This window comes from Melozone crissalis, unplaced genomic scaffold (assembly GCF_028551555.1).
Source record: "Melozone crissalis strain CALT ecotype California unplaced genomic scaffold, PUWL_Pcris_2 ptg000088l_1, whole genome shotgun sequence".
Classification (NCBI taxonomy): Eukaryota; Metazoa; Chordata; class Aves; order Passeriformes; family Passerellidae; genus Melozone; species Melozone crissalis.
In genome coordinates, this window is record NW_026535865.1 from 1217101 (window position 1) to 1288578 (window position 71478).

The 71478-nt window shown below is 45.5% G+C and overlaps 1 protein-coding gene across 2 annotated transcripts; it reads right to left on the bottom strand.

Moving 5' to 3' along the window:
• Nucleotides 1-3505: 3505 nt before the first annotated feature.
• Nucleotides 3506-36652, bottom strand: ELAVL1 (ELAV like RNA binding protein 1). 2 transcript variants are annotated; one of them, XM_054290931.1, is made up of 5 exons: nucleotides 36471-36652; nucleotides 19353-19456; nucleotides 17820-17973; nucleotides 14530-14755; nucleotides 3506-7254 (listed from the first exon to the last, which is right to left on the bottom strand). In XM_054290931.1, exons 1-5 carry the CDS (start codon nucleotides 36640-36642, stop codon nucleotides 6930-6932), a joined length of 981 nt encoding a protein of 326 aa, XP_054146906.1. In that variant the 5' UTR covers nucleotides 36643-36652; the 3' UTR covers nucleotides 3506-6929. The 2 variants fall into 2 exon arrangements, with proteins under 2 accessions (XP_054146906.1, XP_054146907.1); XM_054290932.1 differs by lacking the exon at nucleotides 3506-7254 and adding an exon at nucleotides 7261-8430.
• Between the last annotated feature and the right edge of the window lie 34826 nt (nucleotides 36653-71478).

Below are 71478 nucleotides of genomic sequence, written 5' to 3' on the forward strand. Positions count from 1 at the left end.
TGGCACAACCCACAGAAAACCTTCATCCGGTCTAAACCTCCAATGGGCCAACATGAGGTGTCTCCCCAGGAGCTCCCTGAAGAAGTTTCACACACATTTCTGAGTAACAGTATAGCTGGGCTTTGGGTTTTGTTTAATCAGAAAGGAAAATTTAAGATAAAGACAACAATTTTTTCCCTGAAAAATAAAAAGGAAACTAAAAGCCCCTTCTTTTAATTCCATCTTTCTAACAAGGCCACAAGTTACAAAATCTTTAGTGGAGGAACCTTGATTGGCCTATTCCTGAACACAGTTCAGATTCTTCTGAAAACATGTCAAATTCCAAACTGCACAATAATAATCCAATTCCTGCAGGGAAAAAAAGACAAAATATGAACAATTAAGTAAAAGCCTAATTCTATTTTGATGTACATCACCCTTCAACAGGGCTCAAATAAAAGCATCCCACGTATGTTCCAAACAAGTGCTCAACAAAACCAGCCATGAACATGTGGCAAAAGTACAAAAACTCCTTTGCACTATTAACATAGATAATGTCATTTAAGTCTTAACACCAGTGTAAAATATCTATGAGTTGTTCCATTTAATTTTGAAAATCCATATAGAAAACAATGTTCATAACTCCATCCACAGGATTCTACAAAACTGCTGCTTCATCAACAAATCTTTGAACTGTTTCAATATGAAAACTCATTTTTTTCAAACTGCTCAAAAATCATTGCAGAGAATTTCCAAGCACTTGAATTGAAGCACAACCAAAGTATGAACTTGGTACATTTTTGCAGTTATTTCTAAAATAAGTTAATTTACATAAATCATCTCAAAATAACACAATGGGATTCAACTTCATTTTCGACATTTGGAAAGCAGTGTCATACTTTATTTAAAGTAAACCCATGTAAAAACAAAGTTTAAATGAAAATGGTACCTGAAAAATAAATTATTTGATATAAAACAAATCAATAACTTAAAAACACACTAAATATACAAAATGTGTAACCATATACTGTACAGTATGGAAAGCAATTGATAAAACCTTCTGTCCCACAAACAGATTAATTTATAAACAAAAGATTACATAAGTTAAAGGAAAGGAAATCAATAAAAAGACTAGAAGTACAGTATTATTCAAATTACTCATCAAATAAAGGTTTATCCCAACTTATGTTTCAAATGTCTCAAGTCATTTTCTTCTCAATGGCCAAGTGAAAAAGTTCAGCCATACCACTAAAACTTGCTCAAAAATGTTTAGAAATAAGGAACAACAGTAGGAGAATATTGAGATTCTAAAATGTGAACACAGAAGTAATTTTCCAAGGTTTCAGGTGGCAGTTCTATCATTACTGTTTTCCCATCAGTAGCAACAAAAGAGAATTTCAGTGCTGAAAACTCCACTCAACAGAAAAATATTTCTAAACCTTTGTTGCTGTTGGATCGAGTGTGATCTAGAAGGAATCTCCAGAGTTGAATGTCAAACCCACCCATGGGGTGGCGAGTTCTGCTTTAGAGATCAAAAAGACTTGGACTGGTTTTAACTCACGTAGGATGAGAAAGCAACACTTTGAGTTTGGTTTTGTTTGACTACATGAGACTACTGCAAACAGCAAGCACTGAGATGGTGCCGTACCTGCTCAACCTACGAATGACCGGCGATTTCCAATCCACCGCTTGTCATGGAGGCACCGCCTCTTCCGAGTCACAGGGAGGAACTGAGACCCTTTTTATCAACTCCACATGTTTCATTTTTTATATTAGTAAGGAGGAACCCAGTAATAATAAATACAATAATCAGAGAAAATAGCCACTGGCCTCTTGAGCTCTGGATTTATGCATCCTACTGTGCTGAGCAGCCAACCTTGAGAAGTGCAGAGCTACGTTAGAGGAACTCGCCGAAGGCACAAAAAGACTCTCCCGCTTCCAAATAGAGATTAAAATACCTCAGGTGACAAATTCAGCTCTTGGAAAATAGAACCAAAATGAGAAAAAGCCAAAACACAAGTGCAGCTCCACTCAGAGAGCTCAAGGGGTTGGTGTTTCTTTATGCTAAAGGTGAATTTGGTCCCTTCCCTCTAAAGCTATTTATAGCCTAAACGTAGAAATGGAACAATAAGGTGCTTCATTGACAGAGTTAAAAAGGACACATTTCTTCAATATGGAACTAAAAAATACGGTGACCTTCTGACAGAGGCAGCCTCCAGACAAACTGCTCCATGTTTATGTGATTGAACCAGGCTATCAGCAGCACACAAGAGCTATGTGTTAAAAATCTCCCACAAACTCTAACCTTCTGCAGGCAGAGCTATCAGAGGAGTTACTTTAAATAAACAGTTTATCACATGACCTGTATATTGTGTTAGAAAAGTAAACGTGGGGACATTCTCCAACTTTGTTTTTTTAAAGTACATATGTAATGATAAAACTATCCAAAAGGAACTTGAGTTATTGCCGTTTAAAATGCACTGAAAAAAAATCTCCTGAAATATTTGAAGAATTTCTACTTTATTGACCTTACCCAGAACATTAAAGCAACATAGAATTGTAACAAATGTTGAAGGACCTTAAGGACTACTCATTTTCCAAACTCAGCCTTAAAAGAATGGATCACTTTTACTGTTAATTCATCATTTTGGTTTTGACTGCTGGATATTCTTTCTATAAATGATACCAAGTTTTTTAAAAACTTTTTAAAAAAAGATTTTTAACTGCTTTTTATAAATAACATTACTGCAATGTTCAATCCCCCTATAAAAATAGGTGTCCTTTCCATGCAAACACCCTTTGGTCATCTGGACAAGGGCAAGTGACCAAACACTGACCAACCAGTGTTCACTGTGGTGACAATTTATCCTGCTCCAGTGACTTGTCTCTGGATTTTCCATGGTTTTCATACTCACATGATACAGATGTACAAAAAACATATCCAAGCAAATGGAAGGAAGAGCTGTGTGGCCACACACACCACTGTGGTGAAGTGACTTCTCCCCTCACCTAAGAGCTGGATCCTGAAGCCTTCCCCAGTCCCAGAGCTAGAACAGATGCAGGGACTGGCAGAGGAAGGCTCAGGAGGCAACAGTAACTGCACTGGCCAGTCTCTGACAGGAGAGTGGAGCAGCTCAAGAAAACCAAATTTTATGAAAATGCAGCTTGAAGAATAGAATAAAATAAAATAAATCCAACACTTGAGTGCACAGACACCATCTAACAGGGAATCACTGAGAACTGAACACACTGAGCTGCTCTGATTCTGCTCATGTCTGGATTTCTGGTGTTGCCATCCCCTCACCTGAAGGATCTGCATGAGCCTTTGCCAGCTCACACCAAGCACATACAGAGATTCCTCTTCCACATTTCTGTGGGATTTCCCTATCTGCTGATGGTTAACAGGAGGTTTACAGGTGCTGAGGCTCATGGCCAGCGTTCTGCACTGGGGTGAATTCCATTCATGTGGACATCTGAGAAACAAATGTAGTGACTCCCCTCAGCATCTAAACACGAGACCCAGCATGAACAACTGTGTTTGCAGCAGAAATTACACCTGCTCCTTCAGAACCTACACCAGGGGCTGTCCCAAGAGACTCTTAACCTACTCTAAAGGACCCCAAAACACCCCCATCTCAGCTGCTCCTGTAGCACATCTCACAGTACAGACCAAAAAATTCAGGTCTCCAGAATCTGATTAGCACATCCTAGTCCAGCAATGAAGACTTTCCAGAACTCTCTACCTCCATGAGAATTGCTCACAACGAGCAATGTGAGACCCCTGCTTTGAGACAGCCTTTGGTTCTACTAAGATCCTGTAAGTGCTTACTGACAGAGGCATCACCTGATAGAAACACCTGGCTTCCACCAAATGGATGGATGAAAAAGCTGAGCACTCTGAGAATTAAGAGGCCAAAAACTCTCTTGAAACAGGTCTGTTCAAGTGAGAGCTTCAAAGCAGGGTAAGGAGGAAACCAGTTGCTCCTACCTTTTGGGCAGAAAAACTCCTGGTAGATGTCTTATTAGACTTTAGTTTCCAACCCCAGAAGCTTCCTTTTGGTCTTTACCAGTAGGATGCACAAGCATTTTGGTTTAGGACTAAAAGCATTCTTTATACATACACAATTTTTTCTGGACTTCAGCTATTTATACCAAGATTTTATTGACTGTTAGAAGAGCACAAATTATACACTACTTCTGGTATCAGCTCTGGATAATAGCAGGAGTTTTTCCTCTTTTCCTGACTCAAGCAGCAGTGCTTTGCTGATAGCAATTGCCTGAAAATTATTATCAGAGCAACTATCAAAGAAAGCTGGAATCAGACCTTTCCTAAAAGAGATTGTTGTAGTAGCAGTACAAAACCATATCCTGCACTTACCTAGCAAAGAATGAGAGATGGAAAAATAGAGAAGCAGTGGAAAAAGAAAGGAACAGTGATGCCAGAGAGCATTCAGGAGAAGGGGGTTCTTCAAAAGTGGCAGCAAAGCAATGTGCTGCTGCCATGGCCAGTGTGCTTGGAACCAGTACTGACAGAGTCACATTTAGGGGTCACTCACTGCAAGTCTGAACCCCTGCTAAATATTGTGATAAACAGCAGCTCCCATTTTAGTTTAGCAGCAAATTTATCTTAAATGGAATAAAGCAAGAGAGAATGACAGTAACTGGGAGTGACTACAGCCCACTCCTGTGGAACAGGACAGTGCAGGTTCAACAATGATGGGACATGTAAGAGAACTTCTCTCTACTACAGAGCTTTAACTTGGGAGGATGCCCAGAGCGCTTCCCAAGCTCTCCTTGTACGCAGAAAGGAAATAATCATAGATGTGATAAATGGATGGTGATGAACTGGTGGAAGGAAACCTCTGACAGCCAAGAGCAGCTCTGGGGGCTGGGAATGGCCTGGCTGCTGTGTCACAGTCGCTGTTCCACCGAGCATCTCAAGAGATGGGGAGGGAACAGACTGGCAGGAGAGGCAAGGTTGGATGCTTTAACAGGAAAAATCCCACCTGCACTCACTGCACACAAGCTCAAACTCAGTGGAAGGCTGCTCGCTGGGCCAAGGCCTATCTGTAGGGTTTAGACATGTCCTGGGCAGGTCCAGGAACATCAGCAGCTGCCACAGGTCCTCCTTGGAGCTGGGCACCAGCTCAGCCACATGTGGAGGCTGAGGGAGCCCTCAGGCTGTGCAGACCCCATGGCAGGGAGAGGACAAGGAGAGGACAAACGGCGGCAAGCAGAAGGCAAGGTCAGCTGGGGATGGAGTGAGGCGAGCAGGCAGCATGGACTGGTCTTCAAGTTTGGAAATGAACTCTGGGGCTGGTAGAGATTCAGGCAAAACAAAGAGACACTGCATTAAACTGCCACAGACCTCATTTCCACACCTGCCCTGCCTACAGTAACACCAGAGCCAAGTCTCTAGCTGTGCACAGCAGCTCACACACCTGTACAGGCATGGTCAGCCTTCCCAGTTTCCTACCCAAGCACACCTGAGGGTTACATCAGTCTGTGACACTCATTTCTATGTGACAGATTTATTGTGCTGCTTGTTTCAAAACTCTCTTCTTCTACTCAGCTGTCAAAGCAGTAAATTAAAATTCTCTTAGAGCGGAGCTACAGTTCCTTAAATGGCACTCTGAAAGCTGGACACTTTGTGCAATACTTAGCAAAAAAAAGAACAGAAAATAAAAAACAAAACAAAATTTGAGCAAAACAAAATCAAATTTAATGTTCTTAAATGCAAAAGTAAAAACAAACAAAAAACACAAAAAAGCAAAAGAAAATTAACAGAAACAGAACAACTCAAAGTTTCAAGGCAGTCTGCAGAAAACCTGGGGGATTAATCTTTAAATCTACAAATCAAAGGGGTTTTTTGGTTAATATCTAACTTGCAAGTTGTAAGTACTTTTCTGCTGAGTGTTCAGTAAGTAAAGCTAGTTGTCAAAACAAAATCCTATTAAAATAGAAAAACTAGCACTCATTAGAAGGGATGCGAGAAATACAATGCTCAAATGTTTATAACTGGTTTTTCTTTATAAAATAGAACTGCCAAAGGAATTCCAACTACAATGATCTTGGAAAATGAGTAAGTATCTTGCTGCATTATAATGTACCAGTAAGTAGTGCACCATGCATTAAATATTTGGACAGAAGAGATTCAGTCTGATAAAGTAGCAACATATATTCACACTCGCTTTTTTGGAGTTTCATTTTGACTCTGAAATCTTCCTGGAGTTTCTCTGAAACTCTTTGGTCCATTCCTCTCAAAGTGGGTTTTAAAAGTCACGTTTCTAAAACCTGTGAATTGGACAGCTTGGCCACTGCTCAGTGTGCAACTTACCTCCTCAATGGTGTTAAAGTTAGGCTGGCATGCTACTACTTACAAGACCTTGACTTTAAAAAGCCTGATCCTCAACTAGACACAGAGTAATGAATATTAATTTATCAAACAATTTACTGTCAACTAAAACATTAGTATTTCTCAACTTTTCTTCCATACTACTGAAACTGAGGGAGAACAAAAGGACAGGGGGATGGGTAGGAAGAACAACATAAAACCAAAGAAAATCAATGAATTCAGCCTGATATTTTTCAGAAAATTCCAGTTTTTGCAGACAACATTCAATGAAACAAATGTTAGTCTCATAAGTGAAAGCATGCTTCAATTTTACCACCATCCAGAGGGTCTAGTTAATGCAATCTACTTAAGATTTCAGGGGATTTTTAACATGTTTTAAATGAAATAACTTAAAGGAACTTGAAATTGGTCTAACATTGTGGGATTTCAAACATTTGAACATGTCAGTTGCATCCCAGAATATAAAACCTTTTCACTTCTCATTTAGACTAAGACAAACACTTGTGAAAATTGGCGCAAAATGAGTTTTACACTAACAAAAATGTTTCAACTTCTGTCACTCCATTATCTATTCCATACAAAAAGCACGAGCAAGTTATTTGTGGGACTTGTTGGTTTTGAAGGAAACCTGTAAGATTTTGTCCCCCAGGCGGTAGCCATTAAGACTTGCTATGGCCATTGCAGCTTCTTCATAGTTTGTCATGGTCACAAAACCAAAACCTTTGCACTTGTTGGTGTTGAAATCTCGAATAACTTTCACATTGGTAACCGCACCAAAGGGGCCAAACATCTGCCAGAGGATTCCCTCATCAGCATCTTGACCAAGGTTGTAGATGAAGATACACCAGCCAGAAGATGCGTTTCCTGGAACATTTACACCAGAAAGCCCACTCATGTGATCTACACCCATAGGAGAGAACCTAGCAAATAAAAAGCACAATATTTCATGTTCAATTAAGCAAATTAACTTGAATGGGAAGCAACTGAGAATGAATATTTTATACATGGCACATCAAAACCGCCACATAAATGTTTCCCCATTCAAATTGACAATCAAATTGACAGCTGCCAGAAAAAAAAAAAAAGTTAAGTATTCCAACTGCTTTATCAACAGGGAACTATCCTTAGAAATAGGCAAGGAACAGGCAAGGCAAGATTACATCATCACCTTCCCAGGGGACCTGGATGGATGCCTGAGCTCAGCCAGGCCGCTCCAAGCGTCCAGGGCATTGCTGCAGAACTGCTTGAGTTCAGGGGCACAGGCAGCACCTCCCAGAGGCCCCAGACACCCCCAGGCATCTCCCACTTATTGCACAGAAGGAGATTTTCTTTCACCCCATGCTCCTTTTCTTGCCTCTAAAAGAACATGTCTGGAAACTCTTTAAGTCAAAGAGTTTCTTTGGATTTGCTGGGGCAGGGGATGAGTGTTCTGGGTTCTTACGAGTAGAGACTGGATGTATTAATTTCCTCTTTTGTGAAGCAGAACAAAACCTACTCCCTTTCCACCCAAAGGCAGCAGGTGCAGGCAAACACTCACAACATGAGCAGGCTCGGTGCAGTTTTATTATTCCAGTGTGTATGGATGGTTTTAATAATTTTTCCAGGAAAACTCAGATCTGACTTTATTGAACTGGATTTTTAAAATCACCTACCCATTCTTCCTGAATCCTGCCTCCTTCACAATACCTCAGCAGGATTCATGCATAACAAAAAGCAAAAATCTTCTCCTTTTTGTCTCATTTTGTAATAATTTATTTTCCCTAAAACCCACATTTCTAATTCCCCTTTATTCTATTTCTGGCCTAAACTACAGAAAATCAAAGCTTCTGAATATTTTAGTGCAATATTAGAGATGCACAGCTAAGCACTCAAAGGCCAGGAAATGTGAAAGTTAATGTCAAAAACGCACTTTGAACCCTTGTGCTTATTTATTATTTAAAAATATGAGGTCATGTGATCATAGAAATATAATGATACTATACCAGGGGTTCCCAAATTGAGGTGTACCACTGGTGATTTGCAAACCCCTTAAAAGCGGTACACGAGCTGCTCTCTGCCAAGAGCAGGGCGGTGGCAGATCCTGATTCTCTGCTGACCTGGAGGAAACAGGGAAGGGATGTCTGGGCAGTGAATGCTGCAGAAAGTGCCAAATGCTTCCCCTCTGACTCTTTCTTGCCCTGCATCAAGGAGCTGCTGCTGCCTTTCTTGAGGAGGGAGGGCTCGAGGAGTACGGGGAGGGAGGGGAGCAGAGGGATGGCAGTGCACACTCACACTCACACACACACGGTGCACTCACACACCAGAACCACTCAGTGCCCATCTCCCCCAGGCTCTCTGGTGCCCAGAGCTCCCTGCCTTGGACACCTGAGCTGCTGGACTCTCCTGTCCCCAGAGCAAGTGTCACTCCATCCCTCCCTCGCTGCTGCTCTGCAGCCCTGGGGGCTCCCGGAGCACAGGGGACACTGCTGAGCTGCAGCACCTCACTGACAGCCAGCCCCACGAAAAAACAAGTTTGGGAAGCCTTGTACTACAGCCAAACTGAAAAAGCAGTTAGAAGTACCACAAGGTGAATGAGACATACCAACCCCTACGATCTGATGAAGAGGTGACACATCTGGTATTTCTTTTGGCTTTGTATAAAAACGTTCCTGTGCTTGCATGCTTGATACACTTACTTGTTCTGACAGACACCTTCAGTTGTGTGTAGCTTCTTTCCAAGTGAGTAATAATCTGGTAGGATGAATTTATCTTAATATCTGTCAAGTTTCCATCTCAACAGATCACCAGTCCTGAATCCCTTCTCAAACCACTGAGCTCAGAATTGCCTGACGTTGGTTCCAGCAGTCACTATTAGCTCTGCCCCTGCCTGCTTTGCCCAGGAGCCCAGGTAACACCAAATCATGATACTGCATATCCCATGCAATCAGTTGTACAAGAGCAATGGTGTTAAATGCAAGAAAACAAATCTAAATGCTTGTTACAGACAAAATAATTTAAAATACCAAGTACCTCTGCTTTTGGATACACTTATCTTCAAACAGATTGTCCTCTCTTCCTGCTTTGTTTCACAAAAATGTTACAGGTTTATTAAAATAGCCAAACCAAACAAAACAGGGTAAAACCAAAGAAGTCCCCTGAAAAATCAGAAAAGTAATTTTAAAAAAACCAACCAACTTGTAGGAAATACTATTCAGCTAATGTGATGAATGTCTGTTCTCACTCTGCACAAGAGGGACCCCAGATCTCTCACTCAGCCCAGGGTAACAGTGTGCATGAGCAGGGCTGGAGCAGCTGACACACAGCTCTGTCCCACCAGGACAGATTTTTGTGGCCATGCCAATTGAAGATGACCTTTAGGAAGTTACACTTATTAAGGATGTTTAAAGAATGCCCTACTATGGCAAACACGAAGACCAACAGAGATCCAGGATGTTTCAGAGAAAGTGGTTTTACAATTCCTTTAATACTGTAATTTGAACAATCTCCGTATTAGCACACTTATAGCTGGTGTTCTCATTTCTGTTGAAATTATTTTTATACTGTCTCCTCCACACTGCTTTTTCAACCCTCCCAAAGAGTCTGTAGCCAGTGTTATTTGTGGATGGTTCTTTCCAGCCATGCTAACCCAACAAGCCACATCTTGGGGCATTAGGTATCAACAAGAGTGCATTTTCCATCGTAACTCTTTTACTTTATAAGCTTCTTGTTTCTATCAATGACCTTTTGCTCCCTCTGTCATTAGACAGACAGCCTGCTTTGTTTAACAGATCCTGAGATTAGATGAACTCACTGGAGGATGTAATCTCAGAAATGACACTCCTAAATGAAAGCAGTTTCTTTTTAGGTCTATGCAAGTCCTATAAATTCTTTTCATAGAACCACAGAAACTCCTGAGCTGGGAGGGACCCTCAGGGATCATCAGTGCAGCCCCTGTCCCTGCAGAGCCACCCCAACAACCCCACCCTGAGCACCCCTGGGAGCTCCTGGAGCTCTGGCAGCCTTGGCACCATTCCCTGGGCAGCCTGGGCAGTGCCCAGCACCCTAGGGGGAAAGAACTTTTCCCTAATATCCAACCTAAACCTCCCCTATCATAGCTTTGTGCTGGTTTTGCTGAACTCTTTTGCCTGCACTCTGAGGACAGTTCCATACAGCAGCACAGGTGGGATGCCAATAAGCAGGAACATTAGTTTTAATCCCAGTTTGTGTTGCCACTGCACTTGAGCTTGGCAGCTTTTTATATTTTAATTGTTCCACAAAGAGCAGGAGCTCAGCTACACTGACAATGTCCTTCTGACAAGTAACTTGTTCTACTGTGTTTGTTACAGACAGAAAAGATCTGCTGTGGCCAACACAAATCTTGTTGAGAACTCAGGGACACAAGCTCTAAGCCTGAAAAAAATCAGGGTGTTGGGTCAAACAACCATGTAAGGAAGAATAGAAACAACTGGGATTTCAATCCCATATTCTTCCAGAACTTTGGTGAAATGCTACTCTGGATGAAATGGTTTGTACTCAGTACACACAGCTTGCATCCAAATTATACATTGCTTTAAAAGTGAAAATTTAAACAATTTCACTGGAATGATACCAAGCAGGTGTAGAGGAGCGGTCTGAGCAATCATATCACTGGCAGGGTTAAACAGTCCTCTTCCATTTCCCTGTGAATCTAAGAACTATCAGAAATGGCTCCCCTTCAGGCATTCAGGGCAGATTCAGGGCAGAACTCATGGGCTGATACTGGCAGAGTTATGCCCATTACAGGAACTGGGAACTGGCTCCAACCCTGAACAAGTCTGAAAGCACTATCAGCTGAACTGGCAATAACTGAGGTTTGTTGTTCTAATACAAAGCTCTGGTGAGCTGCAAAAGCACAGCACTTCCAGGGGCCCTGAGCAGCCTCCTCATGCTACAGGAGCTAAACCCCTCCATTTCATCACAGTTCAGCACCTGGAGATCTGCTATTTTCTTTAAGTAAACAAATCTTACACTCTAAGGAAACGCCCACCCCAGATGTGTTATCTGTTCTCCAGACAAGCTCATGCTGTGGCATCATTCCCTCTGGATGGAAGCAGAGAGCCTGGGTCTTTGAATTAGTCCAGAATCCAGTGGGACACAGCATTAAGACCAGCTCCTGATGTGAGCCACAAACACCACAGGAACTCAAAAGGATTAAAAGAACATTAAGCAAAGGGTTGGAGAAATATCTGTAGGAAATTAATAATTACAAATTAGATACTAAAGGTTTAATCCTGGATTTACACGGATTATGATGAAATGAGTTGAAATGTAATCAAAATATCAGGTTACGTATTCAACCTCTGTGGAGCAGAGATCACAACTTTAATTTATACAGACTGTGGGCTCTCTGGAAGCTGCTTATCCATTCATCCTGTCTTGTTCACTACCAAAACAAACAAGACTCAGCCCAAACTCAGGTTCCTGAGCTTAACCACAGCATGAGTAATCACAACTCCTTCAGTTCAGCATCCTTCAAGGAAGACAGACTCACTAGGAGAACTTGCAGCTAACAATAAAGAAAAATACAAAGGGTTGTGGGACAGACCTGATGATGTTGAAGGTCTTTTCCAACCTCAGTAATTCCATGACCCCATGGTGTGAGCATTGTGCACATGTGTACAGAGGTGCCTGCACGAGTGACTGAGGGAAGGAAGCTGTGCAGCAAGTGCTGCAGCTCTCACAATCTGTGACACGGCAGAGATAAAGAGCTTGTGTCTGCAGGTCAGCTGGGGGCTCTTGTGTCCACAACATCTTCCTGAAAGCACAGCTGTACCTCACCTCTACTCCCACCTCTGCCAGGCTCTGGGACCCCAAAATCTTCAGCTCTTTCCCCACCAGCAGGTCTGCACTGGGAGCAGCAGCCAGCCAAGGCGTGCTGACAAACAGGCACTGGGCACAGGACACAGCTCCCAGGGCAGCAGGAATGGAACACAGACACAACATTTTCTTCCTCTTAACCCCCACTGTGACACCCCAAGCCTAGAGAAATACTCTGTGTGTCTGCCCCATCCCTGAGAGTGTTCCAGCCAGGTTGCACAGGGCTTGGAACACCCTGGGATAGTGGAAGATGTCCCTGCCCATGGCAGGAGTGGGATGAGATGAGCTTTAAGGTCCCTTCCAACCCAAACCAGTCTGTGATTCTTTGAAATGCACACAACTGACATTAATGCTGCTCTAAATGGTAAATTAAGAGAATAATGAACAAACTGGTTATTAAAATTTAGTTTCACTAGCAGCTCTTAATATAAACACATTAATAGTTTTTATTGTTTCTGAGTGATCATTACAGGATTGAATTAAAAGTATTTGGTCTCTTAATTATAGATGTGAATATTATTTGCACTCCTTATTCTGATGCATTTCAATCCTGGTGTTTTGATTTTAGGGGGAAGAACGATGATGAAAATGTCCAAGTAAATTAAGAATGTTAAGAATGAAAAAGATTTGAGTAGGAACTGGACACACTGAAGCCCTGGCTGAGACAAAGGGCAGATGTGTTGATTTTTTAATAATTCACCTAAATGCAAACAACGCAGAATTTCATTCCTTGGTGTGGCTCAGGAGGTTTGGTGTGCAGATCTGGGTGACTGCTTCAGGGAAACAAGGAGCTGCCTCAGCTGACTTCCCTGGGCTGCAGCTGAAGAGAACTGGGGAACAACTGAGGCTGGCAGGAACCTTTATCCTTTATTTAAATCCTCTAAGAAACCCCCTGCTCGAAGCAAGGCACCTGGGGCAGGTTGCTCGGGCTCATCCTGTGACCAAAACTTACCAGAAATCAGTCAAATAAAACTCCTTAACGCCAATGTAGTGTTCAGAAGGGCATGCATCACTCATTACAGGCCTGGCTGCACAGGGGATAACTCCACCTTGTGTGCACGTGATCTTCTACAAGTGTGTTGCTTATATACAGTCACAATGTGCATGTTTTGCTCATTGCCATAAAGCTCTCCCCCATTTCCCAGGTTCAGTCCTTGTTTTGGCTGTGGCTGCATCCCTAAGCCAGATGTCTTCCCCTTATCTTCCTACCATCCTTGCTGAGAAAGCAGATCCCCACATACTCTGTTTCCTGCTAAAACTACACAGGCACAGTAGAAATCAGATGAACCCTTTTGGTATCAATTCTAGCCAGGTTTCAGCATCTCCAAGGAGAGAAAATTCACTGTCTCCTTGAGCAAAGTGTTCAACCACTCTCAGGATAAAACCACAACTGACTACAAAGTACGAATTTTCTCTGGAGAGCCATTACAGAGAGCTGTGCTCAAATTGCTGAGCTACAGCACTGTGGACAGGAGACAGCAACACTGGAACAGCAGCACAGCTAAAAGGTGGCTGAGATTTTAGTCCAATTTTACTGAGCTGATTGGATCCCTTACAGTAGAACAAAAAACAAAAAAAAAGCAGTAAATTCTCAACAGGGAAGCACTACTCTCAGAAATACATATCATCTCAAAGCCTGTTGCTTCTCTGCAAGACAGTCAATACATTGCATTTTCCAGACCACCCTCCAACCATCAGCTTCCTCCATGAACACCCAAGGCACTTCCAATTCAAGCAATTCATATTCAAAGTAACTAAAGCAATTTTCTATGGCAAAGCACAGTCTTCCATAGCCCTGGAAGCAGACAGGAAGCTGCAACTGCTCAATATTCCCATCAGTAAACTCTTGAGGCTTCGAGGGAAGGCAGAATCCTGCACAGGTGGCAATGCAGGAAGGAATCCCACAGAACCTCCTCATCAGAAATAAAAAGTTTCCCTCTCTTATTGTAACACCTCCCTGCTGGAACCAACCATTCAGAGCTTTAATTAAGTTGCCAAATTCTATTTGTGTTCAAATATATAAACCACAGAACGGGGATCTGTTGAGACAGGCACCTACCAACACCCACCTGGAACCTGCTGCTGCTGTCCCCTCACTGTAATCCAGTAGTGGAAACAGCCACCAGAGTGCAGGTACCTTTAAACACTAACTTCAATATAAATTTTGCAAATAAGATTTTTCTTTAATCATATTTTAATGCAACAGTTTCTTTACATAACGCTGAGGACACATAGTGCACTATGTATTCATTCACACATGCTGCAGTGAAGGTATCACTGCCCAGCTGCGGGGGCACAGCTCCCCACACCGCCACGGGAACAGGAGCAAGCCTTAAATGCATTTATTCCTCCTAACCTACCTGAATCTCTGTGCCTGGTGATGCACTGGCCCTCCAAACCGTCTAGCTGGTGAATGACACAGCTGCGACAACAGTGCCACATTTTTGTTCTGGTTAGGGTTGGCTGCAAACTTCACTGTAATGGGCTCGGAGGAACCTGGGGGTTTGTGACCATTGAAATTTGTAATTGCCTCTTCTGCTTCTGACCTTTTGTCAAACCGGATAAATGCGACCCCTCTGGACAAACCTTGTAACCAAACCAATAAAAAAACAAACAAACAAACAAAGAAAAAAAATTGAAGTTCAGGATAAACTCAAAATAACTTTGAAAACAAAACCCAAAAAAGTTCAGTATTTCTATGGTCACAGCTTTCAAGTTCTCTACATTTATATTTCTTCAGCAGCTGGAGGATAAAGTACAAAATTAAGAAACCAAAGACAAATTAGCATACTCATTTCAGCTATAACAACCACAATGACTAAACACTTAAAAAATATGTGATAGAATTCCATTATATTCATCATCAATTAACATTTCCATTTACAAAAAACTCCTCAACATTTTAAATTAAGTAAAAAAAAAGAATTAACTCCAGATGGTTAAAAACAAACTCATCTGCAAACACAAAATTTAAACACTTTTGCATATGTTTTCATTTTTCCATGCTAGAAACACATTCAGGTTCAGAGATGAGGGAACAAATGTCTGACTATAATAAAGGACTTCCACCTTTTTTAATGGAGAGATCAGAATGTCACCAGAATTTCACATGCACTATTTCCAGCTGGCACATAGATTATTTTTAATCATTAAAATCAATGAAGAATTACCTCTTGGTAGCTGGACTGAACCAATATCACAGCTGTTAAAAATTTGTGTATTTTTTTCCTAATCCCAGTCCCTGGATGCTGTTTCCTTCTGACTGAGGTACAAGTTCTGCCTTGTGAGCTCTCCTCTCCTCCCCTTGCTTCTCATCTGTGACTTGACCGTAGGCTGAAAACACGGTTTATCACAGTGAAGCTAAATGGGCACATTTTGTTTAAATGCCATTCCAAAGGAGGTATTGTGGCCAGGACTGTAAATGTAGGCCTAAATTAACTCTGTTTCAGAAGGGGACATATCAGATACTTTGTTTTCTTCACATCCACCCAGGAACATCTTCAAAGCCAGATACAGAAGTTAACCTTATGATAAACCACAAAATCATAAACTGTTGTTGGTAACAGTTGAGGATCATTTTCTCTGTTTCACAGAAGGAAATGCAACGTGTCAAGACCTGGGTCTGATGCAAACAAGGTGTGATTGCCTTTTGATAAATAACAACACATGGGCTCACAGAGTACAGCTGCCAGCCCTGTGTGCTCAGGTACACTGAGATCAGCCCCATGCCAGGGGAAGGCCCAGGGCAGCAGCATCACTCAGAACTCAGCAAGGCTATCTTAGAGCTCAGTTACTGTGACTCTTCCACTTTCACGCTGCTCATCCTAGTGCTTCCCAAAGCATTCGTTTAAAACGTAAATATTTTAGAAAGTGTATTTTCAAACAGAATAATTTTCAAGAGCTGGAGTACCATCTCTGTGAGAAGGTACAGCTAAGTACAAATTAAAACCTGTCTGAAGCGGGAGCAGATCAAGATATGAGAGGCAGGCTTAAAGCCAAGGCATAGCCACATTCCTGGTGGGATGGCAAGCCAGGCTCTGCATGAATTAACTGTGAGATGCAACAGAACCCACTCCTCAGCCAATGCATTATTAGGGAAAGCAGCTGGTCTGTTCTGAGCTGAATTACACAGCATTAGGCCTCAGCACACCCATGAAAACTATATCATTCCTGGGGAGATTTTATTTGTATAACTTCTGTAATCTCATTTTACAGCTCTGTCAAATCCAGATGCTCTCCAGACCCCACAGATTGCCAGAGAGGGATGACTAGTTTTGAGACTTGCATTACTAAGTTTGCTGTGCTCCCCAAGTCTTTTTCTTGCTTCTCACTACAGCTGCATCCTCGATAACCAGCTCTAGGGACAGGGCCATGCAGGTATCAGAGTTGGGCAAAACAAATAATATTCTCCAGGCAGGATGGGATTTTCCTTCCATGTCATGTCAGTCCCCTGATCTCACCAAGCCACCTCAGGTTTCTCTGATGCACAGTCACATTTGCAGCACCATCTGACCAAACACCTGCAAGTGGTGCCTGGCTCTGATGGGGACACAGGAGGTGGCTCTGATGGGGACACAGCCCTGCAGATCTCAGCCTGCACTCAGACTGAGCCCACCAGGAGCTGCTGATGGCCCACTCCAAACTACAGCAGATTCCTCACAGAGCAGGAAAGCTGCTCCTGAACTGAAGTGTATAAATGCACATCCCAGTTATAAATGTTAAATGTGGAATTGCTAGAATTGGACTGTCCTCTCTTCCAATACACCAGATGCATAATCAATAAAAAAGTGTATTTGTAAAAGCTCTCTCCAGATTAATACATGACATATGGGCTACCAGTAAAACCACAGAACAGCTGGGTGACAGGATAAGCCAGACAGTTATACTGTCTGAAATAATAGGGTAAGAACTTAAAACTCTGAAAACACACTGTAACAGAGTCAGAACTGCCATCACAACGAAAACCTTAACTTTGGTCTCCCCTGAGCCAAGTCCCTAAGTAAGTGGCTTCTCCCCTTTCTTTTTTTTTTTCCTTTCTTTTCTTTTTCTTTTTTTAATACACAAAATACATTTAGAATTTTCAGAGCAGTACTAAGTGTAGGGAATTCATTCCCTTGCTTAGCAGTAACCACAGAAGTCTGTAAGACATCTCACATGGTTTAAAATATAAGAAAATTGGGTGAGTTCCAGGCTGGTACAAAAGACAAAACACATTTTTGTTTTGCTTTAAATCTCTAACTATGGCCTGGAATTGACCAGTGGATAAGAGCTGCACGTGTGTAAAGTCAAAGTAAGGTCAGCACTCCAGGTTACACACATGGCCCAGAAACACAGTGCATTGCAGTGCCAGCATCAGAGCAAGAAAGTAATTTGGCAAATCAGTAGCTGATAAAAATTACAATAATCCTATTTTAACAAGGTCTGAGGTTTGGGCTGTAAGCTGGAAAAGGCAGTGTTGAGTCATTCTGTGTTTAAAAAAAAAAATCACTGAACATGGATATCCTGTCAAAATTCTATCACCAGTTGACAGCAGATGTCATGATAACTTGTGGAAGTCTAATTTACTGAAGTTTAGGTACTGCCAGTCTCAGAAAACACCAAACACATGCTGCACACTCCAGTTTCCCACAGCCAAGGCCCCAGAGCTCACCTGTGGTTTGATCCACGAGCACGCGTGAGTTGATGATGCGCCCAAAACGGGAGAACATATCTTCTACATCCTTCTGTGTCATGGAGCGGGGCAGGCCACTGATGTACAGATTAGCATCCTTGATAACTTCAGAGCTTGGGCGGGCATAGGAAACCTTGGAAAGAAATAAAAACACATGTTCAGGCTGTTAACAGGGAAGATCAATTTATTGTCATGAGCCAATTTAATTAACTTCCCCATTACCAACTGTGAAAAACGCCAATCACTTGTTTTTAAAATTTTTAAAAGTTTAATAGTAATAAAATGGTTAAAAATAATAGTAACACAATTAGAGTAATAACAATTTGGACAAATTGAATTAGGACAATATGAGACAATAAATACAAAGAGTTACGGATGTCCAGGTACCTTTTTCTGGGCATCACGAGCCCGAAAAAGGATCCACATTAACAAAGGATTAACCCTTAAGAACAACAGCCTGTTGCATATTCATACACTTCATACATGATGCATAAATTCTATTCAAACACAGGATTCTGTCTGGGCAGTGTCAACTTCTTCCCTCTAATCCTAATAGCGCCTTAGGACGGGAAGAAGTTTGTTTCTTCCGATAAGAGAGCAATAAATTCCTTTTCTCTGAAAGATTCAGGTGTCCTGTGGCTGCTATCTCACTGCAAGTCCTTTCTTTTAAACAAAGCATCTTACATACCATAGTTTCTATTTTAACCATTTTTATAACCTAAAACTATATTTAACACAGTAGTTAAGAAAATTAATACAGCATTGCTTTCTAACACAACACATATAATATTCATTTTAATATTTGCAAAAAGCCACTCATGAAATACATGCATTTTTCACACCAACACATGCATTTTTACTGGAGCTCAAAAGAATGGAACTGAGAGAGTAGGGGAAAATCAATTCAAACAAAAGGAAAAAGGGCATGTCCCTACATAATGCCACTCATTTTGGGCTAACCCAAGAGACAACAACTATATTAGCATTGCTGTAAGGAGACAGCAACAGACCAGTACCAATGCTCCCAGCAAACACTTCTGCCACACCAAGAATCCTGAGTTCTGACTCAGCCACTGGCCCTGCCACAGCTCCCATCAGGAACTGTCAGTATATTCCCTAAACTTCATGAAAATATGGCATGAGTAGGGTGCAGTTTTCTGTCCTAACTTCTACTACTGGAGAAAGCTGCATAAATCACCTAAGCAGGAGCGAGTCCTCCACAGAGCACAGGTTGTTGTTTGCACATGTACTAACAAGATTTACAATAAATATTATGAAGCATCCAAGATGTGCATGAGTTAAACACCTAGCAACCATCTATAATGGTATCTCTACTACTGCAAAAATGGTGGGAAAATAAAGAAAGGAAACCCTCAAATACTAAGCTGTTTCAAAACACTTCACTATTCTCCTCCCAGATTCATGCTTGCTGCAGCTGGGAGCACACAAACTTTACCATCAGAATAAAGTTTATTACAAGGCTGTTTTCACAGACAACTGAAGAGCTCCCACCTTGATGGTTTTGGACTGAAGTCTGAGGCCATTCAGTGTGTTTATTGCTCTTTCAGCATCTTTTGCAGTTACGTAGTTCACGAAGCCGTAGCCTAAGCTGTGTCCTAAAGGGAAGAACATTTTTTAAAATTAATCCTAACAAAATTATGTTATCACTACTAAATTGAAAGGAAATGCAAACAAGAAGTGAATTTAACATACACAATCCACACAGCAAATATTTCAGTGAGCCAAGGAGGTTTCCCAAGGCTGGCACACATCATGAGTAATTCAGGTCTTTTATTTCTACTCTGGACATCTCTCTGCCTTCACAGACAGCAGGCACTGGACAGAGCACCCCTTAACAGGAAGGAATTTAGGGCTAAAACACCAACTCTGCAAACTTCATGGGTGTGGAACAAAGGCAGTGACTCAATCGAGTCCATCAGTACAAAGTCTTGTGGATAGAGAGCAGAAAGGGAGAAAATGTCAATGGATGAACTGTCAGATGTGAAATGAGACCCTCATGATTTCTTTGGCTATTCCAACCTCCACCCCAGGGACAAGAAGGAAAAAGAAGTTTCCAATCCTCCATTAATACAGCTAACAAGCAGCCAGTTTCCCAAACACAGCATCATAGAGAAGAGTGAAAAATTCTGTTTAAAGCAGACAATCCATGTATTGTTACCTTAATTAAGTTTACTCTTAAAGGAATAATTTGATATTAATAATAAAAATCCTTAAAATATTTAAGGAAAAGGATATTTATTTGGATACTTACATGTTTTGCTTTTACCTCCAATCTCCACAACTGCTACTATCAATTATAACATTACATACTAAGATAATTTTGGGTTGCAATTTCCCAAGAATTACAGGTTCTTATCAGTGTAGGTCTAAAAATAACTAAAATACTTTCAAGACTGTCTCAGAACAATAAAAAAGCTGCAATTCAACCCAAGACACACCTCTTTTAGCCAGCTTCTCCTTGTCTCTGTCAGATCTGTGGGATTTTCTAAAGAAAACTGCAAGCATGCATAGGAAAATGTGCTATTTTCCTCTAACAATATGCTGCTTTTAAGTTATTAAGTTCTATTGTGAGGCTTGAGGACACTAGAAGACAAAGCTAATTGTTATGGTAAAGGATTCTGTGGTGAAATAGCCCTTTTTAATCACACTGCTTGGCTCTGCAATGGTCTTAGCTGACAAGGAAGTTTCCTTATGCTTTTCTGACATTCCAGAACACCAAATACAGACACGGGTGTCCAGTGATGATATCATGGCACAAATGTCAGAGGAAATGAAGAAAATGGCTGCAAGAGAACTGCAGATTAACTTCAGATACAGAAAAAAGGATGCTCAGTCTGCTGAGACATCGAGATTGCAAGTGTAAAATCCACAAGGGAATGGAAGGAAGGCCCAAATAACCCTCAGTGTTTTCATGCCAACAGACTGGCTGCAGAGCTGCACAGCTCCTGGCACAGCCTCTGCCTTTGGCTGCTTCCTTGTGAAAGCCAATCCAGCAGTAACTCAGCTGAACCCACACAATGCCAGAGCCTGCTGTCTAATAACCCTTTGTATAAACACTCCCAGGTAATTTCTGCCTTCTGCTAAAACTCTCAGAGAAGCCAGATCCCCTGTGTTCAAGCCTCCCACAGAAACAACATCCTGTTCCCTTAGAGACCTGGTGCTAAAGCAGCTCCAAATCAGCCTCTGTGACACCAGACACAGAACACAACTAACAGCAAACTGCTCTGTGCCAGCCAAGCAGGATTTAACTCCATCCTCTGGCGACCTACAGACAACAGCTGCAAAATTCTGATCAATGTGTCTAACATGTACCCACAGCGTGATTGTTGTGATTCCTTTATAACATTCCTTTTGTTTTATTGTGGTCAGTCATTGACATCAAACACAGTTGGTTCCCACCCATTTACCTGCTGAGATTATTTACCTCTGATCCACAAAATGAGTAATTGAACAATTAGAAAAATGTTGTGCACCTGCACCCCACCTTATTTCTCCAGACTAAGAAAACAAAAGTAAGCTTAAGAGGGAAAAGATACCAGGTGGAGAGCTGGCAGTGACTTTTCCAAGGATGGGAAGGATCCAACATCTCTCACAGGTCCAGCCCTGCTCTGAAGGCTCAGAGCAACAACTGCTTTATGGATATTTTCAGTCTGCCTCAAAAGTCACATAAACATGAATATTCCAGCAAACTACTGAACAGAACCAGGTCCTAATAAAAAATATGGAAATGGGCCCTTTAGGACCAGGGAAACATACCCCAAACAAGACTAATCCCTGTAAGTGTGACCCACAGTGAGCCCTGGAGGACTCTCACTGCCTGCATGGATGCTGCACTGGGGAGGACTGGGGGACTGTTTTCCTGACAGGTGAAGAAGAGAATGATTCCACTCATAAATCTATTATGTTGTCTTCAGTACACTGAGAGTCCTTCCCTTGCAACAAGTTCCCAGAGAACACAGCAGGCATAGAATTGTAGATCATGGCATGGTCTGGGTTTGAAAGGACCTTAGAGACCATTTCATTCCACCCTGTGTCACAGGCAGGGACACCTCCCACCGTCCCAGGCTGCTCCCAGCCCTGCCCAGCCTGGCCTTGGGCACTGCCAGGGATCCAGGGGCAGCCCCAGCTGCTCTGGGCACCCTGTGCCAGGGCCTGCCCACCTTCACAGGGAACAATTCCTGATTCCCAATCTCCCATCCAGCCCTGCCCTGTGGCAGTGGGAGCCATTCCCTGTGTCCTGTCCCTGCAGGCCTTGTCCCCAGTCCCTCTGCAGCTCTCCTGGAGCCCCTTCAGGCCCCAAAAGGGGCTCTGAGGTGTCCCTGGAGCCTTCTCTTGTCCAGGTGAGCAGGCCCAGCTGTGCCAGGCTGGCTCCAGAGCAGAGGGACAGAGGGGCTCCAGCCCTGGCAGCATCTCTGTGGCCTCCCCTGGTCTCACTCCCAGCAGGTCCATGTCTCTCTTGTGCTGGTGTCTCCAAGGCTGGAGACAGCTCTGCAGATGGGGTCTCACCAGAGTGGAGCAGAGGGACAGAATCCCCCCTCTCCCCTGCTGCCACACTCCTTTGTTTCCTTCCAAAGCATCACACAAGTTAGGTGGTTATGCATAGTTTGAGATCAGTGACAAGGAATTTTAAGTTACTTATATACAGGATAAAACCAGACCTGAGTTGCAACATCCACAGACACCCAGGAGTAAAAAGGCACCTTGTGACCTGGGCCCAGTCCTGGAATCAGAAACTGTGCCCTAACACACACACACACACACACACACACACACACACACACACACACACACAAGCCCACATTAAAAGCAGCCTGCCAGGCACTCTGGAAGCACATTCTACCATGGAAGCATCCAGCCAAGGCTTTCCTTCTACAAACTCAGGTGTACATATTCTGTGTCCACTTGTTCCTGTACAAGTCCTGTCCTGGACCTCACACACATCCTTCCAAGTGTCTGTCCCCAAAGTGCCATCACACAGTAACTGTACCATTTTTTACTGTTTTTGTCTGGCCTTCTTTTCTGTTTCTGTCAGAGCAAAACTCTGCATCTTTTTCACTTCCAGTTTTATACAGGTTCTTCAATGGCTATTCCTTATCCAACAATTTGAATGTCCTGGGAAGTGAGGGGGCAGGGATGTAACACAGTTTTACCCAAACAAACACTGACTAAAAAAAGAAGGCTCTGAAAGTGGCAGGATCACAGAGGTTCATTCTCATACTCCCTCCAGGCATTTGGCAGGAAGTTTGCACTGAACCCCAATATTACAGTCCTATAGCTTTTACCTGACAATAGGTAAAACTATCACTTACCTGTATTTCTCTACAATAATCTAGAATGTAAACCATCCCTTTTCATCTGTACTTACCACCTTTAAACTACAGTAGTATAACATGCCTTTATAGTCCCTAAGTGCTAGAAAAACCCAATCCATTCAAAACTGAGAACATATATTAACTTATCTTGCTCTAAAACACCCAATAGCATCAGCCTCAGCGATCTCCTCCCACTCAGTGCCTGGTGTTCATCTCGACACAGGCTGGGCCAACACACAGCAGTGCTGTCACTGCAGGAGACATGTCCACCTCACAGATGCCTGTGCAGGAATGCTCCTTGCTTCCTCATTTTACTCCAAAACAGAACAATCTACCTCTGTGCTGAGGATGACAGGAAATATATAAGGAATTGGCATTTACACAATATTATGACTGCTGTCAAGTGTTTACCCCAGGCAAGGAGAGATGTTGTTTTGCTTTCTCCTGATGTTCCCTGCCTGCTATAGAAACCTGCAGCACAAAAGAAATTGGTGCTGTAACAGTTTTCAAAATATTTTAGTGGACAGTTTAAAAGTTTGCATATACATAAATATAAATTTACTCAAGAGAGAAAGCTAAAAAAGAGCAACAAGTAGGTCCTTATCTGCACAAATAATTAACAAAGTAACTACAAAACCTAGTTTTAAGCAAAATACTACACTCCTTCAGCAGAAAGAATCAAGTTTTGTTTCCATGATAAAAGGCCCTTTCAGGAGAGAGGGCACTGCTTTTCTTTCCGTGCATCACTTGGGTTTCTGTCCATGTCCCTGCTTCCTTTCCCAGCTCCTGAGACACAGCTTCAGTCACCAGCTCCTTCCTCATTCCCAGCCCAGTGCTGACACCTCCAGCTTCACTGAGGAGTCTGACACACACCGGACACTTCACTGACAGCAGCTAACGCAGATCCTCTCCTCCTGTCCTCCACAGAAACCCCAAAATCAAACCTGGCTCCTGTTACGTCAGTGCACCTCAGCACGATGGCAACTTAGTGTAGAACTTGTTTTCTGAACTGGGAATCAGTTTTTGGAGGACGTGAGCCGGGTTTGAGTTTTTTGTTTGGCTTTACAAACCTTGCCAGGGGTGACAACCAGAGAGCTTAAATAGGTGTGAATGCATCGAGAAGCACCACAAAAATACCAGGCATCAGCAGAATTCAAAGCAGTGGCTGTCTGAGGACAAGAAAAGTTTAAAGTGCTCAGATGTGCCTTGTGTGGGCTTCTTTAGCACAGTTACACTGTTGTACAACCAGGGCTCCACAATCACATCAGCCCACAACCATCCTGCACCAACTTCCCCATGAGGGCTTGTTGGGAATTTAGCTGCTAGAGACTGGAAAAGTACAAAGCCGTGGCTAATTCCAAGTCCTGCACCTGTGAGATAGTGTGTCCTTGGGCCTAGCTGTAGTAGGATAACAAATAGTGAAAGAGACATGAGAAAAGAGAGATGTAACCCCTAAGGAATGAGGAAGAGTTCATGGTATAGTTTAACCAATAGATTGCTTGGCTTACAGAATATTCATAAGCTTATTATTTGCTGTATAAGTGTTTGATACTTTCTTCAATAAACTGGACCTGTGATGAACCACCTGGTGTCCTGGTCCCCTTCCTACGACAAGGGCTCTGACAGGGAAGTGTAGCAAGGCAGGACTGGCAGAGCAGGTGACCCAGCACACACACAGCATCCTCTGCTTCCCAACAGCCAGGAAAACACACAGATGTGGGAGCAGAGCAGCCTGGCTGAGCAGGGAGCCGTGGCAGAGCTCCAAGGGAAACTGAAAGCACAGGAGATAGAAGGAGTAACAGCTACACCAGGAGGAATTTGGAAACACTGCCCACTGTGTCTGAGGAATGGCAGAGCTCAAATGCAGTTCAGACTTGGAAAGAATGGAAAGAAACAAAAGAATTATATCAAGGGTAACAAGAAAATAATCTATTGCTGTCCCAGCAGCATGAGGCTGGAAGTATGACAGCAGATTTGATATGTGATCTGAGCAGAGGGGCACGGGATGCTTTCTGTGCCTCACCTCACCAGCAGAATCTAACAGGCTCCTCACTTGGGAAAGAGCTCCCAGAGAAAGGCCAGTGGATGAACACTGAGCCAGGCACTGACTGGTTGAGAGAACTGGTCCCAGTCCAACCTATGGGGGGATGAAATGGGCTCTATGCAAGGGTGATGAGGCACCAGGCTCATGTCCCTGCCAAAACTGCTTCATCTTTGAAAGATCAGGAAATTGGAAGAAGGAAGGAAAGCACCACATCCATCTTCAAAAGGAGACAAAAACATCCCCCCTCCCCCCAAATTGTGTGCCTGGAGCTGGTGGAGTTTGCAGGGTCTCTGCTGGGACCTGCAGCTTGCCTCGTGATGCACAATGTGGAGGAGGCGATGGGAACGTGGTCTCACCCAGACTGGAGATCCCACCAGGCTGGGAGGGACCTGTCCCAGCCTGAAGGGTCAGGCTGCCAAGAGGACAGGCCAAGAGCACCCAATGGAATGAGCAAGGACAGATGCAGAGCCCTGACCATGGGGAGAAACACCCTGGCCACAACAGACTGGACACTCACTGGCTGGAGACTGTTCTAGGGAAAAGGAGCTGGGATCAGGGTATGGAGCACGAGCCAGCAGTGCCCACAGGGACAGGGCAAACATCATCCTGGACAGCCACGAGACAGAACACCTGGCTCTGGAGACAAGGACCTGCTATTTGGTACATCCTTAGCAGCTTTTGTTTTCATACTGCAAGGTGTCCTTACATCAAAAAGAAAGCAGCCTCATGAAGGATTTATGTCAAAACATCTGAAGTATTTAATGACCAATTTTCAAAACTAACAACTAAGGGTTTGATTTTCCATTCCATGTCTATGTTGATCAAATTCCATCATCTCAACATAGACAGTAATAAGTAGAATAACTTCTAGCATATAATTCATAGTATGTTTCTTTAAATACAGGAAATTATGGAATTATTGAATGGTTTGGGTTGGGAAGGACCTTAGAGACAATTTCATTCCACTCTCTGCCCCAGGCAGGGACACCTCCCACTGTCCCAGGTGCTCCCAGCCCTGTCCAGCCTGGCCTTGGCACTGCCAGGGATCCAGGGGCACCACCCTGTGCCAGAGCCTGCCCACCCTGCCAGGGAACAATTCCTGATTCCCAATCTCCCATCCAGCCCTGCCCTGTGGCAGTGGGAGCCATTCCCTGTGTCCTGTCCCTGCAGGCCTTGTCCCCAGTCCCTCTGCAGCTCTCCTGGAGCCCCTTCAGGCCCCAAAAGGGGCTCTGAGGTGTCCCTGGAGCCTTCTCTTGTCCAGGTGAGCAGGCCCAGCTGTGCCAGGCTGGCTCCAGAGCAGAGGGGCTCCAGCCTTGCACTCAATCCTTCATTAATGGTATAGACTATGCATCTCAGCTACTCTGGAAACACATGAAGCTGTAGCTAAGACCCATAGTTTGAACCAAAAATTTTCTCTTATCCAGTCCCCTAGCCCACAATTCAGGGATGTCCTCTCACCTGCCCCACCACTGAGCAGCTGCTGTCTCTGACACAACCATTTGTGCTGTGGTGACCACAGTGGTTCCAAAAAACACACAAACACACTACTGGAGACAGAACTGAGTACAGAAGCTTCAGTGCAGGTACCGAAGCAGTTAAAAGTAAATTTCACTTTTACTTTGCCTAACAAAAATATTCCGTCAAATGGAAGCAAATATTTTTTTGTTTACCCAAAGAATTTGTTGAAGCAACAATTAATCATTCTGAAATACTTTCATCTGCCTCATCTCCAGTTAAGTCATAAATGCTGCCCAAAACTATCATTTGGTATCATTTTTGCTACTTTTCATGAAGGGATGGGACAATTTTCTGGCTAAGAATGATTTATTGCTCAGATGAACATCAGTCTCAGATGCTGAGATTTTAGAGGAGCAGGCAGTCAGCCACAGCTCAAAGTAGTCACAAGTTCTTTGTTCCAAGACAATATATAACTTTTTAAACCAATAGACAGTTGCCACAGGGTTTATTTTGCTTTTCTAACCTATCACCTTTACTTACCTCTGCTGCACTGTGCATACTTTTATCCAATGGGACATTATCACACATGTACACATATGCTTCTATTATAACTTCTAAACTCTTAGCTTACTCTATACAACCACACTCCTACATTATAAACCTTCACTGTCTTACCCAGTACAGTTTCTCATAACTATAGAAACATAAGTTTATGATTTTTCTGCTTAATGTCTGTGTATTGTATTTTTACATCAATCCCAGCTTCTCCCAAGGCTGCAGATCAAATCTTCCAGTGTCTGTGGAAGTTTCTGTTTTTCCAATTCCCACAATTTAGTCTCTGGAACACCAGAAACCCCACAGAGTCCTGTCTGTGTCAGGCTGGGGGCAAACAGCCCAGGGCTGTGCCTAACCCGGAGGGCCCTGGGGAGCCCTCTGCTCCTGCAGGGCTGGGTCAGTCACACCAACACCTCAGGGCAATCACTGCACCTGCTCCACCTACACAGAGTACAGAGCTGCAAGTTTAGCCTTGTATTTCAGCATTTCCACAATGTTTCACCCTTTCCTGTTAGTCTGTGCAGCAGCTCAGGATCTTCCTTCTACAGGGCCTGAACCCAGCTTTGTGGCAGCTCCTGTCACTGAGACCCACACTGCACACTAAGCCAATTCCCATTTCTGTTCAAGGCTTCAAAGCAGCACATCTTACTGAACAGACACTTGATGGCAACAGAAAGGAACTAGCAAGGAAACAAAGAAATATCTAGTTATATTGATAATGACTTTCCAGTCCAGAATGTGTCCCCACTGCTTCCCCTGGTTTTACGACACAATCCCTGTTTTGGTTCATAGCTCAACAATGAAGAGTCTCATTTACAGAAGTTTAAGGGCAAAAGCACATTTAGCTGGTTTGGAAAGCCTGACCTTCAAAACAACTCAGAAAAACATTACAAATTACAAATAAAGCTTCCTCTCCTTCTTATGTAAAATCAGTGATATTTGCCTTGAAACAAAGATGAATACAACAACTCAGATACCTCTTTGGGAAAAAGTCAACAGCTCCAAAGCTAACTTGACAAAAGTTTGTTGTCAACCCTGGTTCAGAGAGCTCACAGGGATCTCACCATCTCCACAATACTGCAAAAATTCAACAATAACAGCTTTAAATCCTGAAAACAAAAGGGTAGGGGCTTTCTAGTAATTAATTTTATTTCACAAAGCCTCTCTGCATAATTATCATTTCTATATGATCTTTTTTTATTATTTTTTCCCTTTCTCTCAGTTCCAGAACATTTCTCTATTGAGATTTAATTTCAGTTGCTCCAGGGCTCCTTTTCCAGATGAACTGCCAGCATCCAAGATTCTGTGAAGTGAAAAGAAAACAGAAAACACCAGGCCCAAAACTGTACAGAAATACCACAGGCTTGTTTTTTTGGAGGAAGATCTCATTTCTTTAAACAGAACCAAATTTGTTCACCTGTTGTTGGAACCAAAAAATCTGACTGTTCAAAATGCTGAGGGCTCAAAAATTCACTTCTTCCTTCTCTTGAGGAAGAAACTTCAACTTTCAAATAACAACACTTCTTTAGCTGCAAACATTACAGTACAAAAGCTTCAGCAAGTGCTGTCACCCCAGTCACAGGCTGAGCTGAACTCAACTTTTACACTGCAGAAATGCAGCACCCCATTGGAAGAAAACAAAAGTATTTTAAGATGTAGAAAAATAATTCCCACTAAAAGCATGTTGAAAATTATTAGAACACAACCAAAGATGTTGCTACATAGCTCATTTGTATGGCTTCATAAGGGGGAAAAAAAGCAAAGGAAGCAGAGCCATGGAATGGTCTGTACAGTTCTCTTGGCCTTTTTGACTTGCATGGTAAGGAGGGTTATATTTAACCCTCTCATTGTGTCCAGACAGTGGAAGGACACTCCAAACCTGCAGGGAGTCACTGCCTGTTGTGCCAGCCCTGCCTGAAAGCTTCCAGGGAACACTGAGGGACCCTGTGAGCGGGAGCACCACCAGCAGTGCCCAGGCACTGCCCCCAGGGTGGCATCACTGCACACCCCAGTGTGCACACAGAGCCATCACTGACCAACAGCTCTAACAGAACCCTGCATGTCAAACCTTTGGAGCTTCACTACAGGCTCCCCTCCAACTGCTGATGAACCCCAAACTCAAGGACTGGTTTTCAACCTGCTCACAGGCCCTTCACCTGGTGACATAGGTCCTCCTCACTGAGAACACATCTGCCCAGCCCGAGTGACAGGGCCCAGGCACTCCCTTCACAGCTCCACCATCCTTTCCAGCAAAGGCAGCTTTTCTTTTGCCAAGGCCTCTGCTGTTCCAGGAACAGGGGCTGCCATGACTGCTGGAGACCACAGCACATCATCACCAGCCCAAGTGCACATGGGCTAAACACAGCAGAGTGCCCAGTCTCTGCTCACAGTGCCCTGGAAGCTCTGCTCTAGGCCAGACTGCTACACAGACCTGGCTTCAGCAACAGCTAAACAAGTGCTTGACTGCTCCCAAGCAGGGGTCAACCAGAACAAAAACTTCAACCTCCTTTAGGTCAAGCACACCTGACAAAGCTCAGAGCAACGAGCTCCAAGTCCAGGTGTCCTGCAGCCATCCCATCCTGACAGCAGCCAGCACTCTGGGTCATAACAAGGGCACCACAAATCCACTGAAAACCCGAGACATGCCCCAAATATTGAGACACAGAGCCCAAGAACTGTTGCCAGAGCTGTTGCTTCTACTGCCTGTGCTCTGACCCTTCTGAAAGAACCCAGGCAAGCTTTAGGGCTAGAAAGATGGGGAAGGGTCTGGAGGAGAAGGGGCTGAGGAGCAGCTGAGGGCACTTGGCTGGTTCAGCTGCAGCCCAGGAGACTGAGGGGAGGCTCCTCGGGGGCTGCAGCTCCTCCCCAGGGCAGGCACAGGGGCAGGGGCTGAGCTCTGCTCTGGCACAGGGACAGGAGCCCAGCAAGGGCTGCAGCTGTGCCAGGCCTTGGCATGGAGCTCAGGGCAAGGTTCTGCCCCCCGAGGCTGCTGGGCACTGCCCAGGCTGCCCAGGCAATGGTGCCAAGGCTGCCAGAGCTGCAGGAGCTCCCAGGGGTGCTCAGGGTGGGGGTGTTGGGGTGGCTGTGCAGGGACAGGGGCTGGGATCAATGATCCCTGAGGGTCCCTCTCAGCTCAGGATATTCCAGGATTCTCTGATTTAGGTTAACTGTATTCCTATACCCTTGAGAGAACTCAGTTACCACCTCTGAGGCAGTTTATGTGGCCACCTTTATGACAAAAGGAATTAAGTGGAGCTGGCAAAGCTGGTGTTCACATTTCCAGTATTTGGGCAATTTGTCTGCAAACCACTTGCACTTCTCATTAAGTTAACCATTGCCACAAGGCATTCTTGAATGCACATTTAAAGAAATCACATACCACCAAATGTGATTAAAGAGGTAGAAAAAAAAAATCCAGAGGTAATGCTGCATTCCAATTCCACAGTTAACAGCAAACCTGCATAAACAATTTCATGGGTGTTTTGCACGCAAAAGGAAACTATTTCAGTCAAAGAGAATACTTAAGTATTTTCCACAAACAAGAACACTTCAGAACTCCATTTCTAGACTGAGTTCACTGCACTGGTGTAATGAGTAGTTGCCCTGCCACATGAACTTGAGCCAGTCACCACCCTGCAGCACCTGACAGCTGGGCAGTAAAATCCTCCTCCCCTTTCTGCTTGAAAAGCTCACAGGGACAAGGACACCCATCTCTTTTTCAGTTGTGCAACTTCTGAGAACGAGTCTTCATGTCTGAGAGAAGACATGAGAAGAAAAAGGCAGGGAAAGGGTAAAGCTTTATGTCCATTCCTGAGGAATTGCAACTATGTGAAAGTGACTGCTTTTGGTCCTGTAAGAAACATGTCCCAGGCACACCCGCAGAGAGTGAGCCATCACTACAGCAATGTTTGAGATGGACCCCAAATTCCTGCATAAAACCTTAACAAGTCACCCCAAAATGTCCCTTCTGCTCCACACCTGCCAGCAGCAGTGGAGAGATCCCTTCACTGCACAGCTGCTGATCCGCGGAGTGACCTCCATCAGAACCCACAGTGACACTGCAAATGCACAGAGTGCAGAGCAAAGCCAAGCCTCCCTGCCAGCCTCTGCACAGAGGGGCCATGTCTGGGGAGCTGACAGGTACAGACAGATGAGAACAGTGGCAAGATCACAGCAGGCGGTTGTGAGTACCAGAGGGAAAACACTCCCTGCTCAGGCAGCACAGAAGGGGTGAGGCAAGGAACAGGAACCCTCAGGAAGGTGGATGCCTCCTTCCCAAAATCAATCACTGTCAGAAGGAGCCCTCACAGAATGAGGTGTGCACAGCAACCTGTCACCAGGGACTCTGAGTGGGGATATGGTGTCAGGAGCAATAAATAGACCCCAAAGAAGTCTGAGACCATAAACACATGGGGAAAAAGGTTCACAGAATCCTAGAATAGAACCCTAGAATATTCTCAGTTGGACTGATGGTCCTTGTGGGGCCCTTCCAACCCCTGTCCTTCCAACCCCTGAGCACCACTGGAGCTCTGGCAGCCCTGGTACCATTCCCTGGGGAGCCTGGGCAGTGCCCAGCAGCCTCTGGGGAAGAAACTCTTTCAATATCCAGTTTAAACTCCCCCAACACAGCTTTGTGGTAGTTCTGATGCACTCTTTTCCCTTGCACTCTGAGGACAGTTACATACAATGTCACAGGTGGGAGCATCCCGCAGCTCACACAATTATTCCAATAAGAAATATTATTTTTAATATTACTATGCGCTGCCATAGCACATGAGTTTGGCACCTTTTTGTTTTTAATAATTCCACAAAAAAAGCAGTTTACCTTTTCAGAGCTTTAGGACAGTCAGGTTTGAAAGTTATAAATACTTCAGCAGAGTAAGGGGAAGACAGACAAGCTAAAACACACATGACTTTCAGCTTCAGCATTTGGTCCAGAAGGACTAACAGTCTGTGCACAGCTGCATGGACAGCAGGCTAGAGATGACCAGGTTCTCCTGGAAAATTTAGAGCTATTGAGCAGAAGCATCTGTGCTGTACAAAGTCAGACATCCTGACACAACGAGCCATCAGCTCCTGTGCTGCAAAAAACTGAGCAGCCCCAGAGAGGCCCAGAGCTCTGCATTCCTACATTAACAGGTACTGAAGGAGGAATGTTTTTTAAAAACTCACCTGTTAGAGGAGTCCAGCCCAGCCCAATGGCTGGAAACTCAGACCCCAGAACCTGGATGCTGCAGCAAAATGAAACACTGACCATGCAAAATACAGCACAAGACAGATTTCTGCTGTTGGAGCATCTCCAGCACGAGGCAGTTGCTCCAAGGAAGTGGAGATTTAACATCATACACACATCCCTGCACAGGGAATCAGTGCTGAGTACAAGTCTGGCCCTGCTGTGTCTGCAGTCAGTGCTGCAGGGCTACTGGACCAACCCCAGACTTCTTGGTCTCAGCCTCATGAGCCCCAGGAAGAGAGGATTTAATTGATGGATCAGGTCAATGGCTACTCACAGACCTCAGCAATCATCATGACAGGCCAGAAGATGTACCAGTGAAAAGTTACACTGCAGCCTGGACACTGTGCCATTCTATATTGGGAAGTGAGAATCGGCCTTCTAACATTTCCCTAGGGTTCAAAGCCCCAGGGCATGGCTGGTGCTCAGTTAAGATCTGACAGAAAGAACAGTGTCCAATGAATGCTGGAATTCTCTTATGAAAATCCTGGATGTCCAAACATACTGTCCATAAACACAAGTACAGTGAGCAGCACAGCAGTGATCCAGTATTTGCCTGCTGACCCCCAGTGCTGATTCTCTCATCACAGTCAAGCAAAGCCAGAGCTGGAAGTGCTGAGGAGGGCACTACACCAGCTGGGAATGCACAGCCCAGCCCTCTACTCCTCCAGTATGACCAGGAGGAGCCCTGCATCCTTCTAATGCTCATTACTGTGCACAAGTTTCTCTGTACAGGGACTGAAAAAAAAGTAAAAAAAAAAAAAAACCAGAAAAAGAAGCTGTCACATCTCAAACAACAAACCAGACACACATCACACCTTTATCAATGGTTATAACCCATATGTACACAAACCCAATAGTTCCTGGTAAGGAATGTGAACTGACACTATGCTTTGCTGCTACTTTCACCTTTCTGTAATGTTCATCACTAGTGAGATAAAGGGTAGTCAGTCTGGAGGCTTCAAGGAGCTTCTCTACATTTTATAACCACAACCTAACACATGGAACACAGATTGTTCAATACTCTGCTGCATTTGAAGCAAAATGCAACAACACATGCAATGATCATCATAAAATATTTTGCTCAAACAAATCCAAACTTTGGCTTTCAAATCAGTTATTGAATTCCAGTAATCAGTCTCCAGACAGGTTATGCCAGTTCAATAAGTCATGAAAACTGCATTCCAAGCAGAAGTATTTTTTGGCCCACAAAAAATTGTCTGTTTAACAGACAATAACTTGGGAAGAAATGTATGTATCACTCAGTGTTTTACAAAAAGCAAGCATTATCAACTAAACGTTGATTTTAACTCTGCAAACACAAACAAAGGGAACTTCAAAGACAAAATACTCTGATTATTAAAACTTTATGGGGGCACAAAAAGCTATGACTTCATTGAAAAGAACTAAACTGATCTGAAAAGTCTAACACAAACAAAAGCAAAAGGTTCCCTCCCTCCTGCCCAGGCCACTCAACCCACTCTCCCTCACATGCCAATATTATGACTTATCTGACCAGAAACCAAGGTCAGGGAGCTGAACAGGTTTTTCTGCAGCTCCAGTTTCCTGCTGTCTGCCACAGGGTCAGAGAAATTCAAGTGGAGGCACAAGAAAAGCAGAACTGTGCCACAGGATTTTTCTGTTCAGGAACTGCTGCACATCCATGTGTTAAACAGAGAGTTTGAGAATAAAGAATATAATGTGAACATTAGGGGGCAGAAACAAAAGCAAGAGGAAGAAAAAAATGCTCAGAAAGAGCCAGTTATTTGGCACTGATACTCCAGAACTCTCAGTAAGCATGGAGATGACTGGTAACTGCTCCTAATAGTGTTGCAAGCAAGAGAAAAATTAGGTAGCAACAAAATTCAGTGGCGTGACCACAGCAGCCACACAGAATCCAGCACCTGCAACCACTTTAGAGGAAAGCCAATGTTCTATCCACAGGCACTCGAGGGCTCTCTGCAACAATAACAGCAATTTTACTTTTCATTCTTGAGGTTAAGAACAACCTTGAGCACGCAAGTGTATGTCCTGGACTTTAAACGACCCAGCACTGTCAAGTTCCAAAGTTAACCAGACTTTAGCAGAGTGTTTGATGCTACAGGTACCTGTGAAGCAGGGTCTCAACTTCAGAGACTGATTAGGGCCCCTGATTCCCACTAAAAATATCTTCCCCCCCCACAGGTGATTCTGTGCTTATTTTACAGTCTAAGGTGTGGGTCAGCTGTGACCTGCTATCATTAAGCAAGGGATCTTATTCCTTGCAAAACCAGCCTTCAGAGCAAGCCTCAACTTCTGAGTGCTGCAAAGCACATGCCAACATCTGGGACAAACACTCACCTAGCAAAACATTCAAAGAAATCAGTATTTATGTAACTATTTTACCATGACTGAACATATGCATCCCTTAAGTAGAGACACAGACAGAGACACCACAAGATACCTCATCTGTAAGACATCAGGAAAGGCAGAGGCATGGAAATCAGAGAGGCTACTCAGAAGGGAAATTCTGAAGTTTTTAATTATTCAGTTCTCATGGGTACTCTCAAGCAAATAAAGCACTGAAGATGACGCACAAAGAGCTCTCGTGCATTCCAGCAGCTCCCATGCAGCTTTCACAGACTGGGGAGTCTCCGTTAGGGATTAGATAACGATCAGTATCACTGGGCTCTGAAACACAACACTGAGCATGTGCAGCAGAGAACTGCACTGAGCTGCAGGCTGGGAACAAACACCAGAGCACAGCCGGTTCACAGCAAACACCAGGGCACAGCCAGTTACCATCACACACCAGGGCACAGCCAGTTACCATCACACACCAGAGCACAGCTGGTTCACAGCAAACACCAGGGCACAGCCAGTTACCAGCACACACCAGGGCACAGCCAGTTACCAGCACACACCAGAGCACAGCTAGTTCACAGCAAACACCAGGGCACAGCCAGTTACCAGCACACACCAGGGCACAGCCAGTTACCATCACACACCAGAGCACAGCTGGTTCACAGCAAACACCAGGGCACAGCCAGTTACCAGCACACAGAGCTAGTTACCAGCACACACCAGAGCACAGCCAGTTACCATCACACACCAGAGCACAGCCAGTTACCATCACACACCAGGGCACAGCCAGTTACCAGCACACACCAGTGCACAGTTACCAGCACACACCAGGGCACAGTTACCAGCACACACCAGGCCACAGCCAGTTACCAGCACACACCAGTGCACAGTTACCAGCACACACCAGGGCACAGCCAGTTACCAGCACACACCAGGGCACAGCCAGTTAACAGCACTTTTTTTTTCCCCTCCAGAAACAACCAAGTGCTCTCACTGAATCCAAGATTCTGCAAATTCTGAACAAGAATAGCCAAAACTAAATGAAGTATTTTAACAGTACAAGGATTAAAACGTCTTCAGAGAGCAGCTAAAACCTCCTGCAACTACCCAGACATGGAAGCAGTTGCTCTGTCAGCATTTGTTTTGCTTCAAGGAAACGTTCTCAGAACAATTCATTCCTCTCACATTTTAAAGCTACTACTACTAATCCTATTTAAGGAACTTACAAGTTAAATTCTGCAACAGTGATAAGACCTACAGCCACTTCAGAACTCCAGCACACCTCTATTTTACTGATCAAAATCAGAACAAAAGGTTTGTTTTTATATTCAGAGCTCTGGTGGAGTCAAAAACACTCAGACTGTAGGAAGAATAAATCAGCCAGGACTAAATCTAAACCAGTTTTAGACCTGTCTATTAATGTTCAAATATGGGAACTGTGTTTCTTAGAATTCTTAGCCACACAGACAGTAGTCATTAACTTAGCCTTGAGCATTCCATCCTCCCAGTACCCAATCCTGGCATTACTGGAGCTCCAGGCAAACGTGTCAATAGTTTGATTACACACACAAATATTTAGTATTTCTAGATTAAGTTGTATTTAATCAAGTATTTGCTCACCCAGTCTGGTAAAAGGTGACAATTTCTGAAACACTAAATCATACCTGCAACTTTGTCCCGAATGAGTTTTGCAGATTCCACTTCGCCGATGCTGCTGAACAGACTCCGTAATTCATCCTGTGTCATGTTCTGAGGAAGGTAGTTCACAATTAAATTTGTCCTACCAATATCATCCCTGCAATCTTCAGCCATGTGATCTTCATAACCATTGGACATTTTACAATAAATCTGCAAAGTGAAAAAAAATCCTCAGTGAGCTTTAGATCTTCACATTTCCATAAACCAAACTTCCTCCACCTGAAATAAGTTTGAATGTTTATTTTAAAAACTAAGAACAAACCACTGCCTCAGCAATGCATTTTTTCAACTCAGAAAACAAAACACTATTTGTTGAAAATTCCAGAACAATTCAATCTTTCAAAAGCACAAACATGACATTTTACAGAACTAAGTACCATTAAAGAGCTCTTTAGGATTTATATTTTTGTTACATTAATAAAAAGCATCAAGATAGATTTTGAAGACATTCCTGTAAATAACAAAATATTCCCAATAGCCAAGGTAAAAATCAGGTCCCTTATGTCCATGTCCAGGTACTTGACCAGCCACAACCAAACTGCCACCTCATTCTGAATCCCAACCTTATGCCCAGAACTTTTCAGACAGGAAGACAAGAAGCAGCAAGATCTGATCCAGTTCAGTGTTTCAACTGGAGACTATTAATTTTCTGAATGTTTTCCCCTGTAAACATTGTCCATCCTGCACCTCAAGGCCTTTTGCTGTTTAATGCTGCCTTTGGTGCTGCTTTACTGTGTGTATGAAACTGGTGATTCTGTGCTGCACACTGACTTGGGGGCATATTGAGTATTTGACAGTTTCTATTTTTGCAGCTTTTTAAAGGAAGCCTTGAGAAAACATGCAGAATTCCCATCACAGGAAGATACCTTTTGCCTCAGTTCACCATCAGGAACTGAATCCTGATGTTTTAGTTGACATCCAACTAGAACTCACACCAGACTCAAGCTGCTCATGGCTTGCCAAAATCCTACTTTTTAAAGCACTTCAATTGCTTTGAAATAGTCAAAATCAAGATATCGAAATCCTGTTTCTGCAACAGGATCCACAGATCTGCATCTGCTAAAGGATAAGCCTTTCCAGAGACTGCATCATGACTGACAGCCAGAAGGTGAATAATGGAAGAAGACAGAAACAGCAACCAAAAATCCTCAGTCTAGAAAGGAAATGCTCCCTGCATGAAGGGACTTCCAGGCCCCTCACCAGCAGCTGCTGTTAACTCATGTCTGACAGTGAAGGTCAAATTTTTAAACAAATACCTGAGCACATGATTATAGAATAAACCATTAATGCTAATTTGAGATTTAACACAGTATGGATTTGAACTGAATCTTTATCTTTTCAGTATGTGTTGAAGCATTAAGAGCTGGCAGCTCTTGCTCCCCTTCACCCACAGACCAGCTCCTACCCTCATTTTTGTGTTTCAAGTGTCAACACAAGCCTATTCCAGCACCCTCTGCCCATGGGATAACCAATCTGTACTGTGAAAGCAATGGAAAACCACACAGGAGGGAAGCCCTTTCTGTTGTGTCAGCAGTTTTAATCTGCTTTCCTTGCAGCAAGATAAGCACCAGCTAATGCCACAGGATAGGAGAGCAGGAGGAGGCACTGCAAAGCTGGAAGCAGGGGAAGAGACTCCCCTCAGCAAACAATTTTTAAGCTGCCAGGCTGTCTCAGTTGTACTGCAAATTCTGTCATTAAACACACGTTCCCTCCTGGCTGTGTCAGAACTTGCTGAGCACAATCTCAGAGAAGTTTCCTGCTCTGGTAAACAACACTCAAACAGCTGAACCGTTTGTGGTCACCATGGCTAAGTTATAAAACCATGCAACACACATTTTCAGAATTATTTGAATAGAAGGCAGCTTTGCTTGCCTTTGCACTCCACAAAACTCAAGCCCTACAAACAGAACACACCAATACGTTGATAAGTGAAAATTGTATGGCACAACTAGAATATTTAGTAAGCAAAGGAAGAAATGTTGAGATTTTTCCACCTATAAGAGGAAAAAGTTAACATTTCCTTCATTTTAACCAACTTTGCCCTTTATTGCCATTTATTTATGATATAAATCCTTCCTGCTGCTGAGATTAAGAAATCGCTATATTCTACTGATTTCAAGAACAGATATTTAAAAGATTGGGGTTTTGGGGTTTTTTTAATTCTCCAGGGTGTATCTGCTGCCTGAAGAGGAGGCACTACACTGCAGAGAATACCACCAAGCAGAGAAAACTTCCCAGCACACCAGGATGGCAAGTTACCACACTTATATCTGCCATAAAGCAGAATTGCCAGGAGTTTGGCAAGTGGCTGCTGACTTTCCATCACTGTCCCACATCCTCTAACCCTCTGCAGTGCTCACAGTCTGCACCTCCCAGGATACTCAAGCAGTGCCTGGGGCAGGGCTGATTCAGAGCCATCACAAGGTGGGAATGAAGCTTCCACCTGCTTTTCTTCAGGCTTTTAGAAAGCAAACATAGGAAGCCCTTGCATACAGGCCTGGCAAAGGTTTCCATGGGACACCAGGAACCAAGCATGCAGGAGCAATAAAGGCACAGTGAAGAGGTAGAGGAGCAGAGTGCTGAGAGAGAAGATGCTTCTTTCTTCCAAAGCTCTTGCTGAGCACTTCCACAATCACCTGCAGGACTAACACTGTCCAGCCAGCTTGGAAGCCAGTGGGCACCACATCCTCTGCTGGTGAGGTGTTAAGGAAACTGCAGCATTCCACCGGTCTGATGCCACTCTGGGGTGCCACTGTCAGCACACTGGCACTGCTGGGGTCACAGCCCCTTGGCAGCAGAGGCTGCAGTGACCCCACGGGCCCCGTGGGGGTCCCTGCAACCTCACAGGCCCCATGTGAGTCCCTGCAACCCCACAGGCCCCGTGGGGGTCCCTGCAACCTCACAGGCCCCGTGTGGGTCCCTGCAACCTCACAGGCCCCGTGTGGGTCCCTGCAACCTCACAGGCCCCGTGGGGGTCCCTGCACGCCCCACAGGCCCCCAGTAACACCAGCTCCTCTCACCAGCTCAGCCCCGCGTTCCCACAGCACAGCCCCAGTTCCTCTGTGGTGCAGGGACACAGAACAGCTGAGCTGGTGCCCTGGGGGGACCCCAGACAAAGCCCCCCAGGGCTGTGCCCATCCTGATGCTGATGTTTAGTCCAGGGTCTTCTGAATGTGTCAGGAGAGGTTTAGGTTGCATATTAGGAAAAGGTTCTGGAAGGGGCTCCCCAGGGAAATGGTCATGGCCCCAACTCTGTCAGAGCTGAAGAACCTGCAGCTCACACTGCTGCTGCCAACCTGCACCAGGTGTATTCCTCAACAGTTTCTCATGCCAGCAAAGTTAAAAAGAGCCCCTGAAGAATTGTAACCTCTGCATTCCGAAAAGATTTCCAAAAAGAAAAGGAGCTGTAAGATAGGATGGATGAAACAAGCAATGCTACACTGGAAAACAAGTTTTTATTCTGCTCTCACTGAAATCCGCTGAGGGAATGTCCTGATCTTTGTCTACCAAAGAGATAACAATCCATTTCTATCAAGTAAATATTCCAGATTTGAGAACCAGGTCTATACACTTATTTGCAAGTGAGAACTTGGTTAACCAACGTTTATCAATCCACAATGCCATAAATCAAAAGACTGAATGCATTTATATTCCCAGTGCACAGGTCAATGATGGCAAGAAATCCCAACAGCTCCATCTGGGAAGGCTGACTGAAAAGAGACTGGTAGTTTGCAACCTTTCCAAAACAAGCCTTCATTTCTACGTCCCAAAAAACTAAAACTTTAAGACTAGGTTCCACTGCACTGCACTTCCCAAAATGACAATTTTTTTAAAATAACCAAATGCTACAGAAGCTTGTTTGGAAAGGCAGCAGCCACCTTCTTCCTTGGGAAAGATGCCCCAAAATTAAAATGCCAAGGGTGCACAAAGTAACAAAGGGAATCATATGTGCTGTGCCTGAATCTTCCACTGATTCTGGAGGTGCTCAAATCCACACAGCCTAACACTTCACCACCTGTGCCAACGAACTGCTCAGGCATCCTCTCCCAGGCCAGCATTCCCAGGACTGGATTGAAAAGCTCTCATGAGCATAATTTGCAGAAATTATTGCTGGCCATGGCTGCACTGACCATGACAATCACCTTCTCACAAAAACACACCAGATCACACAGGTTTAATGGTTCTGGCAACAGAGCAATAACAGTTTTTTCCCAATGACACTCTGTACCTCCATCCAGAATTCTAGCAATCACTGCTATTAATTGTTTCACTGCAAGATGTTTGCTAAGAAGGGAGATCCGTATGGAACTGTGGAGATCATGTGAAATGAAAACACTGGCAAGAACTGTCTACCTTCAACATCAGGCAAGAGGCTTTGTCCACCTTCACCTTGTTCACAGGACTAAAAAGGCACCAGACCACTACTGAGGTCACAAATTCATATGCAGACACCTAAACAGATGCTTACAGAATGCCAGGATAGCTGGGTTGGAAGGAACCTTAGAGACCAGTTCATTCCACCCCCTGCCATGGCAGGGACACCTCCCACCATCCCAGGCTGCTCCAAGCCCTGTCCAGCCTGGCCTTGGGCACTGCCAGGGATCCAGGGGCAGCCCCAGCTGCTCTGGGAAATCCATTCCAGGGATGGATTCCACAATTCCTGATTCCCAATCTCCCATCCAGCCTTGCCCTGTGGCAGTGGGAGCCATCCCTGTGTCCTGTCCCTGCAGGCCTTGTCCCCAGTCCCTCTGCAGCTCTCCTGGAGCCCCTTCAGGCCCCAAAAGGGGCTCTGAGGTGTCCCTGGAGCCTTCTCCTGTCCAGGTGAGCAGGCCCAGCTGTGCCAGGCTGGCTCCAGAGCAGAGGGGCTCCAGCCCTCAAAGCACTTCCGTGCCTCCTCTGGTCTCACTCCAACAGGTGCATGCCTTGCTTCTGCTGGGGTCCCCAGAGATGGAGGCAGCTCTTCAGGTGGGATGGATGATGGATCAGCTAGTGCAGAACTTAAGATGGGAAATTCTTCCTGGATCAATGATTTCTGAGGCACAGAGCTCATGGCACTTTGACTGAAGCACTGGGAATGGGCCACAGTGAGCACAGCATGGTCCTTACACCATGCACACCTGGAGCTGCTGACCCAGCTACTCACCCAAAACCTCAATCTTTCTTTGCCATGAAGGGCAAGTCAGGATCACCCAGGACACTCTATACAGGAAGGGCTCCAGTGGACAGTGCCTGACAGAGGCTCTGAACTGGTGAAATCTCCTTGTTGGTGGTGTCAGTGGTAAATGAACAGGAGCCCTGAGACCAGTGATGCTGCAGAGCTCTGCCCATGACCTCCTTCATCAACTTGCACTTCAGTCTCATAGGCTCATTCCTGACTCTGCCTGTGGACTCAGGAATCTAAATGGGGTGCTTCAAGCAGAACCTCAAGGCTGCTAGAGCCCTTCTGCTTCTCCAGCAGAACCCCAAGGCTACTGGAGCCGTTCTGCTTCTCCACCACACGGATTTTTGCTGACATGCCTCCCCCCCAGAGTCATGGCTGACTACAAGTGCAACAATCTTGTCTTAAGCTGCTGAGCTGTTCCTTGGAGACCACACCTGAAACAGAACAAAAAGAACACTGCTACATCCAGGCAAGTGCCAAACCAATGCAGAAGGCAGGTGCAGAGGTGCTGAGATGTCCAGGCTGGAACACATGTCAAAACCAATGCCACACATACAAGGGCCTGAAGAGCCTGAGTTAATTTAAACTGCTTCAGGAAAACAGTTTTCAAGAACTATCCAACACAGTATTGTCATGCAAAAACTTGCTCTGCAGGCAGCTTCATTCCAGGATTGAGAAGTAAAGCAGTCCAGAGAAGGAAGAGTTTAATCACAACATAACTGGGGGAAGAAAAGGCAACATACTGTCTTCTCTGAAATTGGTAAGGAACAGAATAGGTTTTGCCTGGAGAGCCACACCAGCAGAAAATCCTCCCCTAGGCCCACCTGCCTCGCAAGGAAAAAGAAGTTTCCTAGCACTCCTCAGTCAGAACACATCTCTCTCCATTACTTAATCCAGACCTCTCTACATCACAGAGCCTTTCCCCACAATCTACAAGAAAACACCTTTTATTCTTTATACAAACTCTTTTCATGGCCCCAATAGCTCTGCATATTGCACCCCACAAGCACAGAGCTCTCCATGAACACACAGACCACAGGACAAGGACAGTGCCCTGTTGGTATTTGATTCACCACACATTCATGTACTATTCCTTCAAATTCCCTTCAAATCTTGACCAAACATCAAAAGCCATTTGGGGGGAGGAGAAATCACTAAATCCAGATTGTCTCTTAAATTCAAGAACAGCATTTATACAGTGTATGAGGGGAAAAAAGCAAACCCTTTCTACTTGCCTATCCTTTGGGTTTTCCAGAGGTAACAGATCTTATCTTTGATTCTTTTCCCCTTTGCACACCTGAAACGAGGACACTACCCTTGTTCTCCTCAGCTTGACTGCACCTAAGATTCCAACACTTTTGCCAGTAAAAATAGCTCAGCACCACAAGCAGCCATTAGTAAAATCTGCTGCTGCATTTCCACAAATTCTATTTCCATATGCTGAATCACTCATTTCAGTACAACATATTTTAAGCTTTTTTTTTTAATGTTGTCTTAAAAACACTGGGCATAAACTTAGTTTTGAGCACATTTTTGGTCTAACAAATCTCAACTGTCATAATTTTAATATTTCAGCAAAGCAATTTTAGCAATCAGATTTGTCTGGAAGGGTTTTAAATGCCTCCCTTAGATGTTTTTATTCATGTTCATATAACAACATCATCAAGGTGTCTTTGTCAATGCTTATATTGTCATTCAGAGACAAAAGCATTTGAAAAATAAGCTGCATTCTTCAGAGCAATGACCTTACTTTACCAGTCTGATGAACTGGACTCAATTGCTAGGAACAAAATTAATCATCCTTGGGATGCTGTCAGAAATCAGATACAGGCTGGCTGTAATCACCATGCACTGCTGGTCCAACACCCAGCGGGGACGGGGGCCCCTCAGCCTGAGCAGGAGCAACAAGGGCAATCAGGAACTTGTGGCTGAGACACTCAACATCTGCTGCCAGATCCACATTTCCCATCTCCCCAGGTTAACAGCCAGCCCTGACAGAGAGAAGATGCCGGGCTCTGCTCAGAGTTTCACATCACAGTGCACTTCCCAGCACAGGAAGGACATGGAGCTGCTGGAGTGGGACCAGAGGAGCGCAGAGATGCTGCCAGGGCTGGAGCCCCTCTGCTCTGGAGCCAGCCTGGCACAGCTGGGCCTGCTCACCTGGACAGGAGAAGGCTCCAGGGACACCTCAGAGCCCCTTTTGGAGCCTGAAGGGGCTCCAGGAGAGCTGCAGAGGGACTGGGGACAAGGCCTGCAGGGACAGGACACAGGGAATGGCTCCCACTGCCACAGGGCAGGGCTGGGTGGGAGATTGGGAATCAGGAATTGTGGAATCCATCCCTGGAATGGATTTCCCAGAGCAGCTGGGGCTGCCCCTGGATCCCTGGCAGTGCCCAAGGCCAGGCTGGGCAGGGCTGGGAGCAGCCTGGGACAGTGGGAGGTGTCCCTGCCTGTGACACAGGGTGGAATGAAATGGTCTCTAAGGTCCCTCCCAGTTCCAGCCATTCTGGGATTCCACAGCTGCTGCCCCTGGGTCAAAGATGCTGCCAGTAACCACCAGCAAGGGAAGAGACAGTGAAGAACTTTGCGCAGCCTGGACTATCTCACCTTCTGCACTGGTATTAAAAAAAACAAAACACAGATTTATGATAAACAAATCTTTAAAAAAAGGAAATAATTTATCATCTTCCTTTTTCTAGACAGTGTCAGATTGTCCATAAATTGCCTTTGGCAATTTTTCACCTACACAAAAGACATCTGGAGACAACTGTGCTGTGAGGGAATGATTCCTTTCTGAGGGAGAGGGCAGGAGATGAGAAGTGGACATAAGAACTGTAGATTCCAGACACTTTCTGACAACAGCTGCTCCACACATTGATCCAACCCTGGATAACACTGACCTATCTTCAGATACTTTCACCTTGATGGGGCAGGAAGACAAGTAATAGCAGGAGGAAAAGACAGCATCTAACTTGTTCAGCAGCACAAAACAACCAGCTGGAAATCCATCTCTGAGGGCCTGGTGAGACACTGTAGTTTGCTGCTGTGTTCCTACATGGAGGCCAGGGAAGCAGTAGGAGATAGGAAAATTATACCTTTGTAGTATTATACTACTGCTACCAATTTTAAAAACAAACAAAAAAAACCCCTGAAGGCAGCAAACCCACACACATGAAAAACATCTCTGCCTTCTCAGTACAGCTTATTTCCACCCTATCTCGTCAGAAAAAAAAATAAATTAGAATCTATTTTTGCATACATCACCTACATATAACGAGGTTGTATACTCAAATGGATCATTTAGGCCAGCAGTTTGAAGCTTGCAGGTGCCTGAATACAGAACTGCTCATCAGACAGAAGTGCCCTGATCATTTTCAGCACAAGTCAAAATTTATCACCTCTCCTGTCATTCTCCCTAAATGCCTTCCAAGCTGCTTCTAAAGTACCTGGAATGCAGAAAGAACAGCTTCTCTGAACTTCTTCTTGAAGTTTAAATACGTAGCAGGTTTGAGCTTTCTAAACTTGGTGACTAAAAGTCTACCAACTTCACAGGCAGCTTATCCACATGTGGTCAGTGACAGACAGTAACCCTGGGAATCAATTCAGAGAGCTCACAACAAATAAGCAAGAAACAAGACAGAGACCAAAGCTTCAAGAGAGAAAGTAGGCTGGTACAACAGCTGAAAGAGATGGACTCTGAAAGTAAAATGGCATGTCTCAGGGCAAGACAAGGAGGGCTTTTTCCACAAGAAAAAAAAGTGACAGAACATTCAAGAAACAGCAAGAAAATAGTGCTTAAAATCAGAGCACATTTCCCATTAGGTTCATGTCAGCACCAAACACAGATAAGTAAGCTGCTACACACAACATTCACATTTCCATTCAGCCTGTGCTTACTGCTGCTGCTGTTTTCACAAACTTGGTACCACACAAGACAACTCCCTGAGGAGTTCATCTGGTCCCGCAGAACCACCCACAGCAGGGCTACAAACTTACTGCACATCACACTGAACAATCACACCAGCTTAAGGTGTTCCTGTTCATATTCCAGTCAGGCCTGGAAAGAGCCTCCTGCAACCACAGCTGTGACTCCTGACCGCTGAACACCCTGAATAATGGAAACCACAGGAGCACCGGATCATTATATACACAGTTACTCTGCTTCAGAACAAAACAGGACACTCACAAGAACATCTCATGCAGCACAGACTTACAGGCTCAGGACTCCTGATTTTATTATTCATCACACACACAGACATAACCCAGGAGTCAACAGGAATCTAAGAAATCCCATCAACTCCACAGGTTTGATAAAGACTATGGAACATGTGCATCACCCTAGTTGTAATGTAACAAGTCACAGAACGGTTCACACGGCTCCAGAAAAAAAAAGTGGTAAAAACAGGAGTACAGGGAAACAACAACTCGTAAAGAGGTGAGAGCCGAGCAACACGAGCAGTCAACACCCACCATCAGAGAGTAAAATGAACAAAACTACAAACACCTCAAAAAGTGATCAAATATAACAACAACAGGCGTTAACAAAAGGAATTAATCCCTACCCGTCCCAACTCTTTCCTCTTTTGTCTTCCACAGATGCCTCATTAAGTGATCACAGGATCCCGGTGCAAGTCCTTATGAAACAAACCGTGCTTCCTTTCCCAGCAAGTCTCGGATACAACTCCGTGCCCCACAAACGCTCCTGCACTCGCAGCGGTGCAGAGCCCGGCAGGAGCACGGCTCCCCACGGCTGTCCCACTGAGAGAAAGCGCCCCAGGACAGCCCTGCCTCCTCCAGCCGCTAAACCCGAGCAAACGCTCTGCACGGAATTGCTCCAGGAGCACGAACAGCAGCGGCTGCAGCTTTAGCCCCGATTCCTGCGGCCCCGAGCACTCGCCACACCAGCACCGGCCCCGCTGCCAGCACCGATGCCAACCGGCGTTAACCGCGCTGGCACGGACCCTCGGGTACCGCCACCAACAACGACGTGCCGGCCCTAACCAACGTGGGAGATTTAAAAGCTGCGTCCGCACAGACACGGGAAAAATAAACATGAAAGATGAGGCCATTAACCGGACGGAGAAAGGCCCTGAGACGCATCGCGGCACCGCGAGCCGCGGCCTTCCCGCCGCGAGCGCGGCGGCCGCGGGACCCGCTCCCTGCCCGTGCCCCATCCGGCCCCCGCGGGCCCCGCAGGCCGCGACCCCGCCGCCCGCCCGCCGCCCCGGGCCCGCGCTGCCCTGCGGCCCCTCCCCCCACAGGCCGGGCTACCCTGCCAGGCCCAGGCCTCGGCCCGCCCGCCCGGTCCTCGTCGCCCGTTCCTTTCCGTGCCGGCCCCGCGGGTGCCGCCGGGGCCGTTCAGGCGCAACGCCGCGGCCCGCGCGCGGCCTCACCTGCGGCGGCGGCGGCCGGGCCCGGGCAGCGGGAGGCGATCGGTCCGCAGCGCACAACGAGCCGCTCCAGCGCCACGGCCCCGCCCCCGCGCCGCCCGCCGACACCCATTGGCTGCCGCGCGCACGTGCCCCGCGCGCCATTGGCTCCTCCGCCCGTCCGTCAAGTGCCGGCCGGGGGCGGAGCCTACCGCGCGCCGGGGGGAGGGGAGCGGGCCCGGGAGCGCGGAGCGGGACGCGGGCCGCGGAGTGGGAGCGGAGCCGGGGACCGGGGCCGCACCGCACCGCACCGCACCGCACCGCACCGCACCGCACCGCACCGCACCGCGGAGCGGGCAGCGCCCGTTGTGGAGGGCCCCGCCGTGCAGAGTGATCTCCCCGAGGCGGCCTGGGGCTTCGGGAAGGGCCGGTGCGCCCCGGCCGCGGGTCCCGCTGCTCTGTGGAGAGGAGCCCGGAGGGGAACGTGCCTCCTGTGGCCGGCCGGGCTCTTGGAGCAGGAGAAACGCGAGTGGTGCCCTGTGCCGGGAGCCAGGCTCGCGTGGGAGATGGAGCACGGCAGCCCTGGGCCCGGCGGCCGCGGGCAGCGCTCCCGGTAACCGAGGCTCTCCTCGGCCGAGGGCCAGCGGCAGCCGGAGCCCGGGCACGGGGAATCTCCACGGGCACAACCCACGGGAATGCCGGCTAGGAGATGAAATGCTTCCTGTGTAAATGAGATGCAAATGATGATCTGTCAGAGAAACTGGTGGCCAGCGTTTCGCTGCGCTCTGAGAAATTCTGCAGCGCCCTGAAGGGACCAGCTGCCCAAGAGTTTTCCCTCTTCCGTTTTCACTTTTCGTAGCCAAGGGCATCCCTTTGTATCTGCACCTATTTTCCCTGCACAGGAGACATCTGTGAGAACAAAATTTCACTATTCTACAGAAAAAGAAGTCTTTTTGTCATTGCCAACAGTACTCTGCAATAATAATAATACCCCAGTACAAAGCAGCATGCTTACTGTGTGACATGTAAGCTTCAGGTCTGTAAATTCTGCGTTAAGGTGCTCAACTTTGGGGACGAAAAATCAGAATACTTCTGCATTACAATACATGATGTTCCTTTTCATTCACAGACAACTCATCATTTGAGTTTTACTTAGTTGAGTGACATACCAGAAAAATCAAATTTCTCCTCCTCTAGCTCCTTTCTTGAGTCTAGAAGAGTGAGATCTCTCTCACCTGAAGGATGGGAATTGCAGCAAGACAGGAGTTAGTGTTCTTTGGTATTTCCGTGCACATATGTGGAAATACTCTGTCTACTGGAATACGTGGCACATTACTCAATGAAAATACAATTATCTTTCTCTGCCTATCCTGATGTGGCTTCTATCAAGACCTTGTCTGGTAAATTCCCAACATGGTTGCACTGATGTTTTCTGATTTAACTGCCCAGAAACCCCTTGAAGGGGCCCTGTTACATTGGGCCATGTCCCAATCTTCCACATGTGACAGCCAGGGACAGCCCAGCCTCTGCCACAGGCAATGGGCACAGCGTGACAGAGATCCTAATGTTCAGCTCCATCAAGAGCCTACTGAGGATGTCAGATTAAGAGCAATGTTAAAAACATTGCCATTTGCTTTTCCTCTCTACAATAGCTCTCAGTGCCAGATGGGGAATCCTCACATGAAAATTCCAAGCCTGACAGGTTTGGAAATATCCTTCAAGGCCTCATAAAACATTAAAGATGTTTGTGCATCTGTTATTTGCTCATCCTGCCAGCCCCAAAATCACAATATTGTCATTCACATCAGTGGCAGCTTTCTTTTACTGTAAATTTGATGTTTTCCTTGTATCATCCAGGTTTTAATTAACAATCTCATTCTTGGACATGAGGTGGATCTCAAATCTTCAAAAATTGAAGCCATGAGCACAACACTGCACAAAGTGTTGATGCCTTTATCTTTTGACAGGGTATTTGCAAACTCATAATTTCATCTATCACCATAAATGTGATAGATGTGCTGGCAATTAAAAGGTGTCCTTTGAAACAGTGTGTCAGTTTTAAAAGGAATTATCTCTTTTTGTTATTATGCTTTTTGCTATATATTTTAATGGTCTGTTATAGTGTTTCAGTTCAATATGAAAACATCAGCCTGAAGGTTTCATGATAATGTGGAACTTTAGCAAGGTAAAGCCAAGTGTCATGTCTGAAATCATGTCAAGATAGTGCAAAATGAATGCCACAGGTATTTTCGGTCATGCCATTTCTTGGGATATCTTGAAACATGAAAAAAGCTCAGCAAAAACAGGGTGACCCAGGAAGCCCCTGGTGAACTTGGTTCTGACACAGGAGGGAAATGTGCAGTGGGAATTGATGGGTGGAAGCAGCACCATAAGGACAAATGGTCATACCTGGCTGTGAATAAACACAGAATCATAAAATCACAATGTCCTGGATTGGAAGGGATCCTCAGGGATCATTGATCCCAGCCCCTGCACAGCCACCCCAACACCCCCACCCTGAGCAGCCCTGGGAGCTCCTGCAGCTCTGGCAGCCTTGGCACCATTCCCTGGGCAGCCTGGGCAGTGCCCAGCAGCCTCGGGGGGCAGAACCTTGCCCTGAGCTCCATGCCAAGGCCTGGCACAGCTGCAGCCCTTGCTGGGCTCCTGTCCCTGTGCCAGAGCAGAGCTCAGCCCCTGCCCCTGTGCCTGCCCTGGGGAGGAGCTGCAGCCCCCGAGGAGCCTCCCCTCAGTCTCCTGGGCTGCAGCTGAATGTGCCCTCAGCTGCCCACGATGGATGGATGGATGCATGGATGGATGGACGGACGGACGGACGGACGGACGCCTAAAGGCGCAGATGCCACACCGAGAACAGCAGGGAGGCACCAGAAGCCGTCTTATCTCGGGTGCACTCTCCCGGCTACAGCCGTGAGCGGCCGCGCCCCGCACACGCTCGCAGTGGGCAATGCCGGCTCCGTAGCCGCTGAGGCCCCAGGCTCCGGCGGCTCTGAGCGCTGCTTAGCCCCGGCTCGCAGCGCCGTCACCCCAGCGGTGCCGTTCGGCCGCTACCGGACGCCCCGGCCCGCTGCCCCGGCACGGCTCTGAAATGGCGGCCGGCGGAGGGGGCGGGGTCTGTTATAGCCCCGCCTACGCCCGCCGCTCTTCTCCCCCGAGCCCTGAGGAGTGAAATGGCGGCACCGACTGGTCCGGCCGTGGAATTTTTTGGGCGCTTTTCGTCTGGCCCCTCACCGGCTGCTGACCCCAGGGCACAGGGGTACTGCAGGCGCTGGAGCGTCCTGGGCAGCTGCTATTGCCCTCATCTCCCGCCTTTATTCAGTATGAGACAGCTGGGGATGTTCAGCCTGGAGAAGAGAAGGGGAGGGACCTCAGAGTCCCTTCCAGTGCCTAAAGGGGCTCCAGGAGAGCTGGAGAAGTCTTTTGGGCAAGTGTCTGGTGTGCCAGGACAAGAGAGAATGGATTCCCACTGTCAGAGAGCAGGGCTGGATGGGAGATTGGGAATCAGGAATTGTTCCCTGTGAGGGTGGGCAGGCCCTGGCACAGGGTGCCCAGAGCAGCTGGGGCTGCCCCTGGATCCCTGGCAGTGCCCAAGGCCAGGTTGGACAGGGCTGGGAGTGACCTGGGACAGTGGGAGGTGTCCCTGCCATGGCAGGGGTGGAATGGGGCGGGCTCTAAGATCCCTTCCAGCCCAAACCATTCCCTCATTCTATGATACCTCCTGGAAAGGTGCCCTGGCCTCTTCCAGCCATCCCTCCTTAGCTCCTCTGTGTCTGGATTTCTTTCCCTTCTCCAGGGTTTCACATGTTGTTCTCTGATTCCTCACCTTTATGAGATCACCTTCACTGTCCTGTGTCTTCCTCTCCACAGGCTTTCAGCCCCTGTTCTCCATTATTCTCTGGTTCACCCCACCTCTCTCAACACATGCCCCAGCTCTGTTCCCAGGCTTTGCTTATCGACCCTTTCTGATTCTTCATCTTTGGGTTTGTGACTCCATCACCCAGACTTGAGGGCTCCTGTATTGCTCCACTGACAGCATCCTTCTAGATAACTCTTTTCTTTCTGTGGTGTTTCCTTGTGCTCTCCTCGGTCTTCCTGGTGTCCTGTACCTTGATGCTTTTGTCTTTGTTCCAAGTGTCATTTCCTCCCCTGAGGAGGAGTAATACCCTCTGTCTGGAGCAGTTTGCCCTCTCTGGAATTCCCTTCTGGCCATTTGCAGAAGGATGGACTCACTCTTGCTGCTTCACTCCCATGGGAGTCACCTTCCCTGAGGTTACCTGTGACTGCTGTCCTTGTTCTGCCTCTGCTGTCATTTCACTTGTGAGGTGAATTATGTCACCTGGAGCATCATTTGTCTCTAGTTGTGCTGCAGAAAGATCACCCTCATTTACATTCCCAGTGACTTGTGGAACTCTTTCTGGATTTCCTGAGGTCACTGAAGAAAACACCAGGCATGGCTGTGTGAGCCCTGAAGCAGCACTGCCACTAGCAGCACAATGGCTGAGGAACGTGTTGGTTCAGGCTTCTCTGCCCTGAGCTGCTCTAATTAAATGAGCCACACTCAATCATTTACTGATAGATGTGGAAAAGTTTTAATTCAATTTAAATGTGCAGTTATTATAAGTTGTTATTGAAGCTGATTTTTCCCTCATTCTTTCTTTGGTTTCTCTTTTCCTTTATGTATTAATGACCTCTGTAAATATCCCCCCCAGATGTTTGTTGTGCAGCAGCCACCATCTATTAGCCTAGATTCTGAAATAATCTCCTTTAAAATTTATCAGTAGGTAAAAGATTTAACAGGAAAACAACAAAATGTGAGGAAGCAAGCCAGAAGCTTTCCTGGTTGCCAGGAGTCATCTTTATTTCAAGCTCATAATTTATGAAGGCTGTGGCTGCGTGTGGTTTTATTCTGGTTGTGAATGAATTTGTAGCAGAATTGTATCTGTCCAGTGAGCTGTTGGTGTGAAAACGCTTTGTCAAACTGTCAGTTAGACAATATTAATTACATTTATAATAATTTTCCAGTCCCCGTTTTCCAGGAAGATATTAAGCAGTAGTAAAATGCACAGTAAACACACTGATTAATTTACTTTTTTTTGTTTCTCCAACAGCTTAGGGAAAGCACCTGTTTTTTATGTACTTTTGAATGTTTGACAAAACCTACCACTCACTATGGCACTATGTGTGGTAGTATGAACTAGCAGTGGGGAGTTTTGAAGAGCCTGATGTGTGCTTTAATAATGTTATTGGAGAGTGGTTTATTAGTCTTGAGGTCAAGCATTCCAAGCACAAACCCAGAGAGCGGATCAGGAGCAGCCCTGGGGGAAGGACTTGGGCTGTTGGTGGGTGAGAGGCTCAGGCTGCCCCAGAAACCCCCCCTGTGCTGGGCTGAGCCCCAGCGTGGGCAGCAGGGCAGGGGGGGATTCTGCCCCTCTGCCCCTGGGCTCAGGTCAGACCCCACCTGCAGAGCTGCCCCAGCCCCAGCAGGAGGACGTGGGGCTGCTCAGGGTGTGGCTGTGCTGTGTCACATGTGTGTGGCTGTCACTGGTACTGCTGATGGCTGGGATCTTTTGCTCCTGTTTCCAGCAATATGGTTTGTGTTTACATGCTGAACACATTTCTGAATAGCTGGGGTGTCTTACGGATGTCTGCTCACACAACCCACATTAGCTGTGGCCCTCAAAGGGGTTAACTTCAGAAATTCCAGTCATCCAGTCAGGAGCTTGCTAGGTGTTAGAGCAGTCAGGAGACCATGTCCTCAGCAGCTGTGCAGGTGCTCCCCCAGCAGGGACCTGGACTGGCCTGAGCTGTGCCCTGGTGTTGGAGAATTTTGCTCAGAAATGGCTTATAGAGTCTTGTTCAGACATGCCATAATCATATACAGCTGATGGAAAAGTAAAAGGCAGCTGTAAGCAGCAGTTCCCAAGCCTGTTTCTGTAAATAACTAGGTTCTCAGGCACATTTTTATAAACAGCAGGGTTCTCAGGCAGTTTTCTCATAACAGGTAAACATTCTATCTTTGGCTGTTTTGGGAAAGTAAAAGTAACAGACATGGAGGTTTTGAGAACCATTCATATCAGGGTGAGAACACAAGTCTTGGTTTCAATAACAAACCACAGGTATTGAAAACAAAAGGAGGGATTGATGTGTAATCTGTAACCTATGATGAGCTCGGGTTTTGCAATATGTACGAGCTTAATTAACACTGTTATAAAAAGTGCCTGGTGAATCAATAAAGCGGAGTTCGATGCTGATCAGAGGATGGGTCGTCTCCCTTCGCTTCTACACCCTGGCTTCAGGGATGAAGCACTGAGCTCTCTGCAGGCTGGACCCCACCACAGTGGCTGTCAGAGCCCAGCAGGGAGGGTGAGCATGACCATCCCTGAGCATCAGTCAGATCTGACCAGGCTCTGGTGGAGCCCTGCCAGGCTGTCACTGGGGTCAGCCCTCCTTGGAGCAGCAGGTCTGCAGCTGAGGACTCTTCCTGTGGGCTGGGATGCCCAAGGGAACTCCTGGAGGCTGAGAGCGCTTGCCTCAGTGTGTGAGGGATTCTGTATCTGGAATAAGTGTTCTAAAATATTCAGAGTTCTCAAGTCAGTTGGGCAGCACCAGCTCTGTTTAACATCATGAATTTGTATTCAAAGGCTGGCTAAGCCTTAATTGATTTATCTGCTTTAAATGGCTTACAAAATAAATATCATTTGAATATATTATTTCATAGCATTGTAGATTCATAGAACCTCCTGAGTAGGAAGGGAGCAAATGGATCATCAACTCCTGGCCCTGCGCAGGTCACCTCAGTAATCTTCCCCCTGGGGATTGTTGTCCAAATACTCCTGGAGCTCTGGCAGCCTAGGGCCTGTTGCCATTCCCTGTGGAGCCTGTTCAGTGCCTGACTACCCACTGGGGGAAGAGCCTTTCCCTAATATCCCGTCTGAACTGAACCTCCTCTGGCAAAGTTTTCTAAGATTCCATGACAGAAACCAAGCACAATCTCTCAAAAATCCCTCACAAGAACAGCCTGGAGATGCTGCAAAGCACTGAAGCTCCTACAGAAAATTCATCCCCAGTTGAAGCTGAGGCATATCAGCCACCATGGCCATGTGTGAGCACTCAGCCGTGGCCCAGACTGATTCCAAATGGCCCCGGGCTCCTCCAGCATGGCCTTCAGATGGTGTCACATCCCAGTGCTGGGGCTGACAGGCCCTTCCCAACCTTCCTTTGCAGCTTGCTGAGCTGGCTGTGATGTGGGTAACTGTCACCTGTCCTATATGACAATGACATGATAATTATTTGTCCTGTACTGTTGGTCTGCTGTGTCCCAACGTGAGCTCTGGTTTCAGTCAGGGTTCAGCAGTGGATGTGTGTGTGTTGCTGCTGCTGCCTGGAGGATTGCTGTGGGAAAAGCTGCAATGGAGTTTGAACCAGGTGAGCACAGGGCTGCTGAACAAAGTCAGACTTTCCTGTGACACCACAATGCCTCAGGATCTGCCTGAGAGCAATAAAGAATAACATTTCCCTACTTTACAGGTTAAGCTCATGGATTTGATGTTTGTGTCTTTGCTACTTACCTAACTATTAGATAAAACTCTAAAACGGCTTTCAATAGCAGTGCTGTGTAAAAGGTGGGGGAAAAAGCCAATGTGACTAAATAATTTCTCTTTATAAATGTGACAAGATCTTTGTCAAAGGAAGGGGACCAGGACACCAGAGGGTTCATCACAGGCCCAGTTTATTGAAGAAAGCATCAAACACTTATACAGCAAATAATAAGCTCATGAATATTCTGTAAGCCAAGCAATCTGTTGGTTAAACTATACCATTAACTCATCCTCATTCCTTTGGGCCTATGTTCTCTACTTCTCACACCTCGCTGTCCATTTCTTTATCATACTCCGCTAGGCCCAAGGACACGTTATCTTTGCAGGTGCAAGATTTGGAATTAACCACTTATTGAAGTGAAGGGGCGAACGACCATCCTGGTAATGCATCGAAGTCCAACTTTATTGATCAATCAATCACCTTAAATAACAGTGCTAACGAACGCCATGAATATTCTGTAATCCAATGTCATGATAGGCTAACAGAGAAATTTCTAACCACTCCCTTTGTTTTAGAATACCTACAATTGTTTATTAAAGACAGAAACCAAAACAGAAACCAGAAACTAAAACAGAAACTAGTGTTCCCAAAACCTCTACATCTGTTCTCAGGATAACAGGCCTTCCCAAGGATGGTGTTCTGCTTGCCATGGGAAGACAAGCTGAGAACTCCATTGTTTATAGAATGATGCCTGAGAGAGTCTAATTGTTTATACAAGTCAGAAGGCTGAGAACTGTTAGAAACGGCCTTACTTTTCCCTTATACTTTTCTCTCAATTTTATGTCTCATGGCCTTTTCTTTAAGTCATTCTCCGACAACCACTGTCTTGTACTTTTCCATTCTCTAGTCAGCTACATTCTCAACAGACACCCTGCCTGCAAAAAAGCCTCTGCCCTAGGTAGGACATCTTTACCAAATTAATTCGGCTGTGTCCTCTCTCCTCAAGCCACTCTTTGACAAAACTCTCCACAGATCTTCACCTCTGCATTGCTTTATTTTTTTTAAGGTGTTACCCTGCTCATTAGAGGTTACCTGGACTTCAAGGTTTGGTTTATTTGAAGAGCTAAATTTGATAATAAACTGAAGCCAAGGCCATGATGTAGACCCAGATTTCTTTTCAAATGACAGAATCCTGTATCTGGGGAGGATGGAAAGCTGTCAGTGTTTAAAGACTTACAGCACAGTGCTTTTTGAGTTTATGGATTTTTGGGTGTACAAATTCTTCTGTTTTGAAGTCTCTTTACAAGGCATGATGATTCTTGTTTCTGTCTTCAAGGTTCTTCTCTTTAATGGAAACTAATGCTTGCAATTATTACAGTAATACTAGTATCAAATTTTAAAATGTTTTGTTTTAAATGTAAGTTTTTGCTAGTGACTGAATGTCAATAATTTCTGAATCTGGAAGAAGTAGCTTTTGCCATAACTCCACCTTTGCAGTTAAATAACTAAGCATGAAACAAATGGCTCTAAAAATATTTGTAAAATCTTTGCAAATGTTAACTTTTTAAAAATAAAAGCTCTATTATTTGAATGTTGATGTGAACCATGGCTTCAGAATAGAATATGCATGAGAGATGGAGGTACAGCAAGAGGAAGAATGCTCTGATAGTTTTCTGTCTTCCTCAGTAAGGAGAGGGCAATATGATGTGATAAAGGTTTTTAGAGCAGGTTCTTAAATCAGTTTTCTTCATGCAATTTAACAATATCATTTTAGGGACCTTGTTCTGTTGGCTGTTACAACGAATGGACCTTAATGCTTTTCCTTCCTTCAGTTTTGGGTTTCTACATGAGCTTCCCCACTGCCATGACCCAGCTGATCTGCATGGTATGGCTTTAATTTAAATCTAGCAGCAAACTAGAGTGCTGAATGCAGAACTAGGGTTCTAAGTTAATGACTAAGGGACACATGAAAATATCATTTATTCACTTTCTAAATCACCTCTGCCATAAAATTTCCAAGGTAGCAACAGCAGGGTTATATTTTCTTTCAGCATAGCTGTGGGAACTCCTGGGGTCTAAGCTGATGCCAGTTTGTCCACACAGACAAAGGAGCAGCTTTTTTTTTGCAATTGCAGTGGGATGATTTTATGGTGATACTTTATTCCCTAATCATCTGCTTTGTGCCCCAAAAGGGCTGCTGTAGCTCTGAGACAGAGCCAGGAGGGGCACAGGTCCATTCAAACCTCTCTGCCCGGGTGCTTGGGCTGCAGCATGACCAGGACACCTCATTGTTCCTTTTGATGGATTCCTTTTTTGCCAGCTCAAAACAAGAGGGGGTTTTTCCCCATTCCCCTAGTCTGGAGGTTGTACCAGGAATCCTCTTGGCAGCTGTGAAAGATAACTGCTCACTTTGAAAAGTTAAAGAGGTTTATTAAACCTTGACAAAAATACAGCAAAGGACTACATAAGGAAAAAGCTGCAGGGCTGGGAACTGCCCCTCGTGCACACCACGTGGCCAGTTCATCTTCAAGGTGGATGCTCAGTCTTTTATACCCCTGGGGTTGCATCAGCCAGCCCTGGCCCTTCCCAAAGTCTGTCAGCCTGCTCTTCTTTGCCATTTATCAATGGAGACTGCTTTGTAACTGGATTGGAGGTCAGGTGTTGCCATGCCTCACCCCCTAAGCACCCCCAAGCTTTTCCATTCCCAGCTGCCCCATGCAAGGGACACCTGTGCACACCTTTTTTACCTGTCCTAGACATCCCAGGCTGTCTGGTGGTCACAACACAGGGAGGGAAAGGGAACTATGGGAGAACAGAGGACATCTAAACTACAATAACATAACTATACATCACTAAAGCTTTTCTTAATATTCACACAACAGTTATCTTTTAATTGTGAGAACCAATCATCTCATTATCCATCTCTAACAGCAGCTTTTGTTTGTTTGTTTGTTTGTTTGTTTTCCTTGAACTGTTTTGATTTTGGGGTTTTTTTGGCCTGTCCAGGGAGCTGGGCTGCCCCAAACCAATCTTAGAGAAGCTGAACCAACACAAGAGAGGACCCTAAAAACCACGAGTGATTCTTGCTGTGAGGAAGAGTGCAGTGCCAGAAAGGTTCCCGTCTATTCCTCCCGAGGGGCTGCGTTGGCTCCTGTTCCTCCCATTCCCTGAGACAAAGGGGGCAGCCCTGCTGGGGGATGGGGGTTAAGGGCTGAAACTCCCACATCTGGTGTTTGTACAATCCCTTTCTGTGCCTTGCAGACACCTCTTGGGGTTTTTTCTTCGTTAATAAACAGTTTGGGGTTTTTTCACTTTCACCCACTGGTTTCCATTTCTCATTAGCAAAAAGGATTACTGGAGCCCTTCTCTTTAGAGGAAACACTCATTTCAGAGCTTTTTCTCCTCAATTTGTCTCCAAACTGAGACAATAACTGAAATAATACCTACAAAAATCCAGCATTTACTTGTTATTTTGTAGCACACTAAGATTACAGAGTTAGGCTGGTCATGCTGGGCAAGAGGTGTTTTTGCAATTTAAAATCCTTAATTGCTAGGAATTCAAGAGCTGTTTATTTATTTGCTTGGAATTTTCTCTCTGATTTATGTGACTTTATCTCAGCTCCATGTCTAATCAGTTGTGGCCTCAGTGTTATATCATGGATTGACCTGCATTAGTCAGTCTGTCTTTACAAACTGCCTGGCTGCAGGGTGATGCTAAACTGGTATATTGCTACATTCCCTGCCTGGAAGCTGGGTCTGTTAAATACAACTTTTTTGATTTGTTGGCTTTTTAAGGTTTTTTTAAGCACTCAGCCATGTACAGTTTAATTCATCTGTGGAGGGAGCTCTACCAAACTTCCCTGTGAGTATCTGTTGTTGCTGGCCCAGGTGAGCTGTCCCCTCTGTCCCTGTCCAGGTCACTGGGCTGGCTGTGGTCCTGCCTGGCAGCAGAGGAAATTCTTCCCCAGCCTGTCCTAACAGCAAACATTCAGGAAGGAAACATGGATTAAAACCTGGAGCAGTTTTAGCTGGCAACCAGTATTGATGTATTTGCTTATCACAGAATCATTAGCCCTGTGAAATACCTTCAGAACCTTCAAGCTAATTCCCCCATGCCCACTAAACCATATCCCCAAGGGCCATGGCAACTCATTTTTTGAACACTTCCAGAGTTGGTGTCTCCACCACTGCCCTGGGCAGCCTTTTCTAACCCTTCACCACTCTTCCAGAGAAGAAATTCTTCCTGATGTCCAGCCTAACCCTTCCCTGGCACAGCTTGAGGCTGTTTGCTCTTGTCCTATCATTTGTTCCTGGGAGCAGATCCTGACCCCCACCCAGCTGTCCCCCCCTGCCAGGGGCTGTGCAGAGCCACAAGGGCCCCCCTGAGCCTCCTTTTCTCCAGGCTGAGCCTCCCCAGCTCCCTCAGCCCCTCCTGGTGCTCCAGACCCTTCTCCAGCTCCATTCTCATGTCTGGACATGCTCCAGCCCCTCAGTGTTTCTTGTATGCCAATTACACAGTCAAGGCACTAAAGATTAAGACCCTCTATGATTTGTGTGACAAATGTTTAATTGAAAAGGCTTAGTTATCACTAACTTCAATGTTCTCCATGCCTTTACAGTTCATCCTGGCATTCCAGTGATGGGATAGTAAAAATAAAACCCCATTTTGGAACTTCCTTTGCTACACCACAGTTCAATGCAGTTTGAATTTTACTGCTGCATATTTCTCTTTGTGTAACTCTGGAAATAATAGTGCATCAGGATTATAAATTTCAGCTTTTAGTTTAGGTTATTCCAAGTAATTTTCTGGTACTCCTGACAGGAATGCCTCACCAGCAGCACAATGCCCCTGCCCATGGACATCATGGTTGTGTTTCCGAGCTTTCATCAACTACATTTATTTCCTGGATTAGAGTCAGGATTTTTGATCATTTTAGGAGAAATTGGTTCCTGTCACCTGCCTGATAGAGCAGATAAAGCAGACCTGTCCAATGTAAGTACTCAGGCAGCTTCAAGAAGGAAGGGATGTGGCTTGTGGGCAGTAAGGGCTCTGGGTGAATTAAATTAGAAATTTCCTGGTATGGCACAGTGTCAAGTTATGAAGATTTTGCAGGGTTTTATTGCTTGTAGTAGAGGTGTCAGTTTTGGAATGTCTTGAACTAACCTTGTGATTATCCACAGAAATGATTGCCATGTCCCACAGGGTTCCTTCCCTCTGGCCACCAGAACTTTTACTGCTGCCATGTTTGCTCCTCAGCTCTGCACATATTTAGTTTTGAGATGTTAGGTTTAATTTGCAGGCCTGTTCCTCAAAGGGAGCCTTTTTGGAGCTGTAAGATGAGTGTGTACAACACAGAAATCCAGACTAAACTCCTGTAATCTTTGCAGTTCTGTTTTTGTGGAGGTTTATTGGAATTGTTTTATTGTTCCCTGCTGCCACCAGAGAGCAAAGTGCATTTCTGAGGGACTTTTGTCTCAGCAGAATATTTTGTTCTCATACTTTGAAGATAATGAAGTGAGTCATTGTCTTTACATCTCATGTGATTTATTACAGACATACATTGCTAATGCTTTCCAAGGGAAAAAACAGACCTTTTGTTCAGACTTGTGGCTTTGAACTAGTGGGCTGGTTGGGCGTTTGCTTAACTAGGGAGTTGCTTTGATTTGCTCTTTTAATCAATGTACTGAGAGCACTTCAGCAGACAATGGAGCTCATAGAAAGTTTTTGATCAGTTTCATAGGAATATCTCTGTTTTGGCATCAAGGATGAATAAATTCATCAGCAGCTTTTAGTCTATAAGGATACATCAATGTTTTGTTCTCTTTCTGAAAGCATGAGGCTTGCCTGCTCTGGGTACAGGTTGGGAGCTCTGATAAAAGAGTAGATTTTTTTCAAGATTTGACATCTTGAAGAAAAAAAGTCAGTTTGTGAAGCTTTGGGAGAGTAGAATACCGCCTAGACTGACCATCAGTACACACGGTGCTGTAACATCTCCAACCCACTCTGCCATTAGCATTTCCTAGAATCACAGAATTGTTTAGGTTAAAAACCACTTTTAAGATCATCAAATCTGTGTCCCTAAGTACCACATTCACGTGTTTTTCAGACATTTCCAGGGATGGTGACTCCACCAATGCATTGGGCAGCCTGTGTCAGGGCTTGACAACCCTTTCCAGGCAGAATTTCCCCCCAATATCCAACATGAACCTCCCCTGGAACAAGCTGAAGCTGTTTCTCTCCTCCTGTCCCTTGTTCCCTGGGAGCACAGCCTGACTCCCACCTGGCTGCACCCTCCTGTCAGGGATTGTGGAGAGCCACAAGGTCCTCCCTGAGCCTCCTTTTCCCAGGCTAATTTGACATATCTACTAATGACCTACTTCATCTTTTGCCATGAAGATTACAAAGTGGAGTTATAGCAAGAAATAAAATAAAAGGAAAACACAGGTTAGATATTTGTCTTAAGCCAAAGGATTTACTTCTAAGGGCAAGTACTAAATTACTGCCAAGCGTAGGATGGGATGTTTGGAGGAGGAAGGAGTCCTGTGAGCTGTCAAGGAGCTCCAGCCAAAGGCAGAGACACTTGTGCTATAACAGAAGATGCTCATAACCTTTGTTGGATGCTCCATGGTCACAGGAGTAGTTCTGCAGAGGACAGGGGAATAATGGGACCATTATCCAGCCCCCATGATAAACACTTCCCTCCTTGCCCACCGCAGCAATTCTTTCCCTGGTCCATGTTTAATGCCACCAATAGCAAGTCTGTAGACCTGATGTGCCACCTTTTGTTATTCTTGCTCCAATTCAAGTTTGTCAGTAAGGGTTTTAAGCTAGGAAAAGGTGTTTGAAATGCTGTCTGTGCCTGTAGTGTAGAGAAGGGTGAGAACCATGGGGCCACCAGATTACCTCTTGGAATAAACTGTGTGGTTCATACAGGAGGAAATCCCTTCTAGGACTGAAGACTTCAATTCCCATAGTTTTAATGGACCACTAGGAAAACAAAATTGCACATATTTTGTTCTCAGAATACATGTATCACTTACAGCTCTGTAATAGTATGATATTGATTGAATCCTAATTTCTTGGCTGTAAGAGGTGCTGGGATCCAGCACACAATTGCCTCTATGCATCAATGTCTGTTAGAACCACAGTGAAATTTGGAATTAATTGGTTGGACATTAAGATATTTGGGTTGTATCTGGTGGGTTTTATGTTGAATTCTCCCTCTTGTGTGAGGAGTTATTTCGGCCAGATTATAGGAAGCAATGCTGGTGACATGGTGTGGCATGTGTCACACAGAGTGTTTTAAACTTCACAGTGAGGTCTGGGTCAATATATTCATTATCTGAGAAATGGATGAGCAGGGAGGTGACATAATCCACGGTTCTGTAGGGCAGATGTGAGGAGTTACAGGAAGCCATGATACATGACTGAATAGTTAATATACAGAAGTAAAGCCTGGGGGAAACTCTCCTGGCTTTTCCACAAGATGAGAAACTATGCTGGCCATCAAAATATTGGAGTTTATGATGTTGCAGAGCATTAGCTTATAAAATGTCAGACATTAAGAACAAAAATAGAGGACAGAGAACATTATGCTACTATTTCACTTAATTATAGTGATTCACCTGCGCTCAGGATACAGATGGCACGCAGTTCTGTTCCTCTTGTCTTTAAGACATTGCTTCACAGAAGGCGTTGTCAGGCCCTGGCACAGGCTGTCCAGGGCAGAGGTGGAGTCTCCATCCCTGGAAATGGTCCAAAACTTTTTGGATGTGGCACCTGAGGACATGGGTTAGTGGTTAGCATGGTGCTGGTGCTGGGTAGATGGTTGGACTGAATGGTCTTAGGTGTCTTTTCCAACCTTAACAATTCTGTGATTCTTGGAGAAGAGATGTAGGACGTGGGGAGGGCCTGGGGCTGGTGACAATAACAAAAACATTTTTGGTAATCAAAAGCAGAGCAGAGCTGCCATTGCAAGAATGGCTGAGCAGGCTGGAACTCTTCAACCTGGAGAGATGATTTAAATCAAATCCTGGATCTGAAGCAGCACAAAGCCACTGAATAGGAACTGATTGTTTGCTGTCTTTTGCTGTGCTGCACGAGCTTGGGCTGCCAGTGAGGCTGTGAGGAGATGGCTTCCACGCAGATGGAGGGGGCGAGGATCTGGGAATAGGCACTGTATCTGTGGGATGCTCGAGGATGTTGCGCCTACAGAAAGCTAAACGGGAAAAAAGCAGGCTGAGCAAGGGCTCAGAGATGTTCTGAGCTTTACCAAAGGACAAATTATGACAGGCTTGGGTTATTCTGGGGGCTGACAGTTGAAGCAGAGGGACATGCGAGGGAGGATTCTGTGCTGCCTCTTTGCTCAGCATTTGCTCGCAGGCACCATTGCAGACAGGATATCCTGCTGGCCAGACCTGAACGTGCCTTGGTTTGAAGGACAGGTGTCTGCCAAGGACACACACGAGCAGCTGCCGCGAGCGGCCAGAGCCGCTCCCTCCTGAGGGGGAGGCCTCGGGATCCCCTTCCCAGTGAGGAAGAATGTGGTGTTGGAAAGGTCCCCGTTCAACAGCTGCTCTTGAGAGCAGCCGCTCACCCACAAGGAGAAAGCCGGGCAGGACAGAACTCCGCGGTGGCAGCGAATTCTCCCCACAGCCACGGCCCGAGAGCGGGCAGGAACTGCGCCCAGCCCCTCAGGCCCAGCCACAACCCCGCAGGGTCTCTGCCCTTCCAAGAGAAATCCCCCAGCTGAGGGGGGGCAGCAAACTGCATCTCTGCCCCTCCTCCTCCTCCTCCCAGCACATTTTTTGTCTCTGAAGTATCGCCACTAACCATCACGCAACAAATGGGAGAAAATTCCCTGACAGAAAGAAAAAGGAAAATTCCTAACCTCCAACAATGTGCTTATTGCCAAGCAGTATTTCTGTGTCATACTTCACACAGTCGCTTTATCAGCACCGCATGATTTTCTCCTCCGTGTGGGAGCTACTGCGGTTCCCGGGCTCCCGGGCCGGCCTTGACTCCCTCTGGAGGCCGCGGAACGCAGCGGCCCCGGCCCGGCGGCTCAGGGCCCTGCGGCTCCCGGGGCTGTGCGGACACACCGATGGCACTGGTGACGCTGATGTCCTCAGGCTGGTGGCCAACACACACTCAGGGTGCCAGGGTTTGCTTTGCCTTGGCACTGCCGCCCGTGTGAAGCCTCCCGCTCCATGAGAGCGATCAGGGTACCTGAGCCATAGAACCACAGCATCACCTGAGCTGGGAGGGACCCTCAGGGATCATTGATCCCAGCCCCTGTCCCTGCACAGCCACCCCAACACCCCAACACCCTGAGCACCCCTGGGAGCTCCTGCAGCTCTGGCAGCCTTGGCACCATTCCCTGGGCAGCCTGGGCAGTGCCCAGCAGCCTCGGGGGGCAGAACCTTGCCCTGAGCTCCATGCCAAGGCCCGGCACAGCTGCAGCCCTTGCTGGGCTCCTGTCCCTGTGCCAGAGCAGAGCTCAGCCCCTGCCCCTGTGCCTGCCCTGGGGAGGAGCTGCAGCCCCCGAGGAGCCTCCCCTCAGTCTCCTGGGCTGCAGCTGAACCAGCCAAGTGCCCTCAGCTGCTCCTCAGCCCTTCCCCAGCTCCGTGTCCCTCCTCTGGGCACTCTCCAACAGCTCTGGGTCCTTCTGATCTCGTGGTGCCCAAAGTGCCCCCAGCACTGGAGCTGAGGCTGCCCCAGGGCAGAGCAGAGTGGGACAATCCCCATCCCTGACTGAAGTGACTGAAGCAGTTGCTGTGTGTGGGATTGATCCCAGACCTCCGTTTTTCAGGGATGAGCTTTTTTCAGTAATACAATATCTCTAGGCTTTGCCAGAGTTAATGAGTTATAATGAGTTAATGAATCAGCTTTGATTCTCTAATAAATGTCAGAAGTTCTTCTAGACTTCAGCGCCTCACTTGCATCCTTTGAATGGTGAGATGATGTGTTTCTTTTTTACCAGTGTTCCTGACCTCGTTATTTCTAGAGAGTCAAAATTAACAAATCTTACTTCCACACCCCTCCCCCCCAACTGCAAAATTACCTTTTTTGAATTGGTACCTGTCATGCTGGCAAGAACATTGGATTGTGTAAGTTTTAATGAGTTGGTATATCTTGCTTTAGAAGTTTGCAACATAATCTAATTTTGGGTTGATTCAAGCTGGAAATCATTTGGAAATGGAATGGACCTTTTATAGGAATGAATTAAAACTACCTTCTTGCTCAGAGTTGCTGTCAGTAATTCTTCCTATTTCCCTGCTTCCCTGGAGTGAGCACAATTATCCTGTTCCTGCTCCCCACCCATTCCCTTCTAACGCCACAAAGATGGCCTCTGGTGTTTTTGTAGAAACAATTATGCTCTATTTGAGGCAGAATAAGAAATTGAATTTATGAATTGTCTACTCTCTGCCATGGCAATCAAATAAAAACAACTATTTCTACTACAGTTGGCTTAATTCCTCTTTTTTCTGTTTTTCTGTTGGAATTCTATATACAGGATAATTAGTTATGAACAACAAACATTTGTGAGCAACCGTGAATAGCAAGCAGGACCACTGCTGCTGGAATCCAGCATGCATGGCTTCTGTATGTCTGTGTTTTATCTGAAAGTTCTTGCAGTACAGGTAGTGGGTTCTCAATTTAGACACTTCAAAGAATTTCCTTCAGTCGCGGAAGGGGCTGCGCTGCCTGCCCAGAGGCTCTTTCTGGAGAAGCCTCTCTCTATGTAAAGAGAAAAATCATTTATTCAGTGTGAAATTACCACCTTCTTGCCCAAACATCTCCTTCTTGTCAGAAATTCAGTTCTCGTTAATATGTTGTGTTTAATGCATGTTCTGCAGTAAATCTGCTGGATGGATTTGGAGCCACCTGGTCTAGTGGAAGGTGACCCAGCCCATGGGGAACTGGATGGATTTTATAGTCCCTTCCAACCCAAACCATCCCAATGGTTCTATGATTCTGTGATAATCATGTCTCCAAACAGGATTTGAAGTACTTTGAGTGCATAAGCAGTATCTTTCCATTTCTATTTATTGAGAGAATATGATGAGATGAACTCTGAACTGTAAGTATTCTTCCTTAATTTCTTGAAATTATGCTAGAACAGGTGATATTTCTGTAGCACTGAATTTGAGAAATGAAACTGTTACAGAATTAGCATTTCTCCTTTTTAAGGTGTGATGAATTTTATCTGACTCCATCACTGATTTTTTTTATGTGGGGTGAGCAGGGAAGGGAAGGTTTCAACAGGTACAGTCTTTGAGGGACTCTAAAAATACCTTCCTCAACATGAATTTATTGAAAAAACAGGAGATAGTGATCAGTATATTTGTAACTAAAATTGCTGTATTTGTCCTGTTGAGAAAACAAGAAGTGCTAAAAACTGGCTCATATTTCTCTTTTCCTCTGAGATTTATTTTTAGAAATGAGAAAAACTTTCTTCTCCAGATAAAATGCAAATATTTCTATGATAAGTGTAGTTTTGTGGAATAATTCTGTGCTGGTTTAGAACTTAAAATTAGATGGTTTTTCTCTTTTTTCACCTGAATCCTTACGATTTTCTTAAATAACCTCCTTATGTTTTAAGAAGCAAAGTATATTGGTGTGCTAAACATCTCTTTGCTAACTTTATTTGTATGACAGTATGGGAATACATCTTTTGGGTTGCCTTCAGTCTGGCAGTTGGTTACTGATGTGTCCCCTGGTGCCTGGAGCCAGGGCCAGCATCGCCTTGGAGGGGTGTGTGGAGCTCAGCCTGCCGAGACACCAACCTCGAGGGGGGAATTCCCTCTCAGCTGGCTGTCCCTGTTTGCCACCTCGGTGACAGCTGGTGGGACAAAAGGGCAGTTTGCAAAGAGCTACAACACCTCACAAGTGTTTAACCCAGAGTTACCACATCTGAAACTGCACATTCTTCAGAGCAAGTGGGTGATGTACCAGGAACTGCTTGGCCTCTTTGAACTTTGCTCTCAGCTTGTTGCAGTGCTCACTCTGTCCCTTACTGATGACTTAAATGACAAACAGGCTGGGGCAGAGGGGTCTTTAGGTCTTCATACTTAGTAAGGTCAGTGCATCCAACCAAGCACATGTGCCAGCAGTGTTGTCACCTGGATCTGAACCAGCTGCCCCAGGTGTGCTCTGCAGGGCTGCAAAGAGCTGATGACACAGGCAGGTTTCCACATGGGGAATCACAGATTCCTGGGATATCCTGAGCGGGAAAGGACCCCCTCAGTGCATGCCACATGCAAGTCTTGCAGCCAAGACTGCACTGGTTGTGTAAAATGAATGGGTTCTGTGTGAATTCTTGCAGTAGTGATGTCAGATGAAGTTTACAAAATTCACAGAAAGTTCACAGCAACTTGACACCCTGAGAACAGAGTGCAGGGCAATGGAGCCCCTAGGAACAGAACACCAGAAATCCCTATTTTGTTGACAATTGTTCAGACAGATTTGTGCAGAAACTGTAATCAAATCTAAGGTTAAATATTAACTTGGTGGTAGCTGATAGGATAAAAATACAGTTACCTTAGATTATTATAATGCTTAAAAACAGCCCCTCGGGGAAATTTGTCTGTGTGAATGAGGGTGTAATGAGCTGGATTAAGACATCAGATGCACATTAAGAATTACATGATGGAAATGTTAGTGTACAATCACCCGTTTCTGTGTCATTTTTCTGTGTTACCTTTTAGTATACAAGCCTGTGCTTGTTTCCCAGGTGTGCCAGCATTGAGGGCCCTGGCACCTTGTTCTGCAGGATGGAGATAAAACCCAGTACCCTGACACAGCGTGTGGGATGGCTCTGGCACACGGGGTGACAGAACCCAGCTTTAGGGACACCAGCAGTGTGAGGCAGTGAAGGAGAAACTCATCAAACCGCCTGTGCTTGTGAGCTTTTTATACATTGCAGGTTTTAATGTGACTCCAAAGGGTGGCGTTTAAGAAAATTTTCAATTTATATTCAGAGGACACAATGTTTAATAGAAAAACAGTACTTTCATTGAAAGGGAAATGAATCTGTTGCCCTGCCATACCAGGGGCATTTAGAATGACAAAAGTGCAACAAGCAAGGCGTTGTTGAGCAGGCAGGAAGCCGGGGAAACACGAGCCCTGCAGGATGCAAAGCACGTCAATGTGGGCTCTGTGGTGGGGCTCGGTGCTGCAGGAGCAGGTGCGAGCGGATCCGGGAGCCTCGGGAGGTGGGACACGAACCCCACAGAGCCTCTTCGTGTTTCAGAAGGGTGTACATCAAGGAAAAGCTCTTTCAGAAACATTTCTGATAAAAGCTGTGATAGAAGTATATGCTTTAAGTCAGTTCACAGCAGTAAAGAAGCTCTTGGGACAACCTGGCGTGATCTGTGTTGTTTAGCTTTGCCAAAAGTGCCTAGCTTAAAGTTGTCATCTATGCTATGAAACAAAACCATTTCACAGAGGTTTTCTATCACATTTTCCTCAAAAGTTAGACTGGTGTCACAGCTAAAGGGAAATAAAGTTAACACTTCAGAAAAACCCGACAACTAAAGCAGACCACAATCAAACCTCAAGTGTTATTTCTTAAAATATTCTTGAAAATTATTTCACAATTGGTTTTGACTGTTCAAACTGATGTCTCTAAAAACCTTTTGCTCCAAGTGTTCCTTCATCTTGGACATTGTACTTCATGTCTTCTCTGAGTTACAGCTTTGAAAATGTCTGAGCACAAGAATTGTCAAATTTTTCATGTGGCCTGAGAAGAAGGTCATGCTCATGATCACGGTGTGGTCATTCAGAGTTGCCTTTACTGGAGTTTTTCCCAATGTCTACTTCTGGAGTAGAGTACTTACAGCAGGGTGCCAGTACTTACTCCTCACTCTTAGAGAGGTTGTGACAGGGCTGTGGGACCAGCTGAGCATCTGAAGTCACTCAGCAGTTACTGTTCTTTGCTGAGGCTGGAACAGTGGCATGAACAGAAGTTCAGCAGCAGCTGATCCCGAGACCTGCACAGAGGAAGGGATGCTAAGGGTGGAGAAAGTGGTGTGAGCTATAACCCATTCAGAAATATTCTGCAATATTGAAAGCATCTGATGTATAGCATCATGAACACATTCATGTCCAATTGTGATAAAAAGCTTAAAATCTCTTAGGCCTAACTACACCTTTGCAGTTGATAAAACCATCATCAAAGAAATAATTACAATTAAATTTGTATTTGCAGTGCACAAAGATTCTAGAGTGCCTTTTGTTTTGAAAGATTTCTTACGATTGGAAAAATGTGGAATCATGGAATGGTTTGGGTTGGAAGGGATCTTAAAGCTCATCTTATTCCACACCTGTGGGCAGGGGCACCTCCCACTGTCCCAGGCTGCTCCCAGCCCTGCCCAGCCCGGCCTTGGGCACTGCCAGGGATCCAGGGGCAGCCCCAGCTGCTCTGGGAAATCCATTCCAGGGATGGATTCCACAATTCCTGATTCCCAATCTCCCACCCAGCCCTGCCCTGTGGCAGTGGGAGCCATTCCCTGTGTCCTGTCCCTGCAGGCCTTGTCCCCAGTCCCTCTGCAGCTCTCCTGGAGCCCCTTCAGGCCCCAAAAGGGGCTCTGAGGTGTCCCTGGAGCCTTCTCCTGTCCAGGTGAGCAGGCCCAGCTGTGCCAGGCTGGCTCCAGAGCAGAGGGGCTCCAGCCCTGGCAGCATCTCCGTGGCTCCTCTGGCCTGGCTGCAGCAGCCCCACGTCCTCCTGCTGCTGTTGCCCAGGGCTGGGGCAGCTCTGCAGGTGGGGTCTGACCTGAGCCCAGGGGCAGAGGGGCAGAATCCCCCCCTGCCCTGCTGCCCACGCTGGGGCTCAGCCCAGCACAGGGGGGGTTTCTGGGGCAGCCTGAGCCTCTCACCCACCAACAGCCCAAGCCCTTCCCTCAGAGCTGCTCCTGATCCGTTCCCAGCCCAGCCTGGGGTTGTGCTCAGGGTTGCCCTGACCCAGGAGCAGGAGTTGTGCTTGGCCTTGGTGAACTTCATGAGATTGGCTCGGAGCCACCTCTCCAGCCCATCTGTGCAGAGGTTCTCACTTTGCCAGGTGTGCCTTCTGAGCATCACCTGTTGCACTCTGGGGAGCCTGAGTGCCAGCCAGGTGCTCAAGCAGAAGCTTTTGCTTCACAAAGCAAAGCTTTTAGCAGAGGCATTGCTTCAGTGTTGGGTTAGAGGTGTAAATGTCAGTCATAAATTTAATCCACCACTGCCAGCTGCTCTAATAATTGCTCTAATGAGAAGGAATAGAACAAATTGGGGAAGATTTCATAGGAACAAAGAGCTGCCAATAGTATGCAGGATTTTTAACCTAAATGCTATTAGGGAAGTCTTCCTAAACAGCTAAGAATTGAGCTACTGAGCCAGTTTTCTGCATTCACAAACTGCTAAAAATAGAGGAAAGAAGCAGCAAACTTGTGAAAAGAAGGTGACAAAACTGCAGCAGACTACAACTGTGTCTGAAAGTGTACCTTGAGGCCTGCTGGGTGTACATCCTGTTTGACATCACTGAGTAGGAGAGGTTGACACTTTCCCTGCGGGACAAGTTGCTGTGTGAGGCTTTTGATTTCACATATATTCATCATGATTTTTAACTTTTTTGAAACATTATCTTTCAACAATGCTTGATCAAGATGTTCAATTTATGCCATGCTGGTTTACTTTGTGCATAATCACCTTACTCTGATTTTTCAAATACACATTTATGGGCTTTCATGTAGGGTTTTGTATTAGTCAGGCTTTTTTTTTTTTCTGTGTGCAAATACTGTTATCAATGCTGGGACAGATGATGACACATTTAGATTATTTGCATTTTGTGAATTCCTGAAAATGTTACTTTGCTTTTACTTATGAAATCATACATTAAGATTCAAAATCTAAATTAAATCTTCATTTCTGGTGAGATCAGGTTTTGTTCTTCCCATTCTTACTGTAAGCATGAGCAGATAAAAGAAAAAAAAAAAAACAAATGTAAGTATTATTTATGCCTGGAAAATGCCCATGATAACACAGGCAGGTGATTCACTGGCACCAGGAAGGGATGATAATCTTCAATAGAACGTATCTGAGTGCACAATAGACTCCAAAAAAAAAAATCTGCTGTAAGAAATGCTTTATTAAATGTTTGCTACATCCCATAAACTTTAAAATTAAGACATTTGCATCGTGGTGACAAACCCTGTCAATGTATGTGACTGAATTGTGCTCCAGTTAAATTTCTCTGTGGGATTTTCAGTTGGCTCTTTCTAGAGCCCTTTGCAGATTCAATGGATGCTGCATTTCCTTCCTGTCTTGAATTGCTGTGTAAGGTGCCTGGGAGCTTTTAAAGTCACTGTTGCTCAATAGGGTGGCAACATTTTATTAAGGAATAAGTATGTACACCTCGAGAAAATAGATCCTGGTGAGAAATTTCTGCTGTCACTGTCATGGTTAGTTATTCTGAGGGATGTGCTTTGTGTCTCAGATTGGAGATGGTGAAGGTTAAAATATCCAACTTCCCTGTAAGCTCTGAGTGCAGCTGCAATGGGTTTGTGTTTAGTATTCAGACAGCAATGCCAGAATCCTACACTCAGATAAAAGATGTGACAGGAGGTGGGGAAAAAAACTTCTCCTCTTGCACTTGGCCATCAAACTGCAGCAGGTGAGTGATGGCAAAATGCCAGGAAAGAACAGAAATATCCATGGAGACCCCCAAAAACTCCATCTCAGTGACAGAGGTGATAGATTCAGTTCTTGGTGTGCCTTTGAGGTAGAATTTCTTGTATGATTACTGCAGTTAAGAAGATTACTGGCAGCTGTGAAATCCTGCGTGCACTCAGTTGTCTGAGAACATTAACATTTTCAGAAAAGAGCTCTGAAATCAGCTCTTCATTCTCCTG

Excerpts from the sequence above, each read along its gene's own strand:
- ELAVL1 (XM_054290931.1), bottom strand. The coding sequence starts at position 36,642 with ATGTCCAATGGTTATGAAGATCACATGGCTGAAGATTGCAGGGATGAT. Across the intron at positions 19,457-36,470 it reads CATTCGGGACAAAGTTGCAG|GACACAGCTTAGGCTACGGC; the intron begins GTATGATTTAGT and ends TCTTCCCTTTAG. Across the intron at positions 17,974-19,352 it reads TTCAGTCCAAAACCATCAAG|GTTTCCTATGCCCGCCCAAG; the intron begins GTGGGAGCTCTT and ends TTTCTTTCCAAG.